The 63,936-nt window shown below is 45.1% G+C and overlaps 1 protein-coding gene across 1 annotated transcript; it reads right to left on the reverse strand.

The window, feature by feature from the left end:
* Positions 1-32,093: 32,093 nt before the first annotated feature.
* Positions 32,094-60,350, reverse strand: LOC134983335 (zinc finger protein 260-like). The gene is made up of 2 exons (XM_063949044.1): positions 60,172-60,350; positions 32,094-35,123 (listed from the first exon to the last, which is right to left on the reverse strand). Exons 1-2 carry the CDS (start codon positions 60,311-60,313, stop codon positions 33,487-33,489), a joined length of 1,779 nt encoding a protein of 592 aa, XP_063805114.1. The 5' UTR covers positions 60,314-60,350; the 3' UTR covers positions 32,094-33,486.
* Positions 60,351-63,936: the final 3,586 nt, after the last annotated feature.

Genomic DNA, 63,936 nt, shown 5'->3' on the forward strand with positions numbered 1-63,936 from the left:
ACCGCACATCGGCATTCAGTACTCACATTACACCGTTCAGCAGCATCACATTATTCACATTACAGTGCACAGCGGCATTCAGTACTCACATTACACCGTTCAGCAGCATCACATTATTCACATTACAGTGCACAGCGGCATTCAGTACTCACATTACACCGTTCAGCAGCATCACATTATTTACATTACAGTGCACATCGGCATTCAGTACTCACATTACACCGTTCAGCAGCATCACATTATTCACATTACAGAGCACATCGGCATTCAGTACTCACATTACACCGTTCAGCAGCATCACATTATTCACATTACACTGCACATCGGCATTCAGTACTCACATTACACCGTTCAGCAGCATCACATTATTCACATTACAGAGCACATCGGCATTCAGTACTCACATTACACCGTTCAGCAGCATCACATTATTCACATTACAGTGCACATCGGCATTCAGTACTCACATTACACCGTTCAGCAGCATCACATTACTCACATTACAGTGCATATCGGCATTCAGTACTCACATTACACCGTTCAGCAGCATCACATTATTCACATTACAGTGCACATCGGCATTCAGTACTCACATTACACCGTTCAGCAGCATCACATTATTCACATTACAGTGCACATCGGCATTCAGTACTCACATTACACCGTTCAGCAGCATCACATTATTCACATTACAGAGCACATCGGCATTCAGTACTCACATTACACCGTTCAGCAGCATCACATTATTCACATTACAGTGCACATCGGCATTCAGTACTCACATTACACCGTTCAGCAGCATCACATTATTCACACTACAGTGCACATCGGCATTCAGTACTCACATTACACCGTTCAGCAGCATCACATTATTCACATTACAGAGCACATCGGCATTCAGTACTCACATTACACCGTTCAGCAGCATCACATTATTCACATTACACTGCACATCGGCATTCAGTACTCACATTACACCGTTCAGCAGCATCACATTATTCACATTACACTGCACATCGGCATTCAGTACTCACATTACACCGTTCAGCAGCATCACATTACTCACATTACAGTGCACATCGGCATTCAGTACTCACATTACACCGTTCAGCAGCATCACATTTTTCACATTACAGAGCACAGCGGCATTCAGTACTCACATTACACCGTTCAGCAGCATCACATTATTCACATTACACCGCACATCGGCATTCAGTACTCACATTACACCGTTCAGCAGCATCACATTATTCACATTACACTGCACATCGGCATTCAGTACTCACATTACACCGTTCAGCAGCATCACATTATTCACATTACAGTGCACATCGGCATTCAGTACTCACATTACACCGTTCAGCAGCATCACATTACTCTCATTACAGTGCACATCGGCATTCAGTACTCACATTACACCGTTCAGCAGCATCACATTATTCACATTACAGAGCACATCGGCATTCAGTACTCACATTACACCGTTCAGCAGCATCACATTATTCACATTACAGAGCACATCGGCATTCAGTACTCACATTACACCGTTCAGCAGCATCACATTATTCACATTACAGTGCACATCGGCATTCAGTACTCACATTACACCGTTCAGCAGCATCACATTACAGTGCACATCGGCATTCAGTACTCACATTATACCGTTCAGCAGCATCACATTACTCACATTACAGTGCACATCGGCATTCAGTACTCACATTACACCGTTCAGCAGCATCACATTATTCACATTACACTGCACATCGGCATTCAGTACTCACATTACACCGTTCAGCAGCATCACATTATTCACATTACAGAGCACATCGGCATTCAGTACTCACATTACACCGTTCAGCAGCATCACATTATTCACATTACAGTGCACATCGGCATTCAGTACTCACATTACACCATTCAGCAGCATCACATTATTCACATTACAGTGCACATCGGCATTCAGTACTCACATTACACCGTTCAGCAGCATCACATTATTCACATTACACTGCACATCGGCATTCAGTACTCACATTACACCGTTCAGCAGCATCACATTATTCACATTACAGTGCACATCGGCATTCAGTACTCACATTACACCGTTCAGCAGCATCACATTATACACATTACAGTGCACAGCGGCATTCAGTACTCACATTACACCGTTCAGCAGCATCACATTATTCACATTACAGTGCACATCGGCATTCAGTACTCACATTACACCGTTCAGCAGCATCACATTATTCACATTACAGTGCACATCGGCATTCAGTACTCACATTACACCGTTCAGCAGCATCACATTACTCACATTACAGTGCACATCGGCATTCAGTACTCACATTACACCATTCAGCAGCATCACATTATTCACATTACAGTGCACATCGGCATTCAGTACTCACATTACACCGTTCAGCAGCATCACATTATTCACATTACAGAGCACATCGGCATTCAGTACTCACATTACACCGTTCAGCAGCATCACATTACTCACATTACAGTGCACAGCGGCATTCAGTACTCACATTACACCGTTCAGCAGCATCACATTACTCACATTACAGAGCACATCGGCAATCAGTACTCACATTACACCGTTCAGCAGCATCACATTACTCACATTACAGTGCACAGCGGCATTCAGTACTCACATTACACAGTTCAGCAGCATCACATTATTCACATTACAGAGCACATCGGCATTCAGTACTCACATTACACCGTTCAGCAGCATCACATTACTGACATTACAGTGCACAGCGGCATTCAGTACTCACATTACACCGTTCAGCAGCATCACATTATTCACATTACAGTGCACAGCGGCATTCAGTACTCACATTACACCGTTCAGCAGCATCACATTATTCACATTACAGTGCACATCGGCATTCAGTACTCACATTACACCGTTCAGCAGCATCACATTATTCACATTACAGAGCACATCGGCATTCAGTACTCACATTACACCGTTCAGCAGCATCACATTACTCACATTACAGAGCACATCGGCATTCAGTACTCACATTACACCGTTCAGCAGCATCACATTATTCACATTACAGTGCACATCGGCATTCAGTACTCACATTACACCGTTCAGCAGCATCACATTATTCACATTACAGTGCACATCGGCATTCAGTACTCACATTACACCGTTCAGCAGCATCACATTACTCACATTACAGTGCACATCGGCATTCAGTACTCACATTACACCGTTCAGCAGCATCACATTATTCACATTACAGTGCACATCGACATTCAGTACTCACATTACACCGTTCAGCAGCATCACATTATTCACATTACAGAGCACATCGGCATTCAGTACTCACATTACACCGTTCAGCAGCATCACATTATTCACATTACAGAGCACATCGGCATTCAGTACTCACATTACACCGTTCAGCAGCATCACATTATTCACATTACAGAGCACAGCGGCATTCAGTACTCACATTACACCGTTCAGCAGCATCACATTATTCACATTACAGTGCACATCGGCATTCAGTACTCACATTACACCGTTCAGCAGCATCACATTACTCACATTACAGAGCACATCGGCATTCAGTACTCACATTACACCGTTCAGCAGCATCACATTATTCACATTACAGAGCACAGCGGCATTCAGTACTCACATTACACCGTTCAGCAGCATCACATTATTCACATTACAGTGCACATCGGCATTCGGTACTCACATTACACCGTTCAGCAGCATCACATTACTCACATTACTCCGCACATCGGCATTCGGTACTCACATTACACCGTTCAGCAGCATCACATTATTCACATTACAGTGCACAGCGGCATTCAGTACTCACATTACACCGTTCAGCAGCATCACATTATTCACATTACACCGCACATCGGCATTCAGTACTCACATTACACCGTTCAGCAGCATCACATTATTCACATTACAGTGCACAGCGGCATTCAGTACTCACATTACACCGTTCAGCAGCATCACATTATTCACATTACAGTGCACAGCGGCATTCAGTACTCACATTACACCGTTCAGCAGCATCACATTATTTACATTACAGTGCACATCGGCATTCAGTACTCACATTACACCGTTCAGCAGCATCACATTACTCACATTACAGAGCACATCGGCATTCAGTACTCACATTACACCGTTCAGCAGCATCACATTATTCACATTACAGAGCACATCGGCATTCAGTACTCACATTACACCGTTCAGCAGCATCACATTATTCACATTACACTGCACATCGGCATTCAGTACTCACATTACACCGTTCAGCAGCATCACATTATTCACATTACAGTGCACATCGGCATTCAGTACTCACATTACACCGTTCAGCAGCATCACATTATTCACATTACAGTGCACATCGGCATTCAGTACTCACATTACACCGTTCAGCAGCATCACATTATTCACATTACAGTGCACATCGGCATTCAGTACTCACATTACACCGTTCAGCAGCATCACATTATTTACATTACAGTGCACATCGGCATTCAGTACTCACATTACACCGTTCAGCAGCATCACATTATTCACATTACAGTGCACATCGGCATTCAGTACTCACATTACACCGTTCAGCAGCATCACATTATTCACATTACACCGCACATCGGCATTCAGTACTCACATTACACCGTTCAGCAGCATCACATTATTCACATTACAGTGCACATCGGCATTCAGTACTCACATTACACCGTTCAGCAGCATCACATTATTCACATTACAGTGCACATCGGCATTCAGTACTCACATTACACCGTTCAGCAGCATCACATTATTCACATTACAGTGCACATCGGCATTCAGTACTCACATTACACCGTTCAGCAGCATCACATTATTCACATTACAGTGCACATCGGCATTCAGTACTCACATTACACCGTTCAGCAGCATCACATTATTCACATTACAGTGCACATCGGCATTCAGTACTCACATTACACCGTTCAGCGGCATCACATTATTCACATTACAGAGCACATCGGCATTCAGTACTCACATTACACCGTTCAGCAGCATCACATTATTCACATTACACCGCACATCAGCATTCAGTACTCACATTACACCGTTCAGCAGCATCACATTATTCACATTACAGAGCACATCGGCATTCAGTACTCACATTACACCGTTCAGCAGCATCACATTATTCACATTACAGTGCACATCGGCATTCAGTACTCACATTACACCGTTCAGCAGCATCACATTATTCACATTACAGTGCACATCGGCATTCAGTACTCACATTACACCGTTCAGCAGCATCACATTATTCACATTACAGTGCACATCGGCATTCAGTACTCACATTACACCGTTCAGCAGCATCACATTATTCACATTACAGTGCACATCGGCATTCAGTACTCACATTACACCGTTCAGCAGCATCACATTATTCACATTACAGAGCACATCGGCATTCAGTACTCACATTACACCGTTCAGCAGCATCACATTATTCACATTACAGTGCACATCGGCATTCAGTACTCACATTACACCGTTCAGCAGCATCACATTACTCACATTACAGTGCACATCGGCATTCAGTACTCACATTACACCGTTCAGCAGCATCACATTATTCACATTACAGTGCACATCGGCATTCAGTACTCACATTACACCGTTCAGCAGCATCACATTATTCACATTACAGTGCACATCGGCATTCAGTACTCACATTACACCGTTCAGCAGCATCACATTATTCACATTACAGTGCACATCGGCATTCAGTACTCACATTACACCGTTCAGCAGCATCACATTATTCACATTACAGTGCACATCGGCATTCAGTACTCACATTACACCGTTCAGCAGCATCACATTACTCACATTACAGTGCACATCGGCATTCAGTACTCACATTACACCGTTCAGCAGCATCACATTATTCACATTACAGTGCACATCGGCATTCAGTACTCACATTACACCGTTCAGCAGCATCACATTATTCACATTACAGAGCAGATCGGCATTCAGTACTCACATTACACCGTTCAGCAGCATCACATTATTCACATTACAGTGCACATCGGCATTCAGTACTCACATTACACCGTTCAGCTCAGCAGCATCACATTATTCACATTACAGTGCACATCGGCATTCAGTACTCACATTACACCGTTCAGCAGCATCACATTATTCACATTACAGTGCACATCGGCATTCAGTACTCACATTACACTGTTCAGCAGCATCACATTACTCACATTACAGTGCACATCGGCATTCAGTACTCACATTACACCGTTCAGCAGCATCACATTATTCACATTACAGTGCACATCGGCATTCAGTACTCACATTACACCGTTCAGCAGCATCACATTATTCACATTACAGTGCACATCGGCATTCAGTACTCACATTACACCGTTCAGCTCAGCAGCATCACATTATTCACATTACAGTGCACATTGGCATTCAGTACTCACATTACACCGTTCAGCAGCATCACATTATTCACATTACAGTGCACATCGGCATTCAGTACTCACATTACACTGTTCAGCAGCATCACATTACTCACATTACAGTGCACATCGGCATTCAGTACTCACATTACACCGTTCAGCAGCATCACATTATTCACATTACAGTGCACATCGGCATTCAGTACTCACATTACACCGTTCAGCAGCATCACATTATTCACATTACAGAGCACATCGGCATTCAGTACTCACATTACACCGTTCAGCAGCATCACATTATTCACATTACAGTGCACATCGGCATTCAGTACTCACATTACACCGTTCAGCAGCATCACATTACTCACATTACAGTGCACATCAGCATTCAGTACTCACATTACACCGTTCAGCAGCATCACATTATTCACATTACAGTGCACATCGGCATTCAGTACTCACATTACACCGTTCAGCAGCATCACATTATTCACATTACAGTGCACATCGGCATTCAGTACTCACATTACACCGTTCAGCTCAGCAGCATCACATTATTCACATTACAGTGCACATCGGCATTCAGTACTCACATTACACCGTTCAGCAGCATCACATTATTCACATTACAGTGCACATCGGCATTCAGTACTCACATTACACCGTTCAGCAGCATCACATTACTCACATTACAGTGCACATCGGCATTCAGTACTCACATTACACCGTTCAGCAGCATCACATTATTCACATTACAGTGCACATCGGCATTCAGTACTCACATTACACCGTTCAGCAGCATCACATTATTCACATTACAGAGCACATCGGCATTCAGTACTCACATTACACCGTTCAGTAGCATCACATTATTCACATTACAGAGCACAGCGGCATTCAGTACTCGCATTACACCGTTCAGCAGCATCACATTATTCACATTACAGTGCACAGCGGCATTCAGTACTCACATTACACCGTTCAGCAGCATCACATTATTCACATTACAGAGCACATCGGCATTCAGTACTCACATTACACCGTTCAGCAGCATCACATTATTCACATTACAGTGCACATCGGCATTCAGTACTCACATTACACCGTTCAGCAGCATCACATTATTCACATTACAGTGCACAGCGGCATTCAGTACTCACATTACACCGTTCAGCAGCATCACATTATTCACATTACAGAGCACATCGGCATTCAGTACTCACATTACACCGTTCAGCAGCATCACATTATTCACATTACAGTGCACATCGGCATTCAGTACTCACATTACACCGTTCAGCAGCATCACATTATTCACATTACAGTGCACATCGGCATTCAGTACTCACATTACACCGTTCAGCAGCATCACATTATTCACATTACAGTGCACATCGGCATTCAGTACTCACATTACACCGTTCAGCAGCATCACATTATTCACATTACAGTGCACATCGGCATTCAGTACTCACATTACACCGTTCAGCAGCATCACATTATTCACATTACAGAGCACATCGGCATTCAGTACTCACATTACACCGTTCAGCAGCATCACATTATTCACATTACAGTGCACATCGGCATTCAGTACTCACATTACACCGTTCAGCAGCATCACATTACTCACATTACAGTGCACATCAGCATTCAGTACTCACATTACACCGTTCAGCAGCATCACATTATTCACATTACAGTGCACATCGGCATTCAGTACTCACATTACACCGTTCAGCAGCATCACATTATTCACATTACAGTGCACATCGGCATTCAGTACTCACATTACACCGTTCAGCTCAGCAGCATCACATTATTCACATTACAGTGCACATCGGCATTCAGTACTCACATTACACCGTTCAGCAGCATCACATTATTCACATTACAGTGCACATCGGCATTCAGTACTCACATTACACTGTTCAGCAGCATCACATTACTCACATTACAGTGCACATCGGCATTCAGTACTCACATTACACCGTTCAGCAGCATCACATTATTCACATTACAGTGCACATCGGCATTCAGTACTCACATTACACCGTTCAGCAGCATCACATTATTCACATTACAGAGCACATCGGCATTCAGTACTCGCATTACACCGTTCAGTAGCATCACATTATTCACATTACAGAGCACAGCGGCATTCAGTACTCGCATTACACCGTTCAGCAGCATCACATTATTCACATTACAGTGCACAGCGGCATTCAGTACTCACATTACACCGTTCAGCAGCATCACATTATTCACATTACAGAGCACATCGGCATTCAGTACTCACATTACACCGTTCAGCAGCATCACATTATTCACATTACAGTGCACATCGGCATTCAGTACTCACATTACACCGTTCAGCAGCATCACATTATTCACATTACAGAGCACAGCGGCATTCAGTACTCACATTACACCGTTCAGCAGCATCACATTATTCACATTACAGTGCACATCGGCATTCAGTACTCACATTACACCGTTCAGCAGCATCACATTATTCACATTACAGTGCACATCGGCATTCAGTACTCACATTACACCGTTCAGCAGCATCACATTATTCACATTACAGTGCACATCGGCATTCAGTACTCACATTACACCGTTCAGCAGCATCACATTACTCACATTACACTGCACATCGGCATTCAGTACTCACATTACACCGTTCAGCAGCATCACATTATTCACATTACAGTGCACATCGGCATTCAGTACTCACATTACACCGTTCAGCAGCATCACATTATTCACATTACAGTGCACAGCGGCATTCAGTACTCACATTACACCGTTCAGCAGCATCACATTATTCACATTACAGAGCACATCGGCATTCAGTACTCACATTACACCGTTCAGCAGCATCACATTATTCACATTACAGTGCACATCGGCATTCAGTACTCACATTACACCGTTCAGCAGCATCACATTATTCACATTACAGTGCACATCAGCATTCAGTACTCACATTACACCGTTCAGCAGCATCACATTACTCACATTACAGTGCACATCGGCATTCAGTACTAACATTACATCGTTCAGCAGCATCACATTATTCACATTACAGAGCACATCGGCATTCAGTACTCACATTACACCGTTCAGCAGCATCACATTATTCACATTACAGTGCACATCGGCATTCAGTACTCATATTACACCGTTCAGCAGCATCACATTATTCACATTACAGTGCACATCTGCATTCAGTACTCACATTACACCGTTCAGCAGCATCACATTATTCACATTACAGTGCACAGCGGCATTCAGTACTCACATTACACCGTTCAGCAGCATCACATTATTCACATTACACCGCACATCGGCATTCAGTACTCACATTACACCGTTCAGCAGCATCACATTATTCACATTACAGTGCACATCGGCATTCAGTACTCACATTACACCGTTCAGCAGCATCACATTATTCACATTACAGTGCACATCGGCATTCAGTACTCACATTACACCGTTCAGCAGCATCACATTATTCACATTACAGTGCACAGCGGCGTCCGTTACTCACATTAAACTGCACATACGTATCCGTTATTCCCAATACATTGCACGGCAACGTCCGTTACTCACATTACACCGCACAGCGTTGGCACATTATTCACATTACAGTGCACAGCGGCGTCCGTTACTCACATTAAACTGCACAGCGTCGGCACATTATTCACATTACAGTGCACAGTGGTGTCACATTAAAGCGCACAGCAGCGTCCGTTATTCACATTACACTGCCCAGTGGCGTCTGTTACTCACAATACAACGCACAGCGGCATCCCTAGCTCACATTACACCGCATAAATGCATCCGTTATTCACATTACAACACACAATAGCATCACATTACAACGCCCACCGACATCCGTTACTCACATTAAAATGACCAGCGGCGTCCGTTATTCACATTACAGCGAACAGCGACTTCACATTACAGCGCCCAGTGATGTGTGTTACTCAGATTACAATGATCTGCGGCATCCATTACTTACATTATAACATCCAGTGGCATCCGTTACTCACATTACACTGCACAGCATCGTCCATTATTCACATTACATTGCACAGCATCGTCCATTATTCACATTTACACTGCACAGCATCGTCCATTATTCACATTACACTGCACAGCATCGTCCATTATTCACATTACATTGCACAGCATCGTCCATTACTCACATTACACTGCACAGCATCGTCCGTTATTCACATTACACTGCACAGCATCGTCCGTTATTAACATTACAGCGCACAGCGACGGCACATTATTCACATTACAGCGTACAGCATCGTCCGTTATTCACATTACAGCGCACAGCGACTGCACATTATTCACATTACAGCGTACAGCAACAGCACATTATTGACATTACAGCGTACAGCGACGGCACATTATTCACATTACAGCGCACAGCGACGGCACATTATTCACATTACACCGCACAGAGGCATCCGTTATTCACACTACACCGCGGGTGGCGGTGTCGATAGAACTGTTCTATCACAAGAGCACTTTGTTTGCAGGCAGAGGCAGATGTCAGAGAGATTAGAGAAGACTCATACTCACCTCTCCTGCTGGATCCACCGTAGCCGCACCGTCTATTCCTCCGAGGTCTGCGCGATGACGTCAACGGAGCTTGGCGCGCAGATCTCCTCCTCTTCCTGACAGCCGGGTGGTGTGGGGACGGGACCTCTTCTCCTGTTAGCGCCCAGTGGCCGCAGTGCACGAGGCAAAGTACATTAAGTTAGAGAGGCACGAGTGGGGTGGGTGGGGCATGTGGGGCCACAGATGACAGGCGGGCCCACACCCGAATCAGCCCAACGGGGCTCTGCTTGGTAGAACTAATAATGACCAATCCGGCCCTGGTCACCAGAGTTCTGACTTGCCCACTCTGCTTGCAGTAAATGAGGAGGCTGAAAGTAGAAAGCCACAATTAGTTTGCACTACTGCTGAATAGAGCTCCTGTCCTGGCAGCAGGGAAGCCTGGTGATGAAGCTCCTTCAGCTATGTCTCCTTCTACGTTCCTGCCATTGGGGACCTGCCAGCAGTGGGACTCCCCTACCCACAGGCAAGCAAATCACGGGCATTATGCCATGAGGGGGTGTGGCCTAATGCCGCAAGGGGGCGGAGCTACGATCCCAGGCCGTGAACCTTAAAAGAAACTTGCTCTATGAGAATATCAGGTCCCCTGCATGTGTCACTGACCAACGCTTCCACTGGGGGGGGTGTGAGGGGGAGTTCCACTGGTGTTGTTGATGCCGGAGGGGTCGGGCCCTAAGGGGCGCTGTAGGCTGCAGTAGCAGGGGGGAAAAAATCCTGTCTATAGCGGCAGACATTTACAGATGCAGTGGGCCTATTTTAGAGGGTGGGCCTGGAGCTGCAGCTCCATCAGCCCCATTGTTAATCCGGCCCTGCTTACAGAGTATGGCAGGTGATCAACAAAAAATTTGGCAGACACTCAAGTTATTCTAAAAATATTGCATCATGGGGAAACCTGATGTTTCTGCCTGGTATGATAGAAACTACACTTCTCAGACTTAGATACAGAGGCATACACTCTACAGCGGATGTCTTTGATCCGAGGGGTAGGATGTATGACCACCTAGAATTGAAAGAGAAATATGGACTTGCAGCCAACACTTCTTTTGCATACTTCCAAATTAGGCATTATGTTCACTCCTTCTGTCACCAAATCTGTCCCAGATTCGTTATCGATAATTATTGATCTTCTTAAGTCTGTCCCATACAAAACAAAATACCTATATGAGGATCTCCTTAAAAAAATAATCTCCTAAAATATGGAGTAGCTTGGAAAAATCATGGAAGCAGAATCTTCCCATTAATGATTTTCATGCACAGGTTTTATTCTTCTATGACATGACTATGAAACACTTAAAAAACATTTTAAGATGGTACACAGAGCCTATGGGGTATATGCAATTGCGGTCGAATTCCCGAAATTGGCGAAAAAAAATGGACTTTTTCGCCCCCCCAAAAAAAATCGTCAATGCTATTCAGTACTTTCCGTTAAAAAAACGGACTTTCAAAGTTCGACTTTTTGAAATTTGACTTTTGTCAAATTCGACTTTTGTCAAATTCGACTTTTCTGCAATGATACACATGCTGCAATTCGACCAAAGTATATTAAATTGAAGTTCGCAAATTCGACAACAGTGCATTTAGACAGTAAATTCGTCATTTTCAATCCGCCACACTTTGGTGGGTGAAACTAATAAAAAAAAATTAAAACATGTTTTTTTTGGTGTTTTTGTTATTGGTAATAGCATATCTATTTATATTAGAAGGGATTAGGTACTTGGTTTGTCTTTTTTGGAGGCACAAGTATTATTTATATATTTTTATATATTTTTATATTTGACAAAGGGGCGCTTGGACCCCGAAACGTCGGATCATGTTTTGTGTGTAATACACTTGAATTTTCAACAGTCTTGGAGTGCCGCCTGCTTTGTTGCATATTATCCAAATTTATCTGAGATGGCACCCAAGCACTAAGTCCGGGAGGGGGAGTGCCGGTCCTTACAGTTCTTCTATATATATATATATATATATATATAAATAGAAAAAAAGTCCGGCACTCACGCTTTGCAGTCAGAACAACAGCTCCGGTGCCTACCCTCTCAAAATGAGCATGTATAGATGAACGTGTGGTGGCACTCGGAATAACGACAGCAGAGGCAACGCTGATACGGTCAACGTTTCAGGGAAGGTTCCCTTTTATCAAGACACAACCAGCAACCTGTGATACAAAACATTTAAATACTAACCTGGTACCTGGCAGGACTCCAATCGCGCGGCTCAGGCCGTCCCTCCCTGCCGCCGAACGATGACGTCATCAGTGCGGGACTGCATAGAGACGCTACGCCGGGCGGGTAGGGCGCACGGCCGCACACACGTCGGGGCATTGCCAGGCAACCAGAGACAACAGGAAGTGCAGACGAACTGTAACAACAATAAAGACAATACAACAATATAAAAAAGTGACAGACAATAAAAATACCTGGAAAGAAATATATAGATATACCTGGCAGCACTAACTTGTATATGTTAGGCAGGTTAGATAAATATATAATCATGTGTAAAACGTTACACCATCACACAATAAAATGTACCATTGCGCAGCCATCCTGAACGCAGAATGTTGTGCGACTAGAAAAATATATAATGGTGCAATAGCATATATCTCTTATGGAACAAACCATACAATGTCATTACAAAATGAGAATAACAATTAAGCAGCAATATTTGATGTAGTATAATAAAATTAATACTGCCAAAATACTAATAATGCCTGCCGTCCATGCATGAGAATCACATATTAAATGTAAAAAATAGTAAATAATCTACAAAAAACAATTAAAGCTGAGGGCTTCATTGAGGCCCTGAGGGTGGACTGTTTGGAGGGTATGGATCCACCATGCTTCTTTTCTCACCGAGCTATACAGGTGGTGATAGAGGTCAGGTGTTGCTGAGAAAAGAAGCATGGTGGATCCATACCCTCCAAACAGTCCACCCTCAGGGCCTCAATGAAGCCCTCAGCTTTAATTGTTTTTTGTAGATTATACAAGTTAGTGCTGCCAGGTATATCTATATATTTCTTTCCAGGTATTTTTATTGTCTGTCACTTTTTTATATTGTTGTATTGTCTTTATTGTTGTTACAGTTCGTCTGCACTTCCTGTTGTCTCTGGTTGCCTGGCAATGCCCCGACGTGTGTGCGGCCGTGCGCCCTACCCGCCCGGCGTAGCGTCTCTATGCAGTCCCGCACTGATGACGTCATCGTTCGGCGGCAGGGAGGGACGGCCTGAGCCGCGCGATTGGAGTCCTGCCAGGTACCAGGTTAGTATTTAAATGTTTTGTATCACAGGTTGCTGGTTGTGTCTTGATAAAAGGGAACCTTCCCTGAAACGTTGACCGTATCAGCGTTGCCTCTGCTGTCGTTATTCCGAGTGCCACCACACGTTCATCTATATATATATATATATATATATATATATTTTTTTTTTTTAAGATGGAATGGTAAAATCCCTGAAAAAAATGGCATAGGGTTCCCCCTCCAAAGCATAACCAGCCTCGGGCTCTTCGAGCTGGTCCTAGTTCTAAAAATCCGGGGGGGAAATTGACAGGGGATCCCCCGTATTTTTAAAACCAGCACCGGGCTCTGCGCCTGGTGCTGGTGCAAAAAATACGGGGGACAAAAAGAGTAGGGGTCCCCTGTATTTTATACACCAGCATTGGGCTCCACTAGCTGGACAGATAGTGCCACAGCCGGGGGTCACTTTTATACAGTGCCCTGCGGCCATGGCATTAAATATCCAACTAGTCACCCCTGGCCGGGGTACCCTGGGGGAGTGGGGACCCCTTAAATCAAGGGGTCCCCCCCAGCCATCCAAGGGCCAGGGGTGAAGCCCGAGGCTGTCCCCCCCTATCCAAGGGCTGCGGATGGGGGGCTGAGAGCCTTGAGAAAAATGTCTGAATATTGTTTTTCCCAGTAGTACTACAAGTCCCAGCAAGCCTCCCCCGCAAGCTGGTACTTGGAGAACCACAAGTACCAGCATGCGGGAGAAAAACGAGCCCGCTGGTACCTGTAGTTCTACTGGTAAAAAAAATACAAATAAAACAAGTAAAGTGCTTGCATGCATAAAACGGGGCATTGAGATAAGGGACGAGGATGTAATCCTGCCACTGTACAAATCATTGGTGTGTCCGCACCTGGAATATTGTGTTCAGTTCTGGGCACCATATTATAAAACAGATATAGGAGAACTAGAAAGGGTTCAAAGGCGGGCTACTAAATTGATTAAAGGGCTAGAGACACGAGTACAAGGAAAGGCTTGCTAAGTTAAAACAGGATTTTAATATACCTACCGGAAAATCCTTTTCTCGTAGTCCGTAGAGGATGCTGGGGTCCATTTTAGTACCATGGGGTATAGACGGGTCCGTAGGAGCCTTCGGCACTTTAAGACTTTTTAACAGTGTGAACTGGCACCTCCCTCTTTGCCCCTCCTCCAGACCTCAGTATAGGAACTGTGCCCGAGGAGACGGACAACTTCGAGAGAAGGATATATTTAAGTGAGTGGCGAGATTAACACCAGCTCACACCGTTCAGCCATGCCGCACAACATGGCATACAACAGAAAACATGCCAGCGAGCATGAATAACATAACAGCAACTGCTGAAGAACAACTCAACACATGTTAACATAATGCAAGAAAAAGGAGCACTGGGCGGGCGCCCAGCATCCTCTACAGACTACGAGAAAAGGATTTACTGGTAGGTATATTAAAATCCTATTTTCTCTTACGTCCTAGAGGATGCTGGGGTCCACTTTAGTACCATGGGGATGTTACAAAGCTCCCAGTATGGGCGGGAAGGTGCGTTAGTTATTGCAGAACTGACTGACAAATTGAAGGTCGTCAGCAGCCAAGGTGTCAAACTTGTAAAACTTAGCAAACGTGTTTGCCCCTGATCAAGTAGCTGCTCGGCAAATCTGTAAAGCCGAGACCCCCTGGGCACTCGGTAACCACAAACCTGCCGTGGACTGAGCATGCTGAATCGTACTTCTGATCCAGTGTGGAATAGTCTGCTTAGAAGCAGGACACCCAATCTTGTGGGGATCATAGAGGATAAACAATGCTTCTGTTTTCCTTACACGAGCTGTTCTCGTGACATAAGTCCTCAGAGCTTTGATGGCATCCAAGGACTTAGAAACAGCTGAGGTGTCAGAAGCCACTGGCACCACAATAGATTGGTTCACATAGAAGGAAGATACAACCTTAGGATGAAATTGCTGACGCGTCCGCAGTTCAGCCCTATCTTCACGAAAGATCAAATAAGGGCTCTTGTGAGACAAAGCCGCTAACGCAGACACCCTTCTGCCTGATGCCAAGGCCAACAGCATGACCATTTTCCAAGTGAGAAACTTTAACTCCACCTCCTGTAGAGGCTCAAACCAATCAGATTTAAGGAACTGCAACACCACGTTAAGATCCCATGGTGCCGCAAGAGGCACAAATGGTAGTTGGATGAGCAGAACCCCCTTTATGAACGTCCGAACCTCAGGAAGTGAAGCCAATTGCCTCTGAAAGAAAATGGACAAGGCCAAAATCTGGACCTTGATAGATCTCAATCTTAAACCTGCATCCACACCAGCCTGTAGAAATAGGAGAAGACGCCCTAATTGAAACTCCTTGGATTCACACCAGGAGACATTTTCTTCAAATGCGATGATAATGTCTAGACATTACTCCTTTCCTGGCTTGAATAAGTGTGGGAATTACTTTATTGGGAATATCCTTTTGGGCTAGGATCTGGCACTCAACAGCCATGCCATCAAACGCAGCCACGGTAAGTCTTGATAAACCAATGGCCCTTGCTGAAGCAGGTCCTCTCGAAGAGGAAGAGGCCAAGGATCTTTTACCAGTAACTCCTGAAGATCGGGAATATTCTTAGCGCCGTGGAGAGCCTGAAAGGTAACATCTGGAACTGGTAGTGGCAGTCCTGAACCGCAAACCTCAGGTATGCTTGGTGTGGACGGTAAATTGGAACATGCAAATAACCATCCTTGATGTCCACTGACACCATAAATTCCTTCTCCTCCAAACTGGAGACCACCGCTCTCAGGGATTCCATCTTGAATTTGAATCTTCTTAAATAAAAGGTTCAGAGATTTTAGGTTTAGAATCGGTCTGACCGAGCCGTCCGGCTTTGGTACCACAAACAGGCTTGAATAAAATCCCTGTTCCTGGTGTAGTACAGGAACCAAGGAAATGACTTTGTCATGACATAATTTGTGTAATGCGTCCAGGACCTCTCCTCTGTCTTGAACAGAAACTGGTAAGGCTGATTTGAAAAATCGGCATGGGGAGCTCTTGAAACTCTTACTTGTAACCTTGAGATAATATTTGTATTATCCAAGGATCCAGATCTGAGTGCACCCAGACCTGATTGAAGATCTTTAGACGCGCCCCCACCTGATCATACAGCAGGGGAGTCCCAGCATCATGCTGTGATTTTTGCAGAAGCAGCGGTTGATTTCTGCTCCTGCGAGCCTGATGGTGTGGTAGGCTTCCTACCTCTTCCCCGCCCTCTTCCTGCGGAGAAGCGGGCATTTTTGGCCTTTTTGTATCTGTTGGGCCGAAAGGACTGCATCGTATGAGAATGATACGCTTTCTTAGTGGTTGCTGCTGCAGAAGGGAGAAATGCTGATTTGCCTGAGGTAGTTGTTGAAATCATGGCATCCAGCTTGTCGCCAAAGAGGACCTCACCATTGTAGGGGAGCGCCTCAATATTTCTCTTTGATTCCGCATCTGCATTCCATTGGAGAATCCACAGTGCTCTACGAGCCAAAATTGCCATAGCTGAGGATTTGGAACCCAGCAAACCAATATCCTTCATAGCTTCTGTGAAGATACGGATTCTCAGATCACTCAGGTAAACAGTTTAGTAAAGTGGCAAATGCCCTTTATTGTAAAAATACACACACAGTACACAAAACAGTAACTATTACATGCCAGGATGGTATCCTACTTACTAAGTCCCCTTCTGTGTAGATCTCCCCCTCAGTGCACGTCCAGTAGCCTCTTGAAACCAGCAGATCCCAACAATGCTTCTAGGCCTCAGCACACTGGCAGCACTATCTTCCCAGTAGCTTTCAGAAGCCAAACACATCACTCCTCTCAGGCCAGGAACTTCCGTGCACTCTCTGTTTCAATAGCCTCTGTTATCCTCAAACCTTCTGACTCTGTATTGGGTGGGTTACATTAAAGGGGCTGACTACAGAACACTTTCAGATAGACCTACTTTAACATGTCCAGGCATGTCCTCTAGCACACAATAGATGTTAACTAAATGAACCTTAATTAATCTGATTGTGTAGCCTGGAATCCATTGTGTGGGGAAGAATGAGGGGGGTGTATGGACTGACATCTGAGACTGGCTGTATCTCCAACACCAAACAAACAGGTTATCATAGCAGTCACATGGGATGGGGACGGGGGGACGGGGACATTATTTTTACAAACTATAACACAATAACCAATACATTCATATATATACATCTTCATATGCATTCTGTACAAAACATCAAGCTAGACATATTATTCCCTGATAAACACAAACACATATGACAGAGGGATAATGTTTCACAATAATATGTGATGTCCAGTTCTATTGGGAATCCAGGCAGCATGCTGTATAGGTGATAACCAAGTTCTGTCCTGTCTCTTTACACTAACGCACTGAATCCAGAAACAGGCTGGCAAAAAGTACTCCTCATGAGCCAGCTGGGGCTGCGTCCGTTACAGCTTCCACCAAGTAACCTGCAGAATCTTTTATGTGATCTAGAGTTAAGACCATTTCATCTTTATCAACTGTGTCTATATTTGCAAGCACGTTGTCTGACCATTTTTCCACAGTGTTACCGACCCATGCACAAGTAATCGTGGGTCTAAGTAACGTTCTGGTAGTCATATAAAGGGACTTTAAGGCTGTTTCTAATTTACAGTCAGCAGGTTCTTTTAACGAAGCTGACCTTGGGGCAGGTAAAATTATTTTCTTAAACAGCCTAGAAATTGAAGTGTCTACCATGGGGGGGTGATTCCCATCTGTTCCTGTCCTCTTCAGGGAAGGGATACGCTAAACGTATCCTTCTAGGAATAATAAGATTTTAAACCTACCGGTAAATCTTTTTCACGTAGTCCGTAGAGGATGCTGGGGACTCCGTAAGGACCAAGGGGATAGACGGGCTCCGCAGGAAACATGGGCACTAAGAAAGACTTTAGACTATGGGTGTGCACTGGCTCCTCCCTCTATGCCCCTTCTCCAGACCTCAGTTAGAGAAACTGTGCCCAGAGGAGATGGACAGTACGAGGAAAGGATTTTAGCAATCCAAGGGCAAGATTCATACCAGCACACACCAAACACACCATATAACTAGGAACACAAGAACCAGTCAACAGTATGAAACAACATAGCATCGGCACAAAACCGATGAAACCATAACATTACCCTTATGTAAGCAAAACTATATACAAGTCTCGCAGAAGTAGTCCGCACTTTGGACGGGCGCCCAGCATCCTCTACTGACTACGTGAAAAAGATTTACCGGTAGGTTTAAAATCTTATTTTCACTAACATCCTAGAGGATGCTGGGGACTCTGTAAGGACCATGGGGATTATACTAAAGCTCCCAAACGGGCGGGAGAGTGCGGATGACTCTGCAGCACCGATTGAGCAAACAAGAGGTCCTCCTCAGCCAGGGTATCAAACTTGTAGAACTTTGCAAAAAGTGTTTGAACCTGACCAAGTAGCAGCTCGGCACAGCTGTAATGCCGAGACCCCTCGGGCAGCCGCCCAAGAAGAGCCCACCTTCCTAGTGGAATGGGCCTTAACCAATTTAGGCAACGGCAATCCAGCCGTAGAATGAGCCTGCTGAATGGTGTTACAAATCCAGCGGGCAATAGTCTGCTTTGAAACAGGAGCGCCAACCTTGTTGGCATCATACAGGACAAACAGTGATTCTGTTTTTCTGACTCTAGCCGTTCTGGCCACGTAAATCTTCAAAGCCCTGACCACATCAAGGGACTTGAAATCTTCCAAGTCACGCGTAGCCACAGGCACCACAATAGGCTGGTTCATATGAAAGGATGATACCACCTTAGGCAGGAATTGAGGACGGGTCCACAACTCCACTCTATCGACATGGAAAACCAGATAGGGTATTTTATGAGACAAAGCCGCCAATTCCGATACTCGCCTAGCCGAAGCCAAGGCTAACAACATGACCACCTTCCAGGTGAGATATTTTAACTCCACCGATTCCAGCGGTTCAAACCAGTGCGACTTAAGAAAACTTAACACCACGTTAAGGTCCCAAGGTGTCACCGGAGGTACAAAAGGAGGCTGAATATGCAGCACTCCCTTCACAAAAGTCTGTACTTCTGGGAGAGAAGCCAATTCTTTTTGAAAGAAAATGGATAGGGCCGAAATCTGAACCTTAATGGAGCCTAACTTTAGGCCCAAATTCACTCCTGTCTGTAGGAAGTGCAGGAAACGGCCCAGATGGAATTCTTCCGTAGGAGCATTCCTGGCCTCACACCAAGAAACATACTTTTACCATATACGGTGATAATGTTTAGCTGTGACATCCTTCCTAGCCTTAATTAGAAAAGGAATTACATCATCCGGAATGCCTTTTTCAGCTAGGATCTGGCGTTCAACCGCCATGCCGTCAAACGCAGCCGTGGTAAGTCTTGGAACAGACAGGGCCCCTGTAGTAACAGGTCCTGTCTTAGAGGAAGAGGCCACGGATCTTCTGTGAGCATTTCCTGCAGATCTGGATACCAGGCCCTTCGTGGCCAATCTGGAACAATGAGAATTGTCCGCATTCCTCTTCTTATTATTATCCTCAACACCTTGGGAATGAGAAGAAGAGGAGGAAACACATAGACTGACTGGAACACCCACGGTGTCACTAGGGCGTCCACAGCCACCGCCTGAGGGTCTCTTGACTTGGCACAATACCTGTGTAGCTTTTTGTTGAGGTGGGACGCCATCATGTCTATCTGTGGCAGTCCCCACTGACTTGCAATCTGTGCGAAGACTTCCTGATGAAGTCCCCACTCTCCTGGATGCAGGTCGTGTCTGCTGAGGAAGTCTGCTTCCCAGTTGTCCACTCCTGGGATGAAGTCTGCTGACAGAGCGCTTACGTGATTTTCCGCCCAGCTAAGAATCCTGGTGGCTTCTGCCATTGCCGCTCTGCTCTTTGTCCCGCCCTGGCGGTTTACATGAGCCACTGCGGTGTTGTTGTCTGACTAGATCAGAACCGGTAGATCGCGAAGCAAGGACTCCGCTTGACGAAGAGCGTTGTATATGGCCCTCAGCTCCAGAATGTTGATGTGAAGACAAGTCTCTTGACTTGACCAAAGACTCTGGAAGTTTTTTCCATGTGTGACTGCTCCCCAACCTCGGAGGCTCGCGTCCGTGGTCACCAGAATCCAGTCCTGGATGCCGAACCTACGACCTTCTAGAAGATGAGCACTTTGCAGCCACCACAGTAGAGATACCCTGGTCCTGGGTGACAGCGAGATCAACTGACGCATCTGTAGATGCGACCTGGACCACTTGTCTAGTAGGTCCCATTGGAAGGTTCTTGCATGGAACCTGCCGAAGGGAATGGCCTCGTAAGACGCCACCATCTTCCCTAGGACCCGAGTGCAGTGATGAACTGACACCTGTTTCGGCTTTAAGAGATTCCTGACCAGAGTCATAAGTTCCTGGGCCTTTTCTGTCGGAAGATAGACCTTTTTCTGGTCTGTATCCAGAATCATACCCAAGAAGGGTAGACGAGTCGTAGGAACTAACTGCGACTTCGGGAGATTGAGAATCCAGCCGTGTTGCTGTAACATCTTCAGTGAAAGCGAAACGCTGTTCAACAACTGTTCTTGTGATCTTGCTTTTATGAGGAGATCGTCCAAGTACGGGATAATTGTGACACCTTGCTTTCGCAGGAGCACCATCATTTCCGCCATTACCTTGGTGAAAATCCTTGGGGCCGTGGAAAACCCAAACGGCAACGTCTGAAATTGGAAATGACAATCCTGTACCTCAAATCTTAGGAATGCCTGATGAGGCGGATATATGGGGACATGAAGGTATGCATCCTTTATGTCCATGGATAACATAAAATTTTCCCCTTCCAGGCTGGCGATGACCGCTCTGAGCGATTACATCTTGAATTTGAACCTTTGCAGGTATAGGTTCAGGGATTTTAAATTTAAAATGGGTCTGACCGAGCTGTCCGGCTTCGGGACTACAAACAGGGTTGAGTAATAACCTTTCCCTTGTTGGAGTAGTGGAACCTTGACCACCACCTGTTGAAGACACAATTTTTGAATTGCATTTAAGACTATCTCCCTTTCCGGGAGGGAAGACGGTAGAGCCGATTTGAAAAACCGGAGAGGAGGCATCTCTTCGAATTCCAGCTTGTAACCCTGGGAAACAATTTCTATTGCCCAGGGATCCACCTGTGTGTGAACCCAGATGTGGCTGAAAAGACGAAGACGTGCCCCCACTGGGGCGGATTCCCGTAGTGGAGCCCCAGCGTCATGCAGTGGATTTAGTAGAGGCCGGGGAGGACTTCTGTTCCTGGGAACTAGCTGTGGTCGGCAGCTTTTTCCCTCTGCCCTTACCTCTGGCAAGAAAAGACGCACCTCGTACTCTATTGTTTCTCGGTGGCCGAAAGGACTGCATCTGATAATGTGGTGCTTTCTTAGGCTGTGAAGGAATAAAAGGCAAGAAATTTGATTTACCCGCCGTAGCTGTGGAGACCAGGTCCGAGAGACCCTCCCCAAATAATTCCTCACCCTTGTAGGGTAAAACCTGCATGTGCCGCTTTGAGTCGGCATGACCAGTCCAATGTCGGGTCCACAGGACACGTCTAGCAGAGATCGACATAGCGTTGACTCTAGAACCCAGTAGGCCAATGTCCCTTTGAGCATCTCTCATATATAAGACAGCATCTTTAATATGTCCTAGGGTCAATACAACTGTATCCCTATCTAGGGTATCAATACCCGTTGACAAGGTATCAGTCCACGCTGCTACCGTGCTACAAACCCATGCCGACGCTATCGCCGGTCTGAGTAAGGTACCAGAATGTGTATAAATGGACTTTAAAGTAGCCTTCAGCTTGCGTTCAGCAGGATCCCTGAGGGTAGCCATGTCCTGGGATGGCAGCGCTATCTTTTTGGATAAGCGCGTCAATGCTTTGTCTACGCGTGGGGAAGATTCCCACCGTATCCTATCCTTAGCTGGGAAAGGATGCGCCATAAGAATCCTCTTGGGAATCTGCATTTTTTTTGTCTGGAGACTCCCAAGCCTTTTCAAATAACTCATTTAGCTCGACAGAAGGGGGAAAGGTTACCTCAGGCTTCTTTCCCTTATACATAAGTACCCTCGTGTCTGGGACAGGGGAATCCTCTGTGATATGCAAAACATCTTTTACGGCAATGATCATATATTGAATACTTTTAGCCAATTTTGGCTGTAACTTTGCATCATCATAATCGACACTAGAATCAGAGTCCGTGTCGGTATTTGTGTCAACTAGTTGTGATAGTGGGTGCTTCTGAGACCCCGAAGGTCCCTGTGACATAGGGGCAGGCTGGGGTTGATACCCTGCATGCACCCTTGCCTCAGTTTTGTCTAACCTTTTGTGCAATAAATTTACATTAGCGCTTAAAACATTCCACATATCCACCCAGTCAGGTGTCGGCGTTGTCGACGGAGACACCACAATAATTTGTTCCACCTCCTCCCTAGGAGAGCCTTCAACCTCAGACATGCCGACACACGTGTACCGACACACCACACACTCAGGGAATCCTCTTATCTGAAGATAGTTCTCCCCTTTGGAGAGACAGAGAGAGAGTATGCCAGCACACACCCAGCGCTATAAGACCCAGGAAAAAACACCTAATAAAATGTTTACCCAGATAGCGCTGTTTACATATATGGAAAACGCCAATTATGTGCCCCCCTCCCTCCTTTAAACCTTCTGACCGTAGATAAGCAGGGGAGAGTCCGGGGAGCTTCCTCTCAGTGCTGTGCTGTTGAGAAAATGGCGCTGGTGAGTGCTGAGGGAGAAGCCCCGCCCCCTCGGCGGTGGGCTTCTGTCCCGCTCAAAATTAATAAAAACTGGCGGGGGCTCTTCTTATATACAGTGCCTAGCTGTATATAAGATTATTTTGCCAGAAAGGTGTTTTATTGCTGCCCAGGGCGCCCAGGGTGAAGATCATGATGTCTTCTTTTCTTCTCATACTCACCCGGCTTCTATCTTCTGGCTCTGCGAGGAGGAATGGCGGTGCGGCTCCGGGACGGACGGCGAGGGTGAGACCTGCGTACCGATCCCTCTGGAGCTTATGGTGTCCAGTAGCCTAAGAAACAGAGGCTACTTAAAGTAGGTCTGTTTCTCTCTCCTCAGTCCCTCGCTGCGGGGAGTCTGTTGCCAGCAGAGCTCCCTGAACATAAAAAACCTAACAAAATACTCAGGGGAGCTCCTGTAATTGCACCCATCTCCTCTGGGCACAGTAATAAACTGAGGTCTGGAGGAGGGGCATAGAGGGAGGAGCCAGTGCACACCCATAGTCTAAAGTCTTTCTTAGTGCCCATGTCTCCTGCGGAGCCCGTCTATCCCCATGGTCCTTACGGAGTCCCCAGCATCCTCTAGGACATTAGTGAAATTAAATTTATTTTCTGTGTTAGACCAGGAATCTTCAAAGAATGTATTCAATTCCTTTGAAGGAGGAAAAGTCACCACCTATTTTTTTTTTTCAAATGAAAATAAGTCTTTGCCCCAGGTTCAGGTGTTGCATCTGTAATCTCTAACACCTCTTTAATAGCGATTATCATACATTGTATGCTTTTAGCTAATTTGGGGTCTACCCCCCTCAATTCCCCAGTGTCGACTTCAGTGTCAGAATCTGTGTCTGTGTCCCCTTGTATAACCTGCGCCAGAGACCTCCTTGGGAAGGGTCCCAAGTGGATGACGTGGATGGGTCAGGAAAAAGTACATCCTCCACAGACTGTCTCCAATACTTTGTTGTTCAGACTCAGAGAATTTTTTAGCAAGCTTTGACATATTACTTTGCAATTTTCTCATCCACATCGGCTCCTTCTGAGAAGGAAGGGCCACTACATTACCCTCCTGTGTATCTAGAATGGGTTCCTCTGGGGAAGAGCTCTCTCCATTGTCTGACATGTTACACACGTGTACACACACACCACTATCACACAGGGGAGCTATCGGAGACAGACTCACACTAAGGTCTGTCAGAGAAACAGAGGGATTTGCCAGTCCACACACTGCGCCTAATAAGTAGAATATGTATAATAACTACACAAAACTACAGCGCTTTTTCCAATATTAGGTACACTGACCTAATGTAATAAAACACTCCCTCCCCCCCTCTATAACAACCTGGTACTTGTGTCAGCGTTGTTATGAGGAGAAGACAGCGTTCAGCAGCATCACTAAGGCAGGAGAAAATGGCGCCTAGTGAGTATCCTGGCAAGCTGAGAAGTCCCGCCCCCTGTAATGGCGCGATTTTGCCTCAACAATATGGAATATTTTTATATTGGCCGAGGTAGGCAAACCAGCGGCTAACATGTATTTGCGATGTGGCCAGTGAGAGTAAGGATTTTTCATGTCGCCCAGATCGCACCCTCTCTGTGCGCTCTGCACTCCGAGACATGGCTGCGCAGCGTCCCGCCACTGCGCTTGTACCTGTGAGCCGCCAACGATGACCGGAGGACTCCTCTCTGGTAGGACTCCGGTAATATACTCACCAGTCTTCTGACTTCTGGCTGTTAGGGGGTGGCGGCAGTGCTGTGGGAGTGAGCGCTGGCCAGGCTTGGGCTGTGTTCAGTACCCTTCAGGAGCTAATGGTGTGTCCTGTGCGCGGAAGCAGAGCCATTGAACTAAATGAGAAGTTGGTTCCTACTTCCTCCCCTAAGTCCCACGAAGCAGGGAAGCTGTTGCCAGCAGCTTCCCTGAAAATAATAAACCTAACAATGTCTTTTTCTAGCAGAACTCTGTAGAGCTCCACTAGTGTGCATCCCGTCTCCCGGGCACATTTTCTAAACTGAGGTCTGGAGGAGGGGCATAGAGGGAGGAGCCAGTTAGGCACTTTAAGACTTTTTAACAGTGTGAAGGCTCCTGCGGACCCGTCTATACCTCATAGTACTAAAATGGACCCCAGAATCCTCTAGGACGTAAGAAAAATATGTATACACTAGAAAAGCGGCAACTAAGAGGAGACATTAATATCTACAAATATGTAAAGGGTCAGCACAAGGAGCTAGCAGCGGATTTGTTTATTAAAAGAACTTTGTATAGGACACGTGGGCACTTGCTGAGGCTAGAGGAGAGAAAATTCCGTATACAAAGTAGGAAAGGGTTCTTCACGGTAAGGGCAATAAAAATTTGGAACTTCCTGCCGGAGAAGATAGTAATGGCAGACTCTGTAAATGTATTTAAAAACCGATTAGACAAATTTCTAACTGGAAAGAGTATCCAGGGTTATAGCATTTACCACAGTGACATTAATCTGGGAGTGGTAAGAGTCATTGTTGTCAATTGGTACTAAACCATTACATCAGCAGGTACATTATAATATGATCAGCTGATCACAGAATACAGGTTGAACCCGATGGGCATTTTGCCTCTTTTCAATCTCACTAATTATGTAACTATGTAACTATTACCTTATATAGGAGTTTAACCGTATTCAGACGCATAGCAAAAGAAACAACAGTAATAATTATTAGACTCCTATGCATCCGGCACTTATCCAACTATTCATGCTCAAAAGGTAGTTAGATACTTAGTGCTGTATTACCCGGCTCAGGAGAGTGGGATACAGGGAGACTCACCTCGCTTCCAGGACTGAACAATACATTAGCAAACGCTGAGTGGATCCAGACGCTAATAGTGTACACACTCGCCTCGTGAACCTACAGTGAACACAGACGCCTATGTTACGACTGGGTCTTTTTAGATACACAGCGTCTCAGGCGAAAGCGGGAAAATGGTTCATGGCGGGAGACTCGGATGAAACTGGTCATGAACCGGGGGGAGGGGTGAACAGGGGAGCATCTGACTCCCCACTGGTGACATCAATCCCATACTACCTCAGGAGCCTATGATCCCTAAGGCCTAGCGCTGGTGCACCCTAGGTGGCAGCAGCGTCAGTGACTGATTGGTAGTCTCCTCCAAAACAGTGCGGCTGTGTCCGTGTTCCCCCTCTAAGCAGAACTGATGCCTTTCCTTCTCCCCATGCTCCAGCCACAGCCTGATAACTTCTGCTGGACTTGCTAGTATATCCGATGCAGACTCCCGCCAAAACAGCACTGTACTCATGGGTAAGCGTTGTCACGACCCGGCGGGGAATTGTTGGAGCGACTCTTTCTAAGGTATGTATAAGATGCTTTTTAGAAAGATCACTCAAGAAAAATAGACTATAGAAATAAAATAAGAAAGCTTATGGCTGCTAAAAACCAGAAGCCCTCTTGACCATGGTCTGGCTCCTGCTACACGAAACAAAAAACTGATTTGCCTGAGCCAGGAGGTGGGGACATATGGACGGGCCCACTGCATGCTGGGAGGCCAAAAGCTTTGACCGTTTGGTGCAAATCCACTGTTGCGTCATCATATCCCAATGTTATGCTGTGGATGACCTGTGGACCCTGCAGGAGAAAAACTTGCAGCAGCTGGGATAGAGTTACATGAAATGAGGAGCTGGTTAATGAGCTGGAGGAAATCACAGGAACTATACAGCAGCTGCAGCAAATAGAGTCAAAAGTTATCATAATGCTGCTTCCATTGACCTGTGTGAGGCTGGCCGGGATGCTGATGCAAAAGGAGATCCAAGCAGGTGGTGAAGGAAACCTGCAGAGTTCCAGCCTAGATGTGGAAAGCTGTTGAGGGTAGATCTGCTGGCAGGTGACAAAGTGCCAGATGTGGCAGCTTCCAGGTACACATTGTGGATCCGGTGATGGCTGTGGTCTCTCAGGGTCCGGTCTAGGATTGGCCATCAACCATTGAAGATCAGGAACCATTGATGGTCTACCTGATGATACCTAGTTTTACCATCAAGGAAGTTACCCGCCATTGATAGTAGCTGTGACGATACAGAGTTCCAAATCACTCAGGCACAGTGGTAGATGAAAAAACAACGGTGGTTTATTGAACAGAATGGGCTATAAACAGCTCAGCACACCTCTGTAATCCAATTCCACATGACAATTCCCACCACAAACTCCTGACAGAACATCACTTCTTAGTCAGAGAGCATAGAATCTCTCCTTTCAACTCTCTGGTTAGCTCTACCAGTAGCTTCATATAGCAGGGGTGTGTGTGACATATTTGTCTAAGGATCTTACAGCATTGGAATACAATACATATTCTAATCAACGTGATTACATCAGCCAGAGAGCCACCATGTCTGGTCAGCTCACTGTTGGACAATAGGGAGTAAACAAAAAGGGACAATGGTACCTTATATGACTCACCGTTTAAGTGTCCACTGTGGTGGTAGTAAACAATAGAAAACCAGGTCTAACATAAATACATTATCTAAAGTTGTAACAGATAACGTAACACAATTGCATATATTAATATTAAGGTTGATTTAAACACAATGGCCCTCATTCCGAGTTGTTCGCTCTGTAAATTTGGGTGTTACTGGGCGGAAACAGGCCGTTTTATGGGCGTGTGGGTAAAAACGCTACCGTTTCCGGAAAAAACGCAGGAGTAGCCGGAGAAACGGGGGAGTGTCTGGGCGAACGCTGGGTGTGTTTGTGACGTCAAACCAGGAACGACAAGCACTGAACTGATCGCAGATGCCGAGTAAGTCTGAAGCTACTCTGAAACTGCTAAGAAGTTTGTAATCGCAATATTGCGAATACATTGTTCGCAATTTTAAGATGCTAAGATTCACTCCCAGTAGGCGGTGGCTTAGCGTGAGCAACTCTGCTAAAATCGCCTTGCGAGCGAACAACTCGGAATGACCTCCAATATCGGGTGAGCAGTAATGGACATGTTATGGAGAATGAGGAAACAGATGAATTTAGGGGGTAATTCTGAGTTGATCGCAGCAGGGATCTTTGTTAGCAGTTGAGCAAAACCATGTGCACTGCAGGGGAGGCAGATATAACATGTGCAGAGAGAGAGATTTGGGTGGGGTGAGTTCAATCTGCAATCTAAATTGCAGTGTAAACATAAAGCAGCCAGTATTTACCCTGCACAGAAACAAAATAACCCACCAAAATCTAACTCTCTCTACAAATGGAATATCTGCCTTCCCTGCAGTGCACATGGTTTTGCCCAACTGCTAAAAAGTTTCCTGCTGCAATCAACTTGGAATTACCCCCTTAATGCATAGGGATATGGGGATAAAAAGTACATATCTGACATGAGAAATGAGGCATAGCTATATTGTCACAGACCTCTCATTTCCTCACAGTAGTCATGGGCCAGATGTTATTTCCCATCATTTACAGACTTCTGTCGCTGCACCGAGATGCTAGGCTGTCAGCTAGTAGCCCTGCACCGCTCCGGCTCTTACATATAGTGTGCTGTTCCAGCTGGGAATAGGATGCCCCATCCACCTCACTGACGTGACAGGCTGCTGTCAGTCATGCAGCCCCACTGCGCCCACTCTCTCCGTACTCATACATACATGCCTTTCTGGGAGTGTCTCATCCTGGTTGTCAGTGAGACAGTGTCTCTGGCATGTCACAATCCGGGTATCTGGACGCCATTACTTACCATTCAGATGTCTCCTGAGGCTGGCTCAGTGTTCCAGGGACGGATCTCGCCTGCGTTGCTGATGTCCATACTGTACATCTCCCTCCTGTCACTCTAAAGCGATGTCACAAGCGGCTTCATGTTAAGTCTTAGAATGGCGTCTCCAGCCCTCCGTGGCCTCTGCCGCCGTTCCTGTGTTTCCAGTATACAGATTCATCAGTGTGGCGTCTCATGCCTGCAGCGGCCTCCGCTGTCATCCATGTGGTTCCAGTATGCAAGTTGTCAGTGTGGCGTCTCCTGCCCTCCTCGGCCTGCGCCGCCATTACTGCTGAATCTCCACATGGTTTCTCAAACTAGCTTTCCCTCCAAGTGCTAACATGGGCACAGCCATGTTGGTTTCTATCATATGCCTCAGTTTCCACCAATCCGCTGCTCTACTGGAATCTGTATAATTGTTCAGCCAATGCCTGCCTTGCTGCAGGTATAAATATCCTGTGCCTGAACCAGGAAATCGTCAGTGCTTTGGTTGTCAAACCTTGTTTCCAGTCTCTCTCTCCTGTGGTTGTTTTTCCAGGTTTCCAGCTCCTGTCTCCAGCCTCCACTAAGAGACCCGCACCAGCCTACCACCTGCGGTGCAGCCTGACTCTGCAGTCCTCCGTGACTACTCCAGTTTCCAGCTACAGATCCATCTGCTTCCAGCAGAGATCAGCTTCTCTTAAAGTGCCGGTGCTTTTCCTGCAGATTTCCACAAACCACCGGTACCAGTATTTCATCGCTCCCAAGCTTCATACGATCATTTGGCTGGTACCATCCAGCATCCACTCCGTGTTAACACCTGACTGGTTCCAACCAGTACCCACAGCAGCTACTTCATCAACAGCGGACCAGCTTTCCAAGGAACATCAGCTGGTGTGTTCCTGGGCTATTCTCACTACTACAGTCGGGCCTGGTAATGACTTTCCATCTCAAGGTTAATAAGAACTGTACCTAATTCTACCAGAGCCCTGTGGCCATTGCCAACCCATAGTACCCAGGAACTGTGATATACTTACTGTTGATTATAGTATTTATTTTACCACTGCTGTGACACATGGAGCTTGTTTAATAAATGATTATTGACTTTTACTTTGGTTGTTGTGGTCACGCCTTCGGGCAATCTTCCTACATGTACAGTCCAGGGGTCTGATTCAACCTCCCAGGTTCCACTACATCTCAGCCCCTACAACTGAGGCTTCCTCCCGTCAGCTCAGGCCCTCAGTTGTGACATGGCACAGCTGTGTAATCATGATGCGAGTGTGTATGCTTAGTGAGTACTGCTAGCAGCAAGCCTCACAGCTTAACTGCAGTGTAGCAGTGTGGTGGGTGTGGGGGGGAGAAGGGGGTTGCTACACCAATGAGTTAAGGAATGGAGTAGTTGGATGGGACTCACACAGCAGGTGGTGAAAAGCTTAAAAATGAGGAGTGGGTGGAAGGGGAAGGATCTGGTAGGTTCAGAAGGGATTAGTGAGGGTAGGGACTCTCAAGGGAAATTGGAGTGGGATCCCACAGGTACCAAACTGGGTAAAGAGCAGCTTTTAGGAAGGAAATAGGTAAGACAGACCCTGTGTTTGACCCTTCTTTACCTCATGCAGGGTCGATCTTTGCACTCTCCAGTTCCTCAGGGGGCTGTGGATCCTTTTTGCCCACTACCTGGCAGTTCTGTGGTCATCTCAGGCCATGAACCTCCCAGATGCCAGGCCTCCAGAGAAACATGAAATGGTCATGGAGGTGGTCCTGGGCGCTGTGAAGGAGGAGGTGGAAAAAGCAAAGGAAAGTTGTGACCCTTCTGAAGGGGCAATGGTGGACATTGTGAATGGTGAAGGGAAGGTTTTTGTGGGTGAAGAGGGAGTTATGCCATATATCCCAGAAGCATGGGTCCTCAGCCTATATGATGTGCCACCATTAATGTGGCTTCTGTCTTGTCTGACCAAGCTTGATTTATGGGCTTTGTAATTTTTATAAGCAGGATAAAGGCTGAGTTTTTTATTTCTGCAGTAGACTAGAATAAGCCCAGACAGTCCCACTTCCATTATACCACCTGAATGTGACGGTCAGTGACCACCATGCCATCACTTACCTGTATGCTTACACAAAACAGAATGATGGAACACTTACACGGTTTCTTTACATCTTCTGGGGTCCACTCCGAGATTAGACATTATGGCGTAATTACTCAGACGGGAATATAAAACAGAATAAAAAATAAAAGCTTTAATGTAATAATTAGATGCAAACAAAAGCTTTTATTATGAAACACAGGGGAGTATCCGCACCATATAGATGTAACATACAACAAACCACCGCAGATGGAACCCGGGTGACTCTAATGCACATGATAATGTACAGGGTATATATGGACAGGATCTTGTATCTGAAAACACTCAGACACTCCTTATCAAGATGAGTGTCTGCAACAAGTTAGGCAAACTAGAAGAAGTGAAAACACGTTCCAATGGCCGCCATATTGTCGTGCAGCAATACAGATTGTGCAAACTGGTATTAGACATTCACATTTACATAAAGCACAAGATACAAAATAAACAGCAGAAAAAAGACCTAAGCATTTGGGATGTATTATTTAGGAAGTAAATAGAGGTACATTAATGAAAAGCGTGAGTAACAGTCATCAGTCTGTTTGTGAAGGTCTCTAGAGTGGAGGCCTCTTGGACTGTGCAAGGCAGTGAGTTCCATGGTCAAAGCTAAACGTTCAACCCATAAATGAATGACAGGAGATTCTTGGTACTGCTGGTAACAGTCCATCTGTAGAAGCAAGCAAGCAAGCAGGGCAGTAAGGAGGCAGAAGCTGCTTCTAGTACCTTGGACCATGTAATGTTGGGCTGGGAAGGTCAGTTAGCCAATTATGAAATAGATTTGTCATCTTACAGGCAGCCAGTGAAGGGAGTAGAGAATGGGTGTTATGTGGCAGGAATGAGCTGGTTAGGTAACAGCTTTGCTGCTGCATTCTGTACTAGCTGCAAGCTCTGTAATTCTTTTGCTGGGTGACCCAGGTAGATGGCATTGCAGTAGTCTATGAACTTCTGAGGGAATCAAGTGCTTGATTCTGGCTATGGTCCACAGATGGAAGAATTAGGATTAGTATGTGGCAGATACCTGATGTCTGTGTCAGCCACATACCAGGACAACACAAAGATTCAGCACATGTTTAGTATTTTGCAATTCTGAACACCAAAGCAAAAATCCAGATGGTTGGTAAAGCTGTAGTCTTGTCCTTTGTTGGTGAGCTTCTATTATGTTTCACAAAGACTGAGTCACAGCCAACTGGCATCATCAACCCCAGGCGCTCAGCTAGACAACCATTTAGGATTGGTATTACGTTCTCAGTACATGGTGCAAAAAGCAGGCAATCTGCATAGCAGTGGTATACCAGGCCATGACGTCTGATTATATCACCCAGTGGTAGCATGTATATTTTATAAAGCATAAGAGATCGGATTCACCCTTGAGGAACATTGGACGGCAGTGATAATTATACTCCAGAAGATGTAAATGGTTCCGTACTTGGGTAATGTCTAATATGTTCAACAAGAGCAGATTTATTTCTCTCACAGCATGAAAATGGCTTCTCATCTGTGAAATCGCTGATGTTTAACAAGAACTGATTTCCGTGCAAAACATTTCCCACACTGAGAACAGGAAAATGGCTTCTCACCTGTGTGACTCCTCTGATGTCTAACAAGATGTGATGTCGATGAAAAACATTTCCCACACTCAGAACAGGAAAATGGCATCTCACCTGTGTGACTTCTCTGATGTATAACAAAATATGATTTGTGTGCAAAACATTTCCCACACTCAGAACAGGAAAATGGCATCTCACCTGTGTGACTTCTCTGATGTATAACAAGATGTGATGTCGATGAAAAACATTTCCCACACTCAGAACAGGAAAATGGCTTCTCACCTGTGTGACTTCTCTGATGTATAACTAAATGTGATTTGTGTGCAAAACATTTCCCACACTCAGAACAGGAATACGGCTTCTCACCTGTGTGACTTCTCTCATGTCTAACAAGAGCTGATTTCTGTGTAAAACATATCCCACACTCAGAACAGGAATATGGCTTCTCACCTGTGTGACTTATCTGATGTATAACAAGAGCTGATTTCTGTGTAAAACATATCCCACACTCAGAACAGGAATATGGCTTCTCACCTGTGTGACTTCTCTCATGTCTAACAAGATCTGATGTCCATGAAAAACATTTCCCACACTCAGAACAGGAAAATGGCTTCTCACCTGTGTGACTCCTCTGATGTTTAACAAGATGTGATGTCGATGAAAAACATTTCCCACACTCAGAACAGGAAAATGGCATCTCACCTGTGTGACTTCTCTGATGTATAACAAGATGTGATGTCGATGAAAAACATTTCCCACACTCAGAACAGGAAAATGGCTTCTCACCTGTGTGACTTCTCTGATGTGGAACAAGATGTGATTTCAGTGCAAAACATTTCCCACACTCAGAACAGGAATATGGCTTCTCACCTGTGTGACTTCTCTGATGTATAACAAGAACTGATTTCCGTGTAAAACATTTCCCACACCCAGAACAGGAAAACGGCTTCTCACCTGTGTGACTTCTCTGATGTATAACAAGAACTGATTTCCGTGTAAAACATTTCCCACACTCAGAACAGGAAAATGGCATCTCACCTGTGTGACTTCTCTGATGTATAACAAGATGTGATGTCGATGAAAAACATTTCCCACACTCAGAACAGGAAAATGGCTTCTCACCTGTGTGACTTCTCTGATGTGGAACAAGATCTGATTTCTGTGGAAAACATTTTCCACACTCAGAACAGGAATGCGGCTTCTCACCTGTGTGACTTCTCTCATGTCTAACAAGATATGATTTATATGTAAAACATTTCCCACACTCAGAACATGGAAATGGACTCTCACCTGCCTTAGCTGGCTGATTGGTAATACGCTTTGTGTTCTGTGTAAAACATTTGGCATATATAGAACAGGGAAACACTGTATCTACTGTCAGAGCTGTAACAGATGCACCAATATCAGAGTGATCAGGAGAACATTTCCCAGGATCAGAGAGACCAGCTGATAGAGCTGGATGTATAATTGGGGTAATGGGGTTAGCTCCTGGAGAATCCTGTCTACTGTCGTTATCGGTTATTTCAGAATCCAGGGATAACATTAGATGTCCTTCTGAGATGTTCCTGCTTGTGTGCCCATCTGCTGGAAATAAAATACATTAATATATAAAATGAATAGACAATACACAGGGTGTTACAGGACACAATATATAATTCTATAACTGACATTTTTTACCTGAAATCATTGCTTTTATGTTTATTAAAAAACAAAAAAAAGCTAGGATGCTTAGACTGGAGCTTGATCAACACTGAACGCTCATGTGGGATTACTAGAGGTGACACGGACGCTCATGTGGGATTACTAGAGGTGACATGGACGCTCATGTGGGATTACTAGAGGTGACATGGACGCTCATGTGGGATTACTAGAGGTGACATGGACGCTCATGTGGGATTACTAGAGGTGACATGGACGCTCATGTGGGAGTACTAGAGGTGACAAATGCAAAATCATGCACTTGGGTCTCAAAAATCCAAAGGCTAAATATAGTATTAATGGCACTATACTGGAAACTACTGAGGAGGAAAGGGATCTAGGAGTCACTATTTCAGATGACTTAAAGGTAGGTAAGCAATGTAACAAAGCAATGAGGAAGGCTAGTCAGATGCTTGGCTGCATTGGGAGAGGAATCAGCAGCAGAAATAAATAAGTAATAATGCCATTGTATAGGTCATTGCTACGGCCTCATCTAGAATACAGTGTTCAATTCTGGAGGCCATATCTTCAAAAGGATATTAATACATTAGAAACTGTACAAAGAAGGGCAACTAAAATGGTGCATGGCCTACATCACAAAACATACCCAGAAAGACTAAGAAATCTCAATATGTATAGTTTGGAGCAGAGAAGGGAAAGGGGGGACTTGATAGAAAACTTTCAAATATACCAAGGGTTTTAACAAAATCCAAGAGGGAAACATTCTCCAAATGAAGAGAAGCAATAGGACACGGGGACATGCACTGAGACTGGAGGGGGGGGGGTTCAGTGGAAATTTGCGGGAAAATTACTTCACAGAAACGGTAGTGGACAAGTGGAATAGCCTCCCATCGGAGGTGGTAAAGGCTAAGACAGTAGAGCAATTTAAACATGCATGGGATAGACAAAGGATATCCTTACAAAGAAATAAGGATCAAACAAGGTTAGAGATAAAAATAACGTAAAAAAAAAGGGGGGCAGACTAGATGGGCCAAGTGGTTCTTATCTGCCGTCAAATTCTATGTTTCTATGACATGGACGCTCATGTGGGACTACTAGAGGTGACATGGACGCTCATGTGGGATTACTAGAGGTGACATGGACGCTCATGTGGGATTACTAGAGGTGACATGGGCGCTCGTAGGTTTACTAGAGGTGACATGGGCGCTCATGTGGGATTACTAGAGGTGACATGGACGCTCATGTGGGATTACTAGAGGTGACATGGACGCTCATGTGGGATTACTAGAGGTGACATGGACGCTCATGTGGGATTACTAGAGGTGACACGGACGCTCATGTGGGATTACTAGAGGTGACACGGACGCTCATGTGGGATTACTAGAGGTGACACGGACGCTCATGTGGGATTGCTAGAGTGGACATGGATGCTCATGTGGGATTACTAGAGGTTACATGGACGCTCATGTGGGATTACTAGAGGTGACATGGACGCTCATGTGGGATTACTAGAGGTGACATGGGCGCTCATATGGGATTACTAGAGGTGACATGAACGCTCATGTGGGATTACTACAGGTGACATGGGCTTTGCAATAATAAAACAGCAAAGAAGAGAAAGTGCTGTCCTGTTTGCGCAATAATAATAGGATTTTAATATACCTACCGGTAAATCCTTTTTTCGTAGTCCGTAGAGGATGTTGGGGATGCATCAAAGACCATGGGGTATAGACGGGTCCTGTGGAGCCTTGGGCACTATAAAATTTGAATAGTGTAGGTTGGCTCCTCCCTCTATGCCACTCCTCCAGACCTCAGTTTAGGAACTGTGCCCGAGGAGATGGACAACCTCGAGAGAGGATACTACAAAATTGTGTGGTGAGATTTCACCAAATCACACTGAATTTATAACATGCAACCACATGTAACTCAATGAAAACATGTCAGTATACATGACCAAAGAGTGGCAACAAATGCTGCCATTACTGAACAAGTAACAACCGTACAGGAAAACATCAGCACTGGGCGGGCGCCCAACATCCTCTATGGACTACGAGAAAAGGATTTACCGGTAGGTATATTAAAATCCTATTTTCTCTTATTTCCTAAAGGATGTTGGGGATGCATCAAAGACCATGGGGCCTATACCAAAGCTCCCACTAGGGGAGGGAAAGTGCTGATGTACCCTGCAAACTAATTGACCCAACTGGAGGTCATCAGAGGCCAAAGTATCAAACTTGTAGAACTTAGCAAATGCGTTTGATCCTGCCCACGCAACTGCTCAGCAAATTTGTAGTGCCGAGACACCTCGGGCAGATGTCCAGAAAGAGCCCACTATACGAGTTGAGTGATGCTTTACCGATTTAGGTTCTGGCAAACCTACCGCAGAAAACATGCTGAATAGTACATTTGATCCAGCGAGAAATAGTCTGCTTAGAAGCAGCACACCCAATTTTAATCGGGATCATGAAGTACAAACAATGCTTCCGACTTTATAAGAGGAACAGTCCTCTTCACATATACCTTCAAAGCCCGGACCACGTCCAAGGACTTACTGAAGTAGAAATGTCAGTAGCCACTGACACCACAACAGGTTGGTTGATATGAGAAACCGACACAACCCTTGGAAGGAATTGTTGACGCGTCTTTAGCGCAACTCAAAACTCATGAAAAAACAAAGAGGGCTCTTGTGAGATAAGGTCCCACATTCCAACACCCGCCTTGCGGATATCAATGCTAACAAAGTGATCAGCTTTCATGTAAGAAACTGAAATTCTGCCTCTCATAAAGGTTCAATGAATCTGAATGCAGGACTTGTAACATAACAGCAACATCCTATGGCTCCGTAGGAGGCACACAAAAAAAAAAGAGGCTGTATCCACAGAATCCCTTTCAAGAACGTCTGCACCGCAGGAAACGCAGCCAATGGTTTCCGGAAGAAAAAACAAACAAGGCCGAAAACTGAACCTTGAACAAGCCTAATCATAGGCCCACAACCACACGGGACTGTGGAAAGAGAAGGAAAAGACCTAAGTGGAACCCCACTAAAGGAAGTTTCTTGGACGTACACCAAGACATCTTTCCTCCAATAACTATGGTAAAGTCTTGACGTGACTCCATCCCCTGCCTGAATAGCATAGGGATGACTTTGCTCGGAATACCATTCCGAGCTAATATCAGCCGCACAACTTCCATATCATCAAACTGATATGCGGTAAGTGTTTATTAAGAACTGACCCCTGCATACGCAGGTCCTTTTGACGATGCGGAAGCCTTCAAACCTTTGAAAGTAACCTGAGAGCCTGAAAACAAGCTCTCCTTGGCCGTCCCAGGGCAATGAGGGACGCCAGATTTTATGTTCCATTAAGTGTAACTGGAGAGAACACCTCCACTGACTAAACGCCCCTGGAACCAACAGAGGGCTGACTGCCACTGAATGTGGGTTTGTTCTGGAACCCAGTGTTCAAAACTTTATTTTGAGATAAAACATTCGTTCCACCCTACAGAGGAACGTACCAAATGTTTTAGTTTTTTGACGTAAACTATGTCAGTCCGACCTTCGTTACAGAATGCTTGTGCGAAGAAGTCAGACAAGTCGTGGAAGTTCTCCCCTTGCGCGAATGTCTGTCAAACTTTCTCCTGAGAGAGGAGGATCCAGGTCCGACTTCTGAACCTGCGTTCCTCGAGTAGATGGAACCATTTTACCCCTTTTCAGGGAATGAAATCTAGGTGGAAGCTCAACGGCGTGCTCACTGTTACATCCCAAGATGTGCTCTGAACACTTGTCCTAGAGATTTCACTAGAAGAACTCGTTCTGGAATCGTTAAATTACGCCACAGCAGTGCTGTGAGATATTACGGGATTAGGGAAGATGTTAACATCTGGACAAGGATCCTCTGCAACTACGAGAGGCCTAAGAACCTCCGGAACTGATCTAACAGTGTCGCATTGCCAACCATATGTAGGTATGAAGCAAAGGTCAAGTGGGAAGCGGGCCTAGCCCCGCCAGTCGTAGAGACTGCCTTTCCAAATGGAAATCAGAGATTTAGTTTCCAAATTTCTTTTGATAATTCCGCCAGGTGGGAGCCAGTTAAGTCATTGACTTGCGACTGTAGGTAATGCATACCCGTAGCGGATCCCTGTCTCCCACCTGAGTGGACTTCCAGGGGGAAGCGTCATGCGAAAATAGTAGGTGGAACAGATGTCATATTCTGTTCCTGCCCCTCCTTTCCCGAAAAAAAGGCGGGGACCTCGGGACCTTACCGTTATCCAGCCCCTAGGGTCAAGAAAAGAGCATCCCTACCAATCGAACATTTATATACATATATAAAATTCTAACAGAGGTCCTGCATACTTTCCAATAGTACTGGAAACCCATGCACCCACAATAGGTGGCCTGAAGACAGTTTTACTGGCCGAGTATATAAATGGGAGTGTAGGCTCAAGTATGCAGCCAGCCTGTTCTTTCAGTGAAGCTGAACCGGGGACGGGTCAGGTAATAGTAATCTGATAATCTGGACACAGCGGTGTGCACCACAGGAGAAATCTCCCAATATGTCTTATGCTTTTCAGGACACGGCTAAGCCGTGAAAATACCCTTAAGAATCAGGACTTATGTGCCTGGGATTTTCCAGGTGTGTTCAAACATAGCATCAGAAATAGGGGATGTTATCACAGGCTTCGTATTTATAGTAAAATAATCTCTTATCTCCTGTACAGGAGTGTAACAGCGATTTCTAACTCTTCCCCGAAGTTTGCATCATAGTTTGAATACACTTTGCTAGGATAGCATTCTGTCTACAGATCCCCTCTCACGTCCCCGTGTCGACATCTGACGACTTGCATTATACGTGTAAAAGCATGCTTCGAGGGACATGAAGGGTCTGAAGAAGTTTTCAGACTGTATAAATATATAATTCAACTGAGAAATTATAAACTTAACTTCTCTAAATCCTCATCATGGGGACCAGGAGACATGACACCGTCCTGTCTTACTGACATGAAGCAATAGCTGAATTACATTCTGCATTGACTGATGTATATATATATGTTCCTTATAGACATGATATACTGTAATGTTACACATACACAGTTTGTATACTGATTTATCAGATTAATAGGACAGGAATTCATACAGTCCACATCCTCTGATATACTCTTTAGACTGATAATGTGAACTTTCACCCTCATACCAAGATGGTCTGCAACATTTACCTCAGAGAATAATCAGATCAATACAGAAGTATGAACCAGCCACATACCAGCGCTACTAGAAACTTTTTTTATAACCTTCTACTGAATTAAGTAATACATTAACATCATCCCAAAATACATCCCCCTATACTTATAACACCCTGTTACCAGTGAGTTATGAGCAGCGGTGCAAGTATGCGGGTACGGGCAGGAACGGCGTACCCTTAAGAATTTAGCCGTGGGTATGCCGTACCCACACCGACGGGCCGCCGCTCCTCTTCCCTCCCTGCCTCTGCTGCTCCCCGCACCACCGCTGATGTGAGGGGAGGAGAGTGCAGCCTGCGCCTCTCCTTCCCCTTAGTCTCCGGCGGGTACAGGTGCCTTTGTTCAAGTCAGCACTGCCCGTGAGCCAATCAGAGCTCGCGGGACCGATCCTCCCGAAGAAGTAAGGGCCATGGATCTTCCAGCAGAAGATCCAGCAGATACGCATACCAACCCCTCCTTGGTCTGTCCCGAGCAATGAGGATTGCCAGAACCTTTGTTCTTCTTACAAGTTGAAGAACTGTTGGAATCAGAGGAAGTGGGGGGGAACACATACACTGACGTGAACACCCACGGTGTTACCAGTGTGTCCACTGCCAATGCCTGCGGGTCTCTCGACCTGGAACAGTACCTCCACAGCTTCTTGTTGAGATGGGAGGCCATCATGTCTATGTGAGGTACCGCCACCAATCAGGTTACCTCATCGAACACCTCAAAGTGGAGGCCCCTCTCTCCTGGATAGAGATGGTGTCTGCTGAGGAAGTCTGCTTCCCAGTTGTCTACTCCCGGAATAAAGATTGCAGACATCGCCACTGCGTGCCTTTCTGCCCAGAGGAGGATTCTTGACACCTCTGACATTGCAGCCCTGCTCTTTGTTCCACCTTGTTGGTTTATGTAGGCCACTGTTGTCACATTGTCCAACTGCACCTGAACAGCTCGATCCTGTAAGTGGTGTGCTGCTTGAAGAAGGCCATTGTACACGGCCCTTAGCTCCAGGATGTTTATTGGGAGAAGAGATTCTTGATACGAACACCTTCCTTGGAAGGTTTCTCCCTGAGCGACCGCTCCCCAACCTCTTAGACTTGCATCCGTGGTTAGAAAAATCCAGTCCTGAACCCCGAACCTTCGGCCTTCCAGAAGGTGTGGTAGTTGTAGCCACCAGAGGAGCAAAATCCTGGCTCATGGTGACAGACGTATCCTCTGGTGCATATGTAGGTGAAATCCCGACCACTGGTCCAAGAGATCCATCTGAAAGGATCGAGCATGAAACCTTCCATGCTGCAGAGCCTCGTAGGAGGCAACCATCTTCCCCAGAAAGCAGATGCACTGATGAACCGATACCCGGGAAGGCTTCAAGACACCCCGGACCATTGTTTGAATCACCAATGCTTTTTCCACCGGTAGAAACACCCTCTGCACCTCCGTGTCGAGGATCATTCCCAGGAAAGACAGGCTCCTTGTTGGCTCCAGGTGAGACTTTGGAAGTTTCAGTATCCAACCGTGCTCCTTGAGCAGAGTGTCGTGAGAACAATGGATCTTAATAACTTCTCCCTGGATGAAACCTTGATCAGGAGATCGTCCAGATATGGAATTATGTTCACCCCCTGCTTGCTGAGGAGAACCATCATCTCTGCCTTCACCTTGGTGAAGACCCTCGGTTGAAACAGATAGTGATCGTTTAACAGTGCAAACCTGAGATAAGCCTGATGCGGCGACCAAATGGGAATGTGGAGGTATGCATCCTTGATGTCCAGGGACACCAGGAATTCCCCCTCCGTCAGTCCGGAGATGACAGCTCTCAGAGACTCCATCTTGAACTTGAACTCCCTGAGATAAAGGGTCAAAGACTTTAAACATAGAATTTGTCGGCAGATAAGAACCACTTGGCCCATCAGTCTGTCCCATTTTGTATTACATTATTTTTATCTCTAACCTTATTTGATCCTTATTTCTTTGTAAGTATATCCTTATGTCTATACCATGCATGTTTAAATTGCTCTACTGTCTTAGCCTCTACCACCTCTGATAGGAGGCTATTCCAATTGTCCACTACCCTTTCTGTGAAGTAATTTTTCCGCAAATTTCCCCTGAACCTCCCCCCCTCCAGTCTCAGTGCATGTCCTCGTGTCCTATTGCTTCTCTTCATTTGGAGAATGTTTCCCTCCTGGACTTTGTTAAAACCCTTGATATATTTGAAAGTTTCTATCATGTCTCCCCTTTCCCTTCTCTGCTCCAAACTATACATATTGAGATTTCTTAGTCTTTCTGGGTATGTTTTGTGATGTAGGCCATACACCATTTTAGTTGCCCTTCTTTGTACAGTTTCTAATGTATTAATATCCTTTTGAAGATATGGCCTCCAGAACTGAATACAGTATTCTAGATGAGGCCGTACCAATGACCTATACAGTGGCATTATTACTTCTTTCTTTCTGCAGCTGATTCCTCTCCCAATGCAGCCAAGTATCTGACTAGCCTTCCTCATTGCCTTGTTACATTGCTTACCTGCCTTTAAGTCATCTGAAATAGTGACTCCTAGATCCCTTTCCTCCTCAGTAGTTTCCAGTATAGTGCTATTAATACTGTATTTAGCCCATGGATTTTTGAGACTCAAGTGCATGATTTTGCATTTTTTGGCATTAAACTGTAATTGCCACACTCTTGACCATTCCTCTATTCTACCTAGATCCTCAATCATTTGTTTTGCCCCACCTGGTGTGTCTACCCTGTTGCATACCTTTGTGTCATCTGCAAAAAGGCATACTTTCCCTTTAATGCCATATGCAATGTCACCAATAAAGATATTAAAAAGCACTGGCCCAAGTACAGATCCCTGGGGTACTCCACTGGTAACATTTCCCTCCTGTGAATGCACTCCATTTACCACAACTCTCTGTTTTCTATCCTTCAACCAAGATCTTATACATTCAATAATCCTAATATCCAATCCCAAACTTTCAAGTTTATTTAGCAGTCTGCGATGTGGAACAGTGTCAAAATCCTTACTAAAGTCTAGATAAACTATATCCATGGCTCCACCCTTATCCATCACTTTAGTCACACAGTCAAAAAACTCAATAAGATTTGTTTGACATGATCTCCCCCCAGTGAATCCATTGTTTGGGATCCTGTAAATTGCCAGATTTGAGATAACCTACAAGTTTTCCTTTTAAGAGTGTTTCCATCAATGTCCCTACTACTGAATGTAAGACTCACTGGTCTGTAGTTGTTTGCCTCTTCCTTGCTTCCACTTTTGTGCAGTGGGACTACGTTTGCTCTTTTCCAGTCCTCAGGAATTACTCCTGTAGCTAATGACTGGTTGAATAATTATGTCAATGGTGCTACCCGCACCTCTAAGTTCTTTTAGTATCCTTGGATGTATCCCATCTGGCCCCATAGAGGTGTCCACTTTCAGCTTTGAGAGTTCTATTTGGACCTTCTCCTCTGTAAATGTACTTGTTTCATTTTCCTAAATATCACTGCAACTTAACTGTGGCCCTTCCCCTCTCTTTCAGTAGTGAATACTGAGCAAAAATAATTATTAAGATGATCTGCTATTAAATTGTCTCCTTCAACAAGACTCCCAGTCTCTGTCTTTAGTTTTATAATTCCACCTTTTGTTTTTCTCCTTTCGCTTATATACCTAAAAAAAGTTTTGCCTCCTTTACCCACTGACTGGGCCATTTTCTCCTCAGCTTGTGCCTTTGCACATCTGATTACCTTCTTTGTCTCCTTCTGTCTAACAAGATATATCTTTGTCTTCATTATTTTGTGTCTGCTTATATTTCCTAAAAGCCATCTTTTTCTTTCACAATATTTGCTATTTCTTTCGCAAACCACACTGGCTTCCTTTTCCTTGTGTTTTTCCTAACACTTTTGATACAATGGTCTGTTGCCTTTAATATTGCACATTTTAATGTTTATCACCTCTCCTGCACTGTTTCCAAGTTCCTCCACTCTGCCAAAGAATCGCTTACACATTTTCCCATCCCTACAAAATCAGCCTTCCTAAAATTCAACACCTTTGTTTTTGTATGGTTTGAGTCATTCTCTGTCTTTATGCTGAACCATACTGCTTGATGATCACTGGATCCCAGGTTTTCACCCACTTTTACGTCCGATATTCTGTCTCCATTTAAGTATCAAGTCTAATATTGCGTCTTTCCGAGTGGGCCTCTCACCAATTGGTGGAGGGATGCTCCCTGAAGGGAATTTAAAATGTTCCTACTTCTAGTGGAACTAGCAACAGACACCTCCCAGTTTAAATCAGGAAGATTAAAGTCTCCCATGATTATTACCTCTCCTTTTAATGCCATTTTAGTTATGTCCTGCAATAGGTTCTTGTCGAGTTCCTCTTCCTGACCTGGTGGCCTGTATATCACGCCAATACGAATAATCGACTTTTCCCCTGCTCCTATGGTCACCCAAAGGGCACCGTTTTTTCTTCAATACTTTGTATTTATGTAGTATTTATGCTTTTTTTTTTACATACATTGCTACCCCTCCTCCGATTTTTCCAATTCTGTCCTTCCTAAATAAAGTATATCCCAGTATAGTGTTAGGGTCTCCTGCCCTGTGCTGCCACGTCGTCATGGCAACCGGGAGACAAGTGCTAGTGGAGTAACCTGAGCGCAGCTGATACTCCGGTTCGGGTCTTTTGCTGTGCAGTGGTTATAGGCTCTGTGCACGGCAGGGGATCCGGTGCTGGTTTTTGTGCTCACAGTCTGTGAGGTCTGAGTGGGGCGTGGCCAGCACCTGCTTTATAAGGCCTCTTTTCAGAGTAAGCAGATGCTGCTGAATCTTTGTTGGTTAGTCAGTTCATGAAAGTTAGCCAGTACTGTGTAGCTTTGTATTTGTTTGTTGCTTACTGCAAATAGGCCTGGGGATTTGGTATTACACTCTGCCAATCCAGACCTAGCAGTAAGACTGGAGTTAGTCGTTTAGCTTGCTGGGGTTCTGTTACTACTCTGTGAACTTAGCAAGTTTGCGGCTGTATTCTAAGACTTGCCTGTCTAATCCTGTCTCACTGTGCTAGGTGTCAGGGGTCAGTTTAGTGGCAGTAAGCTAAAACCTGTGCACTGCAAGTGAGAATTAGGATTGTGGAGACTCTCCTTGTGTCTATCATTCCATCTCTGACCAAGGAGTTTACTGACACACCCGTTGGTAACCCTTTAGGGTTTTGCTGTTGCCCTTAGCAACAGCATTTCGGGTTCTCTACGTATTAAAACACAACATCTTGCTTTTTCCATCTGAGCAGTTCTAATACAAGGGAGATACCCAGTTCCTTAGCCTCTGGGCTTCTCTGTTCACTTTGTGTGTATTTTGTTACCCTATCACCTTCTGTGTACGTTATGTCATATTCTCCAGTTTGTCTGTGAGTCCATTTGTTTTGCATAACAGTTCAAACACCAGTACATTCCTGCAGACACTGGAGTGCATAACAGTTCTGACACCAGTACTTTCCTTCAGGCACTGGTGTGCATAACATATAGCTATGTCCCAGTCATGATTTTCATTGTACCATGACTCTGTAATTGCCACAATGTCTAGATCATCCCTTGTCATTATTGCAATTAGTTCTGGGATTTTATTTCCTAAGCACCTAGCATTTGCACACATAGCTTTTAGAGTTTTGTTTGTGCTTTTTCTTTTCCTAGCTATGTTCTTCTCTCTACCTATTTTTATTTGGTTTTGATCTGCATTATCTTCTGTTGCTGTGGATATGCTTCCTATTCCCTTTGCCTGCAGAAACAATACCTCTGTGTTATTCCTGTTTGGTTCACTGCCCCCCTCTGTTAATTTAAATAGTTCTTGATGAAGCATCCAAACTGTTCAGTTAGTATTCTCGTTCCCCTTGAAGATGGGTGCAGGCCGTCACTTTTGTATAAGCTGCTATCTTGCCAGATGGTGTGACTTTGGCCTATAAATCCAAATCTCTCCTCATTGCACCATGTCCTCAGCCAAACATTGAATTTTCTGATGCGATGAGTTCTGTCTTCCCCTCTGTGTACTGGCAATACTTCTGAAAAAGATACAGTGGTTGCACCTGCTTCAGAGCAGTCCCTAACTTTCTAAATTCATCTTTTACGGCAATGAGTTCAGTATTTGCCAGATTTATTTGTCCCTAGGTGGACAAGGACATCCACCTCCCCAAGTTCAGAATTGGCCATACAGAACCTTCCGGCGTCGGTACCACGAAAAGGTTCGAATAGTAACCCTTGTTCCACCGATGAGGCGGAACTGGAACAATAACCTCGGACACTACCAATTTTCGGATAGCTTCCAGAAGAATAGCTCTGTCTGCCGGCAAAGCCGGTAAGCCTGATTTGAAGAAACGGTGAGGTGGGAGAGTTTGAAACGCCTGTCTGTACCCCCTGGACACTATATCCTATATCAAAGGGTCCAGGCCAGATGACACCCAGACATGACTGAAATGCCGGAATCTTGCTTCCACCTGACCTTCCTCCAGGCTGTGCGGTCCACCGTCATGCGGAGAACTTGGGGGTACCAGAAGCAGGCTTCTGGTCCTGGGAACCTGCAGGAGCAGGCTTTTTTCCTTTAGCACAACCACCTCTGAAGAAGGTGTGAGAAGGCTTGTTCTTTCTAGGCCTCGCGGGCCGAAAGGCCTGTGACGTGACTGGTGTAAAAGGCTTCTTCGTAGCCGGTGCAGCTGAGGGGAGAAAAGGAGACTTACCCTCGGTAGCCATGGCAATCCACGCATCCAGCGCCTCCCCAAATAAAGCCTGACCTGTGTAGGGTAGGCCCTCCACGCTTTTCCTGGATTCTGCGTCTGCAGACCATTGGCGCAGCCTAGGACCCCTGCGAGCCGAGACAGACATGGAGGAGATCCCCGTAGCCGTGGAACCCAGGTCCTTCTTGGAATCTACCAGGAACGCTGCAGAATCCTGAATGTTACGTAAGAATAAATCATTGTCACCTTTATCCATTGTAGTCAAGTCCTCCTGCAGAGTGATTGACCACCTGGCTGCAGCTTTAGAAATCCATGCACAGGCAATAGTAGGCTGCAGTATAGCCCCTGAAGCCGTATATATGGATTTGAGCGTAGCATCCACCTTGCGATCAGCCGGGTCCTTCAACGTGGTAGATCCCGGGACTGGTAAAACCACTTATTTTGACAGCCTGGAAACAGAGGCGACCACTATAGGTGGAGACTCCCATTTCATTCTATCATCCTCTGGGAATGGAAAAGCAACCAAGACCTTCTTAGGGATCTGTAATTTTTTCACTGGATTTTCCCAGGCCTTTTCAAATATAGCATTTAATTCCTTAGATGCTGTAGAGGTGAGAGGGGCTTCTTACTGTCCGTGAAAAAGGCCTCCTCTACCTGCTCAGGAGGAGTGTCCAAAATACGCAACACATCCCGTATGGCCTCAATCATCAACTGCACCCCCTTAGCAAATGACGCCGTCCCCCACGACACATCCCCGTCACCGTCTGCAGTGTCAGAATCGGTGTCCGTGTCATCCTGCGTAATCTTGGCAAGCGCACGTTTGTGAGAATGAACCGCAGGGGACCCCGAGGGAGCAGTATCAGACCATACAACCATAGAGGATTGCAGTACCTGAGTTGCATGCTCAGTTCTTGTAACCCTCTCAGAAATCTGAGAAATAGTCTCCCTAAGAGAGGCTAACCACTCCAGTTCTCTAGCTGGGATCTGCGCTACAACAGTGCAATCCTGACTACATGGGATGGGATCTTCCCGAGAAGATAAATCCTCTGCAGCATATGAAAGAGTCTATAGACATGTTTGCTGTTACACACTACTCACCTCACATACACACAGGGTACTGGCAGACAGAGTTCTCCCCCAAAAAATGGCAAAGACACAGAGATTGGAGCCAACCCACACACAGCGCTATTTTAGGTATAGGGAGACCCCAAACCAACGCTGACTGTGTCCCTTAATAGGTGACACAGTCTTACACAGCCTCCCCTCCCTTCTACAACCCCCTGGTACTGTACAGATAGCTGGAGTTGCACTGGAGGGACTGATCTTCCACTTGGCCTGAGGTTGTGTGTGCTGGCTGAGATCCGCAGACCCCGACAGGCTGGAATGGTCAGTGTAGGGTCAGGCGCTGACTCGGGGTGCCCCTCACAGCGCCGCACCTATGTACCGCTGAGCCGTCCGGGAGCACAGTTAATACTGCGCTCCTACCCTGTAGCCATCTTCACACCGACCCCCTGCTTGTTAGGGGGGGACGGTGACTCAGCGCCACACTTCAGCTCTGCAATGGGGTGGCGGCATGCTGCTGGGGTGAGCGTTCCCCTGTGGCCGGGAGCAATCTATCCCCTCTGGAGCTCAGTGTCCAGTCAGCGGAGACAGTGGCTCAGACCCCGCAGGGCGGACACTGCTCCCCCCCTCAGTCCCTCGATGCAGGGAGACTGTTGCCAGCAGCCTCCCTGTAATATAAAAACTCTAAGAAAAACTTTTACTAAGAACGCTTTGTAGAGCTCCCCTAGCTGTGACCAACTCCTCCGGGCACATTTTCTAAACGGAGGGGCAGAGGGAGGAGCCAGCCCACTCTATTAAACTCTTTAAGTGCCAATGGCTCCTGGTGGACCCGTCTATACCCCATGGTACTAATATGGACCCCAGCATCCTCTAGGACGTAAGAGAAAAGACAATTTGTCCATCGAGTTCAACCTATTTGTGGTTTCCTGTGCAGTATTATTTTTGGACTAAATTTTGTCTGATGCTGATGTCAGCCGTTGTGTTTATTCCTTTTTTTCTAATAACTCTAGTGCCTGACTACGCACCATAATCCTGGATATCCTTATCCATTAGGAATTTATCCAACCCATTCTTAAAGGTGTTGACTGAGTCCGCCATTACAACTCTCAGGCAGGGAATTCCAAACACGTATTGTCCTTACTGTGAAAAAAAACATTTCCCCGCTTTATGCGGAATCTTCTCTCCTCTAACCTAAGAAAGTGTCCACGAGTCCTCTGTGCTGATCTTACCAAAAACAGGTCACGCGCAAGCTCTGTGTATTGTCCCCTTATATAATTGTAGATGTTGATCATATCCCCTCTTAGTCTCCTCTTTTCCAGTATAAACATGCCTAGCCTAGCAAGCCTTTCCTCGTATTCCAGAGTCTCCATGCCCTTAATTAGTTTGGTCGCCCGCCTCTGAACCTTTTCTAGCTCCAGGATATCCTTTTTGTAGTACGGTGCCCACAACTGCACACAGTATTCAAGATGTGCCACAATAAAAGAAAAAATGGAAAGCGTAACTTATCCTGCGCTCGTCTTTGTTTCCATCGACAGTATTCAGATGCTCAGTGCAAATTATATTGGTGCATAAAAAAAATTAAAGAAATCGATATAGTGAATCACAATTTAATACATATAAAATTCATAAAATACACTTATAAAATCCATACACATATTCATAGCAGCAAAACTTTCATTAAATAGATTGCACAGAAATCGTCATGGGCAGAAAAGAGACTGGTGGATAATTACCAATGTGTATAGAACTGTTTTCACAGTTCTAAATCAGTACAAGGCAGCAGGAGCAGAGAGCAGCCACTGAACATCACACCTGAAAAAGACTCCGGTCTGGAGTAGAAACGCGTTGGTGGAACGCACAGGAGCCGTGGGACATTTTACTGGAGGACTTGCCATTCTGTTCCAGGGATTCCCGGGATCCTCCAAAACAAAAACCTGCATGCTGGTTTAGAACTGTTTTCACAGTTCTATACACATTGGTAATTATCCACCAGTCTTTTTTCTGCCCATGAGGATTTCTGTGCAATCTATTTAATGAAATTTTTGCTGCTATGAATATGTGTATGGATTTTATAAGTGTATTTTATGAATTTTATACTGTCGATGGAAACAAAGACGAGCGCAGGATAAGTTACGCTTTCCATTTTTTTCTTTTATTGTGGCACTTATGGTTAAGGGAGAAGAATCCTTCAGGAAAGTGTGTCTCTTCCAGCAGCTAGATTGCGCACAATTTTTTTCCCTTAAACTATTGTTACAGTATTCAAGATGTGTCCTCACTAGTGATTTATATAACGGGAGTATAATACTCTCGTCCCTAGCATCAATTCCCCGTTTTATGCATGCTAATATCTTATTAACCTTCTTTGCTGCACTCCTACTTTGGGTACTGCTGCTTAGCTTGCTATCTATGAGGACACCTAAGTCCTTTTCCAGTACAGAATCCCCTAATATTACCCCATTTAGTAGGTAGGTGTAATTTTTGTTCTTGCTATCACAGTGCATTAACTTACACTTGTCTGTGTTGAAGCTCATTCTCGATTTGGCTGCCCATGCTTCTAGTTTAAGAAAGTCGTTCTGAAGACTCAGCACCCCCCTCAGTTATTTATAACCTTACACAATTTGGTATCGTCTGCAAAAATTGACACCATGCTCCATAGACCTTCTGACAGGTCGTGAACAATAGTGGTCCTGGTACAGACCCTTGTGGCACACCACTTAGCACTTCAGTCCAATTCGAAAATGATCCATTAACCACAACGGGCTGCTCCCTATTATCTAACCAATTACTGACCCAAGTGCATATTGTGCTCCCTAGCCCTATTCCTTGTAGCTTATAGATAAGACGCATGTGTGGTACTGTGTCGAAAGCTTTGGCAAAGTCTAAAAAGATGACATCCACCACCTTACCTTGATCAAAGATCGCACTTACTGTTTCATAAAAGCCAAGTAAGTTGGTTTGACATGATCTGTCCTTCACAAATCCATGTTGGTTCCTTTTAATGACCTTATTGAACTTCTGAATACTATCCCTTAGAATACCTCCCAATACTTTCCCCATTATAGATGTAAGACTAACTGGTCTATAATTACCTGGTTCAGCTTTACTCCCCTTTTTGAATATTGGCACTACAGATGGGTCCACGTTTATCTTGACCTTTAATAGGATTAACTGAGACTGGCCAGTCGGACTTAATCCCCTGCTGTATTGTTCTCTGTATTGTATTGCTGCTGAGAACAATAGATGAAGGGTTTATGCTAATAAGTCATGTTGTGCCTAGGTGCAGAAAACTAGTCAATATAACACTAGACCCATCTGTACTTCCGCTATACGCCAGTCTTTGGGAACCATACCTGATATAACTGAATCTTTAAAGATCAAAAATAGCGGCCTTGCAAGTTCAGAGTGAAGCTCCATAAGAACTCTTGGGTGAATTCCATCGGGACCCGGTGACTTATTAATCTTTACATTTATTAATCGGTCACAGACTACCTCCTCACATAAATAAGCACTTAGCAGTGGGACATTATCTTTGGTGACATTGTGTGTTAGTCCCTGCATTTGGTCTTCTCTTGTACATACAGTTGAAAAAAAACTAATTTAGTTTGTCCGCTATGTCATTATCATTTTTGATTAAGACTCCCAATTTGTCTTTTAAAGGGTCTATAGCAGGAATTCCCAAACGCGGTCCTCAAGGCAGGTTTTAGTGATATCCAGGCTTCAGCACAGATGGTTACATCAAAATAACTGAGGTACTAATTATGTCACCTGTGTTCAAGCCTGGATGTCACTAAAACCAGGACTGTTAAGGCACGTACACACTGGTCGATATATCGGCCGTTGTTTTGAATATATCGCGGGACCGTCGGCCAGTGTGTACGGCCGATACGCCTGTGAACTCCGTCGTTCACAGACGTATCGCGTCGGCCGCGCAGCACAGCCGACAGCCAATATATCTACCGATATATTGACGCGTCGCTGTGTGTGTACGGGGCGGTTGGCCGACCGCCCGTACACATGCTGCGGCGGCCGGCGGTGATTGACAGCTGGACTGGGCGGGTGTGTGTACATGCCCGCCCAGTTCATGACGTCAGTCCCCAATGGATCGGGCAGTGTGTATGCTGAACACACTGCCCGATCCGTCCATAGATATATCTGCAGATCAATTGATCTGCAGATATATCTATTAGTGTGTACCCACCTTTAGTGTGCCTTGAGGACCGTGGTTGGGAAACACTGGTCTATACTCTCCTTTAATATCTTGCTGTTGATATACTTAAAAAAAAAATGGGATTTGCTTTGCTTTCCTTCGCTACTAGTTTTTCAGTTTCTACTTTAGCCGCTCTTATTTCTTTTTTGCATATTTTGTTACAATCCTTGAGCCAGTATAGGACTGCTTATGAACGCTGATATTGAATGAGACCATATCGTGGTCGCTGTTTCCTATGGGCTCCCCTACTATAATATTTGATACCAATTCCCCATTGTTTGTTAATACCAGGACTAAGATTGCATTGTACCAGTTGGTTCCTCGATTAATTGAATGAAGTAGATATCATTAGTGTGTGTAAAAACATATTGCCCCTAGCAGTATCACATGAATGGATTTTCCAGTTTATCTCTGGATAGTTAAAGTCTCCCATCACTACTATGTCTCCTACTCCTGCTGCTCTTTCAATTTGCTTCAGTAACAATTCCTCATCAGACACATTAATACCAGGCGGCCTGTAGCATAACCCCAATAACTTTTTTATTGCTTTACCCCCGCATGCAATTTCTACCCATAACGTCTCAATAGTATTTACAGTCCCCTCTTGAATATCTTCCCGTATATGAGGTTTTAATAACGGCTTTACATAAAGACATACCCCTCCACCCGTTTATTTAAGCGGTCTCTCCTGAACAGCGTATAACCCTCTAGATTGACTGTCCAATAATGAGATTCGTCCCACCAAAGTTTCAGTAATGCCTATAGTATCATACTGTTTGCTTGCTGCAAGGATTTCTAGTTCCCCCTTTTTCCTGTAAGGCTTCTTGCGTTTACATACATACAATTAAGATCAGTATTTCCCCCTGTGCTAGGGGCATCATTCTCTTTATGCAGCAACGGTGACCCATAATCATTATTACTTAGTGTTGTGGTAAAAACTTTAATACCCAAGTTAATACTCTTGCCGGCTGCTCTTTCCCTACCCCCTACTCCTCCCCCCTTTCATTCACTACCGCCACCCCACTATTCTCACTGCATGGTCTTACTGACCTATAGTTTCCTACAGTATTGTTTTACTGACTTATAGTTTCCTTCTTTATTGTCTTACTGACCTATAGTTTCCTACAGTATTGTCTTACTGACCTATAGTTTCCTTCAGTATTGTCTTAGTGACCTATAGTTTCCTTCTGCATTGTCTTACTGATCTATAGTTTCCTTCTGTATTGTCTTACTGACCTATAGTTTCCTTCCATATTGTCTTACTGACCTATAGTTTACTACTGTATTGTCTTACTGACCTATAGTTTCTTCTGTATTGTTTTACTGACCTATAGTTTCTTCTGTATTGTTTTATTGACTTAGTTTCCTTCTGTAATGTCTTACTGACCTATAGTTTCTTACTGTATTGTCTAACTGACCTATTATTTCTTACTGTATTGTCTTACTGACCTAGTTTCCTACTGTATTGTCTTACTGACCTATAGTTTCCTACTGTATTGTCTTGCTGACCTAGTTTCTTCTGTATTGTTTTACTGACCTAGTTTCCTACTGTATTGTCTTAATGACCTAGTTTCTTAGTGTATTGTCTTACTGACCTATAGTTTCCTACTGTATTGACTTACTGACCTAGTTTCTTCTGTATTGTCTTACTGACCTATAGTTTCTTCTGTATTGTCTTAATGACCTATAGTTTCTTCTGTATTGTCTTAATGACCTATAGTTTGTCTTACTGACGTATAGTGGCTTACTGTAGTCTTTCTGACCTATAGTTTCCTTCTGTATTGTCTTGCTGACCTATAGTTTATTCTGTATTGTTTTACTGACCTATAGTTTCCTTCTCTATTGTCTTGCTGACCTATAGTTTCTTCTGTATTGTCTTACAGACCTATAGTTTCCTATATACATAGTTTTCCTGTCTATGTATGGTAGGTATGGAAGGGATGCCTCAGCGTCTCCCTTCTGAAAATGATAATGAATAAGGTGTGTGTGTGTGTGTTTGTGTGTGTGTGTGTGTGTGTGTGTGTGTGTGTGTATACCATGCACATGTAACTGATTCTATTTACAGGAAACAATAGGGAGAGCCCACGGCTGTCTGGCATTGTTCTAGATGGTAAAGTATTACACATATGAATATATTTCTTCTAAATAAAATACTTTTCACCCTGATTGATATAATACTGATAGTAAGACAATTCAGTCAATAGTAATCTTTCTTTTAATTAAGTAGGATCAATTTATATGAATTTTTAGTGAATATTTCCTAAAGGTTATATTTTATTTGCAATTAAATTAACAAGAGTGCTCCCAAAAAAACGTCCGAACTTACAGTCTACGGACCCAAAGGTATCAAACTTGTCAAATTTCACGAACGTGTGGGCTGAGGACCACGTCGCCGCTCTGCAAAGTTGAGTAGTGGAATTGAATGGGAGCAGCATTTGGAAGGCATGCTGTTCCTTGTAGTGCCAATGGGAGATCCTGGGGGTGACTCCAGGGTAAGTTAGCTCTCTGTCTGGAAGTGTTTTAGTAATAGCCTTTATCATGAGGCCTACTGTGACAAATTACATGGCCCTATGTGGGCATTGCTATTATGTAGGTTAGGACTGCTGTATCAGAGAAGGCGTGACGTGGCTCAGCAGCTAAACATGTGTTTGCAAACATTTGTGACTAATTCTCTGAATTTTATTAACAGATAGGTTCAGGTATGGCTTCAGGGTAATTTTCAGTGTGCGGAAGGGAATTTAGGGGGAGGGAATTTGCACCTACTCCTCTTTGTCTGTTGAGTAGTGGAAACACGTCTGGCAGCCGCCCATGAGGCACCCACTGATCTGGTGGTATAAGCACCCGTCTGAACCGTAACCTGTTTGCCACAGGAAATATAAGCTTGCCGAATGGCAAGTCGAATCCATCTAGACAAAGGCTGCTTAGATGCTGGCACCCCTTCTTTGGCCCATCATAAAGAACAAACAATGGTCCGACTTTCTGAAGGACGACGTAACTTGTACATATACCCTTAAAGCTCAGACAACATCCAAGGACACTTCCCCATCTGCGAGACCCTGAAAAGATGGGACCACAATTGGCTGGTTTACGTGAAACAAACCTTAGGAAGGAAACCTGCTCTTGTTCGGAGTTCTGCCCTATCCTCATGAAACATTCATAGGACTCTTACACGATAAGGCTCCCAACTCAGAAACCCGCCTGGCCGAAACCAAGGCAATCAATAATGTGACCTTCCAAAAGAGATATTTCAGGTCTGTTCTTGCTAACGGCTCAAAAGTTGGAGATCTCAAAAATTCCAACACCAAATTTAAGTCCCATGGCGCAGTGGTAGGACGAAAAGGGGGTTGTATCCTCAGAACCCCCTGTAAAAAGGTTTGAACCTCTGGCAAGAATGCTAACCGCTTGTTGAAATAGTATAGAGAGAAACGAAATTTGAACCTTCAGAGGGCCTAGCCTCAGTCCTACATCTAGACCGGCCTGAAGGAAAAGTAGAAGTCTGGATAAGTGGAAGATCGTTGAATTCCACCCACATTCTTGACATAAGTCCATGTACCTCTTCCAAATCCTGTAGTAGTGCATGGCTGTGACCGGCTTCCTAGCGGCAAACATTGTAGGAATGGCCGTTCTTGGTATCCTTCTGTTTCTTAAGATCCGGGTTTCAATAGCCACGCCGTTAAATGCAGCCTGTGCAGGTGTGGGTGTTGGAACAGTCCCTGAGATAGCAGGTCCTCCCTCTGAGGTAACCGCCAAGGATCTTCCACTAGTAACCCTCGCAGGTCTGAGTACCAACTCTTGCGGGGCTAATCTAGTGCGATTAGAAATGCCCACACTCGTTCTCGTTTCAACCGTTTCAGAACCCTGGGTATGAGTGGGAAAGGTGGAAAAATGTAAACCCTCCTGTAACACCAAGGAAGTGTTAATGCGTCCACTCCTTCTGCTGCTGGATCTTTTGTCCTGGACAAGCAGCTGATGGTTTTGCCAAGACGCCATTAGATCGACTTGAGATAGACCCCATCTCCTCACCACCATTTCGAAAATCCGTGGATGTAGGCACCACTCTCCCGGATGCATGTCCTGGCGGCTGAGATAATCTGCTTCACAGTTTTCTACACCTGGAATGAACACTGCCGAGAGGATGATGTTTCGCCTTTTTGCCCACAAAAAGATCTTTGTGGCTTCCTTTAACGCCATCCTGCTCTTTGTTCCTCCTTGATGGTTTATGTAAGACTTCATCGTGACATTGTCCGACTGTATCTTTAAGTGTTGACCCATGACTAGGTCTGCGGCTAAGAGAAGCACATTGTAAACTGCTCTCAGTTCGAGAATGTCTATGGGTAGGCTGCTCTCCTGTAACGTCCATCCTTTATGTCCATGGATACCATGACCCCTCCATGTTCTAAACCCACAATAACTGACTGGATTTATTCCATCTTGAATCTGCAAACCATTAGGAATTTGTTCCACTAGGACGGCACCGCAACCTCTGAGAGTGGCGTCCGTTGTCAGGATCCTCCAATCCCAAATGCCGAATCTCTTGCCTGCTGCGAGATTCTTGTGCAACGACCACCAAATCAAGTAGGTTCGTATGTGTGGTGGAAGCTGGATTCTTCGATGTAGAAGCCAGTGCGAACCTGCTCCCTGAGCAATGAGTTTCATCTGGAATGGTCAGGAATGAAGTCCGCCGTACCGGAGAGCTGCGAACGGCGCCACCCTCTTCTCGAGAAGTAGCACAGAGGTGTAGAGAACCCGTCTGTGTCCTTAGTACCTGAGCCACTAACCTCTGTGGGTCCTAGATCTAGTTCTCTGGTAGGAATACTCTTAATTGTATCGTGTCCAAGATGAAATCGAGGAAATGAATCTGTGGAGTTGGCATGTGGTTGGATTTCTGGAGGTTCACAATCCACCCATGTTGAATGAGAAATTGATGAGATGCCTGAGCATCCTTTATCAGCTGTTTCTGAGATGAGGCCTTGATCAGTAGATTGTCTAGATAAGGTATGATCGTGACCCCTGTCTCAATCCTGTCACCACTATTGCTTTGATCTTTATAAAGATTCTTGGAGCTGATGATAGACCGAATGGCAGGGCACTGATTCGGTAGTGATCCCACACCGGTGCAAATCTTAAGTAAGCTTGGTGAGGGGTCCAAATCGGGATATGAAGGTATTTTGCACTACCAAAAGTTTTGAATAAAATCCTGTTCCTCATTGAGGATATGGGACTGGCGACTTAACCCTTTGTATGCAGGAGTCTTTGAAGTTGCCTCCTGTAACGCTCCTGCTCACAACGGGCACCTAGGCCCTCGCGCTGCAAATAAATGGACTGTGTGGACGCTCTTGTAACTATCCTGTAACCCTGGGAAATATCTGGATGATCCAGACGTCTGGTGATGTTTTGGTCCAGGCGTCCCGAAAACCTTCCAACTCTGCGCCCCCCAAGGGGGACCCCAGGTGAGCAGGAAAACCATCATACCACGGGTTTGTCAGGTCTGTCCTGCTTTTCTGGTGTCGACTGTGAATGACCTCTACCTCTGGTTCCACGAGTCTGTTGCTCCAAAACCTCTTCTGGCTCGGTATGACAGCGATCAAATGAATTTAAACACTGGTCCCGAGCAACCTCCTCTAACGTGTGACGTGGTGCTCGAGTAAGAAGTAGGTAGAAACGTAGATGTCACTGCAGTTGCTTGCGAAATCCACTTGTCTAACTCATCAAACATCATCTAACCCCCAAATGGAATAGCCTCTACTCTCTATAAAAGGGGAGCGGCGGAGGAGCTGCGCTGCTAGCCTACCAGGTCTTAAGTTATAAGGCAGCAGCGTATGAGAAGCCGCTGCTGCTCGTTCCCCCGTCATCTTTTCCAGCCCTCCGCGCCCTCGTACTAGCGCCGACGGTGGGAGGAAGTGTGCGGGGGATATAGCCCGGGTCCCGGCGAGTGCAGGAGAAGCTGCGGCTGCAGCCATGAGAGATATGTCGTTTCAGCGGGCGGCGGCGCTCTTTTCAAGCGCCCCGATGTGTGTTTAAGAGGCGGCGGTATACGCTGCCGCTGACAGCCGCGCTGCTTCTCCCTCAGCCCTCTGTCGGTAGAGGAAGGAGGGCGGGGGAGCTGACATGAAGCGGGAGTGTATAGACGGCCAGGGAGTGTTTCAGACCGATTGTTCTGTCACAGCGGCAGCGGAAGGAGGGCTGCTGAGTCCCAGGGCTAAGAGCCAGAAGGTAGCAGCGTTGTGTGCGGTCCGTGGGAGGAAGTCTGTCAAACTGCCTCCTGGATCCATGAAGAAGCTATGGTTACCGTAAGTTTAACTGTAACTAGGGCCCCTTTACAACCAGTACTCACTGCTGACTCTGTGCTCCGGATTTTCTGAGGAGAGATGCAGATCCTTTAGTAGGGATCATTGTCTCTCTATTCTTAAGACTTTCGTCCCCCTTTACATTAGGTTAACTCAGTCTCAGTACTGAAATGGAGGAGGAGCTCCCTTCTTGTGCTTGTACCTCCTTGGCACAATTTTTCAAACTGAGGGATGTGAAGGGGGAGGAGCCGGCTGTGCAGACAATACTAATTTTTAGAATGTGCCACACCTCCGGTTGCAAGCTTCACACCCCTACTGTATAAGACTCCAGTGTCCCCTAGTGGATGAAAGAGAAAGGATGTTTACTTCTTTCTTTCCCGACCGCTTTTCTATGCAGAAGGGAAATATCTGCTGTTTATTGAGAGATGCTCCCTGTAAGGAATATAGAAATTTGCCACTTGTAGCTGAACTTGCAAAAGACCCCTCCCAATTTGCATCAGTTAAATTAAAGTCTCCCATGATTATGACTTCTCCCTTTAAAGCCATTTTAGTGATGTCCAACAATAGATTCCTATCCAAATCCTGCCCCTGGCCAGGTGGTCTACAGATCACCCCAATGCGAATAATGTCCTTCTCCACGGTTTCTGTGGTGACCCAAAGGGCCTCAGATTTTCTTCAATGTTTTGTATTAATTGAAGTAGCATTTATGCTTTTTTCCCACATACATTGCTACCCTTCCTCCTATACTGACTATTCTATCCTTCCTAAATAAATTGTATCCTGGTATAGCTATGGCCCAGTCATGATTCTCATTGCACCATGACTGTAATTGACACAATATCCAGGTTATCCTTGGTCATTATCACAATTAGCTCTGGAATTTTGTCTCCTAAGCTTCTAGCATTTACACACATAGCTATAAGAATTATGTCTGTGCATCTGTTATTAGTAGCCATGTCCAGACAGTACAAAATAAATGACAAGTTTAAAGTTGAAATTACCTGTTTGGTGATGTTGCTCTGTATTTGGTATTTGTTTTTTTAACTAATCAGGAATCACACTCTGTCCTTTACACCACGACTACACCTCGCTAAATGTAAAGATATAGTAAACCTGACCACAAATGGCCAAATAGGTCTACTATATACAAGGAGTTATTTAATACCTGCATCATCTAACAAAATGAAGGTTATTTAATAAAAGGTTGCTAAACTGAGAAATTTAGATCCCATACAAATTAGACGCTACACAAAAAACACAATACTACTTATATATGATCCCTAAAAATAAACTTCTGCTTGTTACTTTTAATAACACTATAGTGATGTGTGTAATAACTCTCTTCATCTGATGTTTGTCATGGATAGCCTTGTGTTAAAAACACCCAACTGAGAACAGGGCTGATGGCGGAGGAGGGCGTAGAATAAAAGATTGCTGTAGTGACTGAGCAATGAGAATATGTGACTTCTGTAATAAGTGTTTATTACTCACCTGTGCTGATATCTGTAGGGATCTCCTCCTCCTTACACTGCTGATCACCCCTCACATACGTGTCTTCTTCTCCCTCTGTATCTTCTTCCTTCATATCAGTCACATATGTCTCTTCTTCTCCCTCTGTATATTCTGCCTTCATATCAGTCACATACGTCTCTTCTTCTCCCTCTATATCTTCTGCCTTCATATCAGTCACATGTCTCTTCTTCTCCCTCTGTATATTCTGCCTTCATATCAGTCACATACGTCTCCTCTTCTTCCTCTATATCTTCAGCCTTTATATCAGTCACATACGTCTCTTCTTCTCTCCTTATAGCTTCTGCCTTTATACGAGAAAGATGTTCTACCTAAATAACCCAAAAAATACAATGGCATTTGCATATTGTTTGATTAAATTGAGGTGAAACAGTATAATATTAATGTACTATACGCACACAGCTTCTCTGAACATCATATAGTGATAGTCACTTTGGTATATTGGGGAGACCCTAAATCCCACCTACCTGATCCTCCTGTGGGGTCCTGTGATACTCCTCTGTACAATCCTGGGAATACAGAGGATGGGGACATCTCTCTGGTGTATCTCTGTTACTGGGTCCATCTGTAGGAGACACACAGTGACTGAGTACAGTGTTTATATGTGATTATCAGATGATGTGTGTATATAGGGGGCCCCCATACCTGCTCTCCCCTGTACAATACATGACAGTCTTACCCAGTGATGTGAGGGGGCGGTGATTCTCCATCATCACGTCCTTGTACAGACCCCTGTGTTCCTGTATATACTCCCCCTCCTGCATGAAGACATAGACAGTGACATCCTGACACCTTATAGGAACCTGACACAGAGTGATACAGTCATCACCCAGACACATCCCCTGGTGTTACTGTATAATGCCCCATTCCCAGCAGTCACCTCTCCAGTCATCACCCAGACAAATCCCCCGGTGCTACTGTATAATGTCCCATTCCCAGCAGTCACCTCTCCAGTCATCACCCAGACACATCCCCCGATGTTACTGTACTCCCAAGTCTCCTCAGACCCCAGTCATGTCCCTGTATTATTACTATAGATATAAGTGATGTCACTGTGACACTCCCGATCCCCTCATCTCCCCAGTCATGTCCCTGTATTATTACTATAGATATAAGTGACGTTATTGTGACACTTCCAGATCCCCTCACCTCCCCAGTTATGTCCCTGTATTATTACTATAGATAGAAGTGACGTTATTGTGACGCTCCCAGATTCCCTCACCTCCCCAGTCATGTCCCTGTATTATTACTGTAGTACCCTAGCGATTTGAAGGCCTTGGGACACTATGAGGGGCAAATCAATTAATGAATGTGTAGATCTATAAGGTAATAGAGATGCTGCCAACTGATGTATACCATATATGTGATAATAACTTGGATCTTTCTAGTGATCCAATAATGTATAGTGTTTATGCATGTTATTATTCTGTGCCTGCTGAAGGTGAGGGGACTTTGGTAAGCGTGCAGCGCGCAGTGGAGATCACGGAGAAGCTTCCAGAGGTCCCGTGTGCTGAGAGAGGTGGCTGGGCGCGTGGCGTGTAGCGGTGGTTTTGTTGGTGGGCTGACTAAGGGGAGAGAAAAAGGCTGGCGGCTGAGACGAGGGAGCTTACAGGAAGGAGGTTCCCTGCGAGTGAGAGAGCCCCTGTGGGGGAAAGGAATTGGATGTCTCCCGCTGCGGGTGAGAAGCGCTGTGTTAATTTCCCCTGGTGGACGCCGAGCAGGGACGTCCCGGTGGCTGGATGTCACGGAGAGTGCTGGGAGGCGGAGCGCTGGCGGGGCAGGCTAGTACATGGGAGGAGACCGCAGTGCGGGCAGCAGCTACCAGGAGTTCAGCAGTAGCAGACAGTTTCCCCCCCGAGGCAGAGCTGTGTCCCTCATCCCATCCAACCCGCAGGAAGAGCCCGGTTGTTGGTGGAGGGGTCGGGGGGAGGGCCAGACCGGGCACACTATCATTGTAAGTGCAGGATGCCCCCATATAAATACTGCTAATCTGCATACTCCCCTATCATCCCTTTACTATTAAAGTACCAGCCCCCAGCACAGTAGCACAGGGACCAGCAGCATCGGTGGATCTGAGGAGTATAAATATCACCTCTAGAGACTCCATATCCATTAGAGCACAGGTTCTCAAACTCGGTCCTCAGGACCCCACACAGTGCATGTTTTGCAGGTCTCCTCACAGAATCAAAAGTGAAATAATTAGCTCCACCTGTCGACCTTTTAAAATGTGTGAGTAATTAATACACCTGTGCACTTGCTGGGTTACCTGCAAAACATGCACTGTGTGGGGTCCTGAGGACAGAGTTTAAGAACCACTGCATTAGATAATGACCAGCAGGATAGCAGTGATAAAGAGTGAGGTGTATAATGATGAAAGCAGCTCGGAGAGGGCACAGGGTCACCTAAACTTGGAAATGATACACCAGGGAGACTAAGCACCCCTCACCTATCAGAGACAGGTGCCAATAACCGGGACTTCTGTATGTTCTGGAGCCACCCCCACGGATCTACAGTGGGGCTATGCTTATACTGGGACAGGTAACACAGATCATCACCCCACTATATGTAACGAGCAGACCACGGGTGTCAGGGATTCCAGGGTGGAGAGCTCCACGTACTACCTTCCTGTTTCAGGTTGTCTAGGAGCGCTACAATTAGATCTTCCATGGAAACCATGCTATTCATTGCCGTAAAGTAGGGATTGCTCAACAATCATGAGGACAATTGCTCCAAGTGGATACCCATATAACCCAGAGTACTTCTTATACACAGACACGAAAGGGCCCCAACCGTGCACGATTATAGTAAGAGAACCCGGGTGGTTTTTCAAACGCAGCCCCACAACTTTCTTGTGGAATCGTATTTTATGTATTGCATGCATTACCTTATGTATAGGTGGGTTATATTATTATGTATAGGCGGGGTATATTATTATGTATAGGTGGGGTATATTATTATGTATAGGTGGGGTATATTATTATGTATAGGTGGGGTATATTATGTATAGGTGGGGTATATTATTATGTATAGGTGGGGTATATTATTATGTATAGGTGGGGTATATTATTATGTATAGGTGGGGTATATTATTATGTATAGGTGGGGTATATTATTATGTATAGGTGGGGTATATTATTATGTATAGGTGGGGTATATTATTATGTATAGGTGGGGTATATTATGTATAGGTGGGGTATATTATTATGTATACGTGGGGTATATTATTGTGTATAGGTGGGGTATATTATTATGTATAGGTGGGGTATATTATTATGTATAGGTGGGGTAGATTATTATGTATAGGTGGGGCATATTATTATGTATAGGTGGGGTATATTATTATGTATAGGTGGGGTATATTATTATGTATAGGTGGGGTATATTATTAGAATGGTTATACTAATGTTATAGGTGACCACTACAGGTGTAGGGTATTTCTTAAGTGATTAGAGTACTGGGCTCTAAATAGCTTGGGTGGAGGCACATTGCACATATATACTGTACCCCCAGGTAAAAGAGGGGGTACATTACTATAGATATAAGTGATGTCACTGTGACACTCCCAGATTTCCTCACCTCCCCAGTCATGTCCCTGTATTATTACTATAGATATAAGGGGTGATCCTCAGTATGCCGACTGACGGGATCCCGGCGCACAGTATACCGGCGCCGAAATCCTGACAGCCGGCATACCGACACTTATTCTCCCTCGTGGGGGTCCACGAC

This window comes from Pseudophryne corroboree, assembly GCF_028390025.1.
Source record: "Pseudophryne corroboree isolate aPseCor3 chromosome 3 unlocalized genomic scaffold, aPseCor3.hap2 SUPER_3_unloc_13, whole genome shotgun sequence".
NCBI lineage: Eukaryota > Metazoa > Chordata > Amphibia > Anura > Myobatrachidae > Pseudophryne > Pseudophryne corroboree.

Excerpts from the sequence above, each read along its gene's own strand:
- LOC134983335 (XM_063949044.1), bottom strand. The coding sequence starts at position 60,313 with ATGAAGGCAGAATATACAGAGGGAGAAGAAGAGACATATGTGACTGAT. Across the intron at positions 35,124-60,171 it reads CCCTACAGATATCAGCACAG|ATGGGCACACAAGCAGGAAC; the intron begins GTGAGTAATAAA and ends TATTTCCAGCAG.